The following is a 72,089-nucleotide window of genomic DNA, read 5'->3' as shown; positions in this document are numbered from 1 at the left end:
AGTCGCTTCAGTCATGTTGACTCTGTGTGACCCCATAGATGGCAGCCCACCAGGCTCCCCGGTCCCTGGGATTCTCTAGGCAAGAACATTGGAGTGGGTTGTCATTTCCTTCTCCAATGCATGAAAGTGAAAAGTGAAAGGAAAGTCGCTCAGTCGTGTCTGACTCTAGCGACCCCATGGACTGCAGCCCATCAGGCTCCTCCGCCCATGGGATTTGCCAGGCAAGAGTACTGGAGTGGGTTGCCATTGCCTTCTCCATGAAATTAACATATTTACCACATAAACATTACAAAGGACAAAAAGCTATATAATCATATCAGTGGATATGGATAAAATTAGATAAAATTCAATACCCATTCTTGGGTAACATACGTTTAAAAAGACTCAGCTTTTACATAGTAATGGGAAATATTATTATTATATGATTATGAAATATTAAGGCATAGTCTATGTAGCATGGGGAATAAAATAATGACATCAATTATCACCATTTTGCTTCAACATTGTACTAGGAGTCACCAGTGCAACGAGTCAAGAAAAATAAAAGTATAAGAATTGGAAAAGAAATAAACTGGTATTATTTTTATAGAGAGAGGATTTAATAAATCTACAGAAAAACTATTAAATATTAAATTTCAGTGACTGAATACATGGGCAATATACAAAAATTAGTTGCCTTTCTGTATGTCTTAAAACATATAAAACAGGTTAAAAATATCAAAAACATTGAATACCTAAAAGAAGACATGAGAAAAGGGATGCAAAACCTCTAAGCAGAGTTTTAAAAAATTTACTGAGAGAAATTAAAGAAGACCTAAGTAGGTGGAGTTAAATAAATTCTTTGCTCATGGATTGGAAGATCTAGTTCCATATGATTTCCTTAGAGGGGAGAGGAAGAAGTAAATGTTTTTTTAAAAGTTAGCCATGGGTAAGGAAAGATGTTACATGTTTCATCTGTAAAATTTGAATAGCCTCAGTTTAATATATTTGTTGAGCAGTTAAGTGTTGGGCACTTGGAATTTAGAGATGGATAAGGAACAGTCCATACCCTCCAAAACCTCAAGAAGTAAATGCATGTGGGTGTGTATGAACAGGGAGAGCAGCCGCTTGACACAAATTCAATAGTACAATACACGGGATTAATGAAGGAAAATAGAAAGCACACGGTGCTGTGGAACACAGTAAGACAACAGTGCATTTTACAGGAAGCTGAAGGGCCCGTAAGATAACAAGATCGTGATATTTGTTCTGGCTTTTAAATGTTTACTTATTTATTTGTCTGTGCTGGATCTTAGTTGCAGCATGTGGGATTCTCGATCTTCACCACAGCATGCAGGATCTTTAGTTGTGACCTCTTTGAACTCTCAGTCGCAGCATGTGGGATCTTGTTCCCAAAGCAAGAATCGAACCCAGGCCCCCTGCACTGAGAGCACAGAACCTTAGCCACTGGACCACCAGAAGTTCCTGTTCTGGTTTTTAATAGGTGAATAAGAATTTTCCAAGTGGAGTGTGTGTGTGTGTGCGCGTGTGCGTGTGTGTGTGTGCATGCGCACCCATGCACGCAGACTAGTAGAGATTTGACTTGGAGAGGAGGGTTGGGAATTCCAGGTAGAAGGATCTGCATGAAAATGGCACAGGAGAAGGAAAATTTCTAGCTTGTTCAGGGAGTATATCTATTTTACTAAGACATAAAGCATGGGGTATTATAATGGCCTCAAATGAGATTGGAAAGGTAGGCTAGGATCGTTTATGAAGGGCATCCAGCCCCATCAATCAACTTTTCTATCCATGGGCTAGCTTTCAAACTGGAAATTAGAATTACTAATGAGTAACTGTGAATGAGAATTATTCTAATATTTGTTTAATGTGCAGTGTCCAAGACCCTACCTATAGAAATACTGATTTGGTAAATATGGAGGCTCAGATTGACCTCCAGGCCTCTTGAATGGTAGTTTGAGAACTACCTTTGCAGGCAGTTTTCCAGGGAGGTGTTTTATAAATAATCCTAGCCAGGATGTGGAGAATGAATTAGAGTTGAGGGAGGTGGGAGTGGGTAGCAAGGGGGATCTGAGGCAAGAGGGGAAATGAGAAAATTATTGCAGTGAGTCAAGTGAGAGATGACTTTAATGAATCACTTGTTCTGTAATTCAAATTTTCATGCATCTGTGGCTCCCTTTGTGGTGAGTGGCTTGACTGTGGGAAACTAACCTTTGGGTGTTTTGTAGCCTCTGGTACCCAGCATGATACCATATCATTCCACAGCTGGTTCTTTTGAGTGAGAATGTGGCCTATCCATTACAGCAGAGTTTGGTGGGGCATTTGTATTTCATTTTCTGGTTTCTGTTTTCTCATCTTGGGTCTGTTGATACCACTTTTCAGGTGACAGTACCCCCAGGAGTCTCTGAGGCTTCCCAGGCTTGCTTTTCTGCAAGCATTCTGCCCCAAACAAACTTCCAGGGCACTGATACAGCAATCGGTGCTGATGTAATGATGTATTCTAATCAGTTTTCTGCTGGGCAGCATGTCAAGATGCAATCATGATGAAAAGCTGAATAAATCTGAAGGCTAAAATTCTGGTGACTGCTTGCTCATTGATGTACTATCAGTGTGTCTAGCTCCATGCCTGGCACATAAGCATTCAAAGAATAGCTGATAAATTCACGGTGAGATATATGAATGAATAAATTAATTCAAGGGTAGGCAAGCCTTTACGCATATTGAGAATGTTGAGCATTCACCCAGGAAACCAGCAGAAAGTCTGCTCTGAAGGCAGTGATAAGAGGGTGAATTTCAGCTGTGAGGCTACCAGTACCTCTAGCGCAAAGGAGTGGAAAGAGCTCCGATGAGTAACACAGATCTGAAAGCTAGAGCAGAGGGTGTTCTTTCTAGATTGTTCCGTGGACATACACACCCTCCAGGCTTTTGGAAATTACAGCTTATATTTGAGGCTGGACATTACTTAATTTATGGATATCTGCTGTGTTGGGTTTCAGATATTTCCTAGGATTTGGGAGCCCAACATTCGTTTTCTGCACTTAAGGGTGAAATAATGAAGATATAATCCAGAGCAAAGCTCTGCCTCTGGGAAAAGATATATGCATAGGATCCCTAAGTAAGTGCTGGAGACAGCCAGTGTTGGTATGCTGACAGTTGGCAAAGCTGGCTTGGCTCTGGTTAGGTGAACAGGCAGCCAGGGAGACCTGTGTAGGGTCTCTGTATCCGTGGACCCCAGCTTCTACAGGAGGGGCTTGAAATCTCGATGGGTCTCTGCTGAGCATTCTCTGTGGCCAATTTGGGAAAAGGATGAAGTAAGAGTTTCTTCCTCTTCTCCCTGCTCCCCAATTTAGACATTGATATGGTAAAACGATCATTTGAAATGAAAACCCCTTAATGAATGTTTAACTTTCTCTGTTTTGCCACAAATTATTTTAACATTCCTTGGAGTCTCTACCCTCCTCCTTATTTTAAGAACTTTCACATTTTAATGTCAAAACAACTCCAAGAAGTAGGAACAGTTTGCCCATACAGCCTGGCTCTGGGAAGCTAACCTGTTTTGCAGTCAGACTCCTGTGGTTGGGGTGTTTAGGGTCAGTTTTAATGCTCTGCCTCTTACATCAGCACAGAGTTTGGTTTTCCATTTTAGAATCTATCTTCAGTTTCCTGTAGATTGAAAGTCAGCCATCATCAGTATTAGTTTACTCTCCCTTCACAAGTTATTTATCTTCTGGTGATTCTTACTTGCGATCCTGGGGATTCTTTTATGAGCCCCACTTTCTCCATCTGCAAAATAGAGACAATAGTGTTGCCTTCCTGGTGAACTTGCTATGAGGATGCCACTGAGTTAATATGCTGAAAGCACTTAGCTCAATACCTGGCACACAACTGTCACTCAGTGAAGTTGGCTTTCAGCTTGGTTCATTCCTTCCTCATAGAGATGCTGAGCCAAATGCAATACTACTAAATATAGACAGTCACCACTCGTCCACGAAGGACAAATTCTGTATGATTTTAATTGTGTTATATTTAGTTGCCTAAATGTATGTATGTGCTCATGATCCCCTCTCCATCAGACTGCACTTTTTCTAGATAAGACAGTGTCTTTTGAAGCATAGCACATATCATGGAACCAACCACATAGTCATATTTAATGACCAGTATTGGGTTAAAAACAAAAGAGCAAGAATCAGAAAGACATGAGTGTTGACTCCTTGGCAAGTTAACTCCCTGAGTATGAATGCCCACCTTGTAAAATGGAGTTGATAATGCCTATCTTGCTGGATCAGCCTGAACATTAAGAAGGCAATGGGCAGCAATGATTAGTCAGGCACTTGGCCCTTGGGATGTGTGCTAAATAAATGATAGTTTATAACGATTAAGGAAGAGGTTGCGAGCATATCATTCTTTAAACCTCATATGTTTTTCTCCCTACTGCACACTCACTCTCTTTTCACTGATAGGAGGAAGCTGTCAGAGCCTCGTCTTATGGAGGGAGCTCTTCCCTCTCAGGATGAGATCAGAGCCCTGAGGAACGCACTGCGTATATATTGATAGGATCTTAGGGGGTCCCTGGTGTTGGCCAGTGAAGTGTCTACCCTCAGTCTCCTACTCCAGGCACAGGCATTTCCAAGGCGACTAGGAAAACAGTCTTTTCAAAATGTTAATCTGATAATGCCACTCAACTGCTTTTTAAAAAGTACTTATTTATGTATTTGACTGCACTGGGTCTTATTTGCAGCATGTGGGATCTTCTTTGTGGCATGTGAGCTCTTAGTTGCAGCATGTGGGATCTGGTTCCCTGACCAAGGATTGAATCTGGACCCCCTGCATTGGAAGTGTGGAGTGTTAGTCATTGGATCACCAGAGAAGTCCCTGCCCCAGTGCTTTAAAGCATTTCGTGATAGGTCAACTCGAGGCCCACCACTGGTCCCTATATACTTCCTTCCTTCCTCTTAACTTTCTCTTCTCCTCTCTCAGTGCTCTGTGCCCCAGGACTTTTGAACATGTTGTTCCCTCTGTTTGGAATGCTCTTCTATCCCCTCACTGACTTGCTAACTCCTGCTCTTCCTTCAGATCTTAACCAAAAACTTGCTTCTTTGGGGAGCCTCCTGTATCCATCTGAAATGGTCATATTCCAGTATTGTAGAACTGCTACAATCCCAGTATTGTAGCATTCCAGCATTGTTCTTCTTGCCTTAGATTCCTATCTTTGTAACAGTATTTACAGACACTGTTTTATAAGGTCGTCTCTAACGCATCTGGGATCTCACATTTGTTTTTATGATTATCTGATTGCTGTCTGTTAACAAACATGTATTGCTTACAGTTGTGAAGCCTGGAAGTCCAAGGTCAGGGTGCCAGGACAATCAGGTTGTAAAAAAGATGAGAAAAGATCCTGTCTAGTTGAACACTTCTCACACTGTTCTCACATGGTGGAAAGGACTAGGAAGAAAGGACCCTCTCTAGTTGAATGCTTCTCACTTTGTTCTCACATGGTGAAAAGGACTAGAGAACTCAGAGGCTTCTCTTTTAGATGAGTGCTCTCTCTCTCCAGAAAAGCCCTATGCTAATCACCTCCCAAAAGTCCCACCTACTAACACCAGTACCGTCACCTTTGGGGGTTAGTATGTCAATAGATGAGTGTATCTATCTATCACAGGATACATTCAGAGCATGGCACTGTGGATCTCCTACATTGAACTGTGGGGTCCAGGGGTGAAAGACCCAATTCTCTATTGTACATTATGGTACCAAAGGCTCCTATCCAGTGGGCTAGCCCTGATATGGCCCTGTCAGTTACTAAACTGCTATCTGTGTACCAGCATGAAAGCAGTTCCTTCCATACCAGCAGGCAAGTATCTGACCCCTGAAGGTCCTGGGTGTCCCTTCTGCCGTCCAGCTGCTCTGTTCATTCATCTGAAAACCCTGGACCTCCCTATAGTCTGGTGACAAAATAAGTGAATCCTGGCACAGTGAAGCCCTTCAAATCCTGCTCCAGGATGCTGATGGTCATTCATATCATGCCTATATTATGTTCATTCTCGGCTGCCTGGAATGACGCTGTGTATTGCTCCTAGTAACCATAGAGCAGCTACATGCTAAGTGCTTGATGAACATTTATTGCATGAAGTGGATGGTTGCTGAGAGGAGACACAGACAAGGCTGCAGAGTGGGATTCAGCTTGTCCTGCAGCTCTGGCTTGAGCTGCACTGACTTGCTTCTTTGTTCCAAAGGGTCCTGGTGTTTCCCCATCAGAGGCCTTTCTTCTGACTGAGTTCACCATTCCCATAATGACTGGGTTTTGAGGCCTGGTATTGGTATAGCAGTGAAGAATCGACTTGCAGTGAAAGAGATGCAGGAGACACGAGTTTGACCCCTTGATCAGGAAGATCCCCTGGAGGAGGAAGTGGCATCCCACTCCAGCATTCTCATGTGGGAAGTTCCATGCACAGAGGAATGGGCTATAGTCCATAGGGTTGCAAAGAGTCAGACACTACTGACTAGCACAGCACAACATTCAAACCAGGAAATGCTACAATTGTGGAGGGGGGAAACAAAGAGGAGCTGAGAAAAGAACAGCTTCAGACAAGTTTAGATTCTCTCCTTCTGTAAGCTCGTGACTGTTTGCTCCATGATGGATGAGTTGACAGGGATAAGGAGAAATGCCTCCTCCAGACATCTCTGCTTTAAGTCAGCTCTTTTATTTCCATATATTAAAATAAGTGCTGAGACAGTTTAATACATGTCTTTATTTCTCGGGTCAGGGAGCAGGACACACTCAGAGCTATAGTGTCCTGGGGTGTGGAGGAGAGGACAAAGTGAAGTATAGTTTTGTGCCTGTGTTAGGAAAGTGTGCTAATTATGAAGGTGAAGACAGAGGGCAGGGAAAAAATTCAGACTCTATCTCAAAGGAATCTCTATGTCCCAGTTCTGTGGGACAAAGTCCCTTTAGCTGAGCCCTGCTGGCCTGCCATGGTGTCTGGGTGGCTGTCACAACTCTCAGGCCTTGACTATGGCTGGCCAAGATGGGGAGGAAGGGTTGGAAGCCATAGGGATACAGAAAAAACTTTCAAAAGTTAGGCCACAGCATCCATGGAAGGGAGTATGCCTCAGGTTAAACCTTACTTGGATTTTATTCATTGATTTTTTAAAAAATTATTTTCAGTGGGAGTAAAAAGGTGGATGACATACCATTCTTACTTGCAAGGACTTTGGTTTATAAAGGAAGATAATACACATAAATAATAACATGAAGTAGGGAAAAGTCAAAGACCCAAAGCATGTAGAAAGAAGGGATTATTTTATACAGAAAAAGACAATGTTTCATGGGGAAGACACCATTTGAGATATGAAGATTGTGTAGGACTTGGACATAGTACAATGGAGAAGTGACTATCGTGCATGTTTAGCAAACAAGTGATCTGACCAGAGCTATGACAATGGAATGCTAGAGGGGTATAAGGTGGAATGCAAGAGAAACGGTAGGCAAGAGGAGACACTTCTATTGGTCAGGGCATCCGGTCCCATCACTTCATGGGAAATAGATGGGGAAACAGTGTCAGACTTTATTTTTTTGGGCTCCAAAATCACTGCAGATGGTGATTGCAGCCATGAAATTAAAAGCGCTTACGTCTTGGAAGAAAAGTTATGACCAACCTAGATAGCATAGTCAAAAGGAGAGACATTACTTTGCCTACTGTGGTCCGTCTAGTCAAAGCTATGGTTTTTCCTGTGGTCATGTATGGATGTGAGAGTTGAACTGTGAAGAAGGCTGAGTGCTGAAGAATTGATGCGTTTGAACTGTGGCGTTGGAGAAGACTCTTGAGGGTCCCTTGGACTGCAAGGAGATCCAAGCAGTTCATTCTGAAGGAGATCAGCCCTGGGATTTCTTTGGAAGGAATGATGCTAAAGCTGAAACTCCAGTACTTTGGCCACCTCATGCGAAGGGTTTTCTCATTGGAAAAGACTCTGATGCTGAGAGGGATTGGGGGCAGGAGGAGAAGGAGATGACAGAGGATGAGATGGCTGGATGGCATCACTGACTCGATGGACGTGAGTCTGAGTGAACGCTGGGAGTTGGTGATGGACAGGGAGGCCTGGCGTGCTGTGATTCATGGGGTCGCAAAGAGTCAGACACAACTGAGTGACTGAACTGAACTGAAGATCAATATTGTATAGGAACCTGGAATTTTAGGTCCATGAATCAAGGTAAATTGGTCAAACAGGAAGTGGTCAAACAGGAGATGGCAAGAGTGAACATCAACATTTTAGGAATCAGTGAACTAAAATGGACTGGAATTGGTGAATTGAACTCAGATGACCATTGTATCTACTACTATAGGCAACAATCCCTTAGAAGAAATCGAGTAGCCATCGTGTCAACAAAAGAGGCCGAAATGCAGTACTTGGATGCAATCTCAAAAATGACAGAATGATCTCTGTTCCTTTCCAAGGCAAACCATTCAATATCACAGTAATCCAAGCCTATGCTTCAACCAGTAATGCTGAAGAAGCTGAAGTTGAATGGTTCTATGAAGACCTATAAGACCTTCTATAACTAACACCCCCAAAAGATGTCCTTTTCATTACAGGGGACTGGAATGCAAAAGTAGGAAGTCAAGAGATACCTGGAGTAACAGGCAAATTTGGCTTTGGAGTACAAAATGAAGCAGGTCAAAGGCTAACAGAGTTTTGCCAAGAGAACGCACTGGTCACTTCAAACACCCTCTTCCAACAACACAAAGTTCTAAACATGGACATCACCAGATGGTCAATACTGAAATCAGATTGATTATATTCTTTGCAGCCAAAGATGGAGAAGCTCTATACAGTCAGCAAAAACAAGACTGGGAGCTGACTGTGGCTCAGGTCATGAGCTCCTTATTGCAAAATTCAGACTTAAATTGAAGAAGTAGAGAAAACCACTGGCACATTCAGGGATGATCTAAATCAAATCTCTTATGATTATACAGCAGAAGTGACAAATAGATTCATGGGATTAGATCTGATAGAGTGCCTGAAGAACCGTGGACAGAAGTTTGTGACATTGTACAGGAGGCAGTGATCAAGAACATCCTCAAGAAAAAGAAGTGCAAAAAGGGAAAATGGTTGTCTGAGGAGGCCTTACAAATAGCTGAGGAAAGAAGAAAAATGAAAGGCAAAGGAGAAAAGGAAAGATATACCCATCTGAATGCAGAGTTCCAAAGAATAGCAAGGAGAGATAAGAAAGCCTTCATCAGTGATCAAGGCAAAGAAATAGAGGAAAACAACAGATTGGGAAAGACTAGAGATCTCTTCAAAAAAATTGGTGATATGGAGGGAACACTTCATGCAAAGATGGGCACAATAAAGGACATAAATGATATGGAGCTAACAGAAGCAAAAGATATTAAGAAGAGGTGGCAACAACACAAAGAAGAACGATATAAGAAAAAAAAACTTCATGACCCAGATAACCACAGTGGTGTGACCACTCATCTAGAGCCAGACATCCTGGAATGCGAAGTCAAGTGGGCTTTGGGAAGCATCACTAGGAATAAAGCCAGTGGAGGTGATGGAATTCCAGTTGAGCTATTTCAAATCCTAAAAGATGATGTTGTGAAAGTGCTGCACTTAATATGACAGGAAATTTGGAAAACTCAGCAATGGTCACAGGAGTGGAAAAGGTCAGGTTTCATTTCGATCCCAAAGAAAGGCAATGCCAAAGAATGCTCAAACTACTGCACAGTTGCATTCATCTCATACACTAGCAAAGTAATGCTCAAAATTCCCCAAGCCAGGCTTCAACAGTACATGAACCATGAACTTCCAGATGTTCAAGCTGGATTTAGAAAAGGCAGAGGAACCAGAGATCAAATTGCCATCGTTCTTTGGATTATAGAAAAAGCAAGAAAATTCCAGGAAAACATCTACTTTGCTTTACTGACTACGCCAAAGCCTTTGACTGTGTGGATCACAACAAACTGTGGAAAATTCTTAAAGATACGGGAATACCAGACCATCTTACCTGCCTCCTGAGAAATATGTATGTAGGTCAAGAAGCAACAGTTAGAACTGGACATGGAACAACACTGTTTCCAAATCAGGAAAGGAATATGTCAAGGCTGTATATTGTCACCCTGCTTATTTAACTTCTATGCATAGTACATCACGGAGAAGGCAATGGCAACCCACTCCACTGTTCTTGCCTGGAGAATCTCATGGGCAGAGGAGCCTGGTGGGCTGCTGTCTATGGGGTCGCACAGAGTTGGACACAACTGAAGCATCTTAGCAGCAGCAGCATAGTACATCATGTGGAATGCCAGGCTGGATGAAGCACAAGCTGGAATCAAGATTCCTAGGAGAAATATCGATAACTCAGATATGCCATAACCACCCTTATGGCAGAAAGTAAAGAAGAACTGAAGAGCCTCTTGATGAAAGTGAAAGAGGAGAGTGAAAAATCTGGCTTAAAACTCAACATTCAGAAAACTAAGATCATGGCATCTCGTCCCATCACTTCATGCAAACAGTTAGGGAAACAATGAGAACAGTGAGAAGCTTTATTTTCTTGGGTTAAAAATCACTGCAGCCACAAAATTAAAAGACACTCCTTGGAAGAAAAGTTATGACCAACCTAGACAGCATATTAAAAATCAGAGACATTACTTTGCCATAAAAAGTCCATCTAGTCAAAGCTATGACTAGACAGACCAAAACCCATAACCAGTAATTTTTCCACTAGTCATGTATGGATGTAATAGTTGGACTATAAAGAAAGTTGAGCACTGAAGAACTGTGGTGTTGGAGAAGACACTTGAGAGTCCCTTGGACTGCAAGGAGATCCAACCAGTCCATTCTAAAGGTGATCAGTCCTGGGTGTTCGTTGGAAGGACTGATGTTGAAGCTGAAACTCCAATACTTTGGCCACCTGATGAGAAGAGCTAGCTCATCTGAACAGATCCCAATGTTGGGAAAGATTGAGGGCAAGAATAGAAGGGGGTGAAAGAGGATGAGATGGTTGGATGGCATCACTGACTCAGTGGGCATGAGTTGTAGCAAACTCTGGGAGATAGTGAAGGACAGAGAAGCCTGGCATGCTGTAGTTGATGGGGTTGCAAAAAGTCGGATATGACTTAGTGACTGAACAACAACATGGTCTGCTGAAGGTCTGAAGGCTGACTCTTGGAATCCAGGACATGACTGGTCCCAGTTTGTCAAGAACTTTTCTGGTTTTAGCATGGAAATTCCCATGTCTCAGGAAACCACATCAGTCCAAGTGAATTAGGACAGTTGCTCATTTTGTATATGTCAAACCTCACTGATTAGAACACCTGCCATAAACTTTTTGCGTATATAACTTTTCTTACCTTTTTTTAAACCAAAGGAGCAAACCTTTTCAGCTGAGGCAAATGTGTGTGAGAAAAACAATATTATCCACAGGCTATTCAGCAGCCCTACTGTGTTTAATCCAGAGGATTAAATTCTATTTAGATGTGGCTGACCAAATTTGCCACCCTCCGCATCCCTCCACCTGAGGGCCAATGTTCAGACCTGAAAGTAGCAAAGTGGGCTCCAGCTTTGATTAAAAGATGAACAAAGCATTCATGTCTGAAAGTTTGCAGCTATTAGCTTGTCATTATTAGGAGTTCTTTGACTGTGTTGTTCACCTGCTCAGAATATGGGCCTTGGTTATGGGTGACTAACAGAAGAAACACCAATGAATGCCAGGTCTGATATGTTATTCAAGACTTCAACTTGAAAGTAAACGATGAACAGGTAGCCCACAGTCCAAGTGGATGTGCTCAATCAAGTTCCCCCCTAAGTTAATGTAAATAAGCTGTCAATTCTCCTGGTTCTTCCATGGGTGGTGACTCTTAGGAAAACTTGTCAGAATCATCTGGGGAGATACACGTTAGAGGCTTTTGATATATTCAGTTCCAAACCAGGCTGTGTAGGAGAGCCAAAAGAAAGAAAGAAAAAAAAAAAACTAAGCTCTTATTCCAAGAGAATCAGAATTCAGTCACGAGATTAGAGGTGAAAACACGTGGCTCACCTAGAAAACAAAGTCAAGGAAAATCTGAAAAATCTCCATACTGTAAAGCATGAAAATAGCTGGTCCAGGAGGGTGAGATGAACTAGGAGAGTAACACGGTCATATATACATTTCCGTGTGTAAAATAGCTAGCTAGTAGAAAGCTGCTGTATAGCACGGGGAGCTCAGTTCTGTGCTCTGTGATGGCCTAGGGATGGTGGGGGTAGGAGGGAGTCTCAACAGGGAGCGGATATATGTATACATATAGCTGATTCACATTGTTGTAGAGCAGAAACTAATACAACATTGTAAAGCAATTATACTATAATTTAAAAATGAAAGAGTAGCTGCTCCAGGAATTCATAAGAGAGGGTGTGTATATGGGCAGATGAAACCCATGAAGTCTTCAAGGAGGAGGGGGACTTTTTGCTGGACTTTAGAGAAGGGAGAGGAAGTAGTGTCTGGGCAGAGTCAGCATCAGTGAAGGCTCAAACCTCATTCTCTGCTGGAGCCTAGCTTCACTGCTCTCATTGTGCTTTGCTTTATCACTAACGACTTTGTTTAAAACATGATCGCTCCCAAGCTAAGCAGAACAGAAGATTCAGCTTGCTTCTCTGCCCTGCAGTCACCCCTAGACGGATAGCACCTCTAATTCCTTTCTCACTCAATTTCCAAGCTTTCAACTCAGCCATGTGCCATTGGGTAGATATTCATGTCATGAGTTTTTGTGTTGTGTTAAAGATGACAAGAGCTGTGAATGTTGATCTTTGTTTCTTTTTTCTCTCTCTTGTATGTTTGCTGAAGCAGAGGAGTTGGAATAATTTCTCTAACAATTGTTTACTTTCCAACTACACTCAAATGAAATACAATAGGCATTACTCTTCATCCTGTCAGTGTTCATTTTCTCAGGTTATAACAACAAGAAACATGGGATTCAGGCTGACCCTGTTTGGCTATTTCTTCATGATCTGCTGTTTAGGGAGTGACGCTCTTAGGCCTCAGCTGAGCCAAATGGCCTTGTGTGGGGTGCCTCATGGTTTGCATTTAACAGCCTGAAAAGCAGAAGCAGAGTCCTGAGTGACTCACTCTGATTTCCTTGTGGGAACCCAGTTTGCAGCACTTTCTTGGTAAAGCAAACCTCTTTAGAACACATCACGATCACTGCATACTTAATTTCTTCAGAAAGGGGGAAATGCAATTGGAAACGTAGCTAATTGGAGAAGGGCTTGAAAACAAGGAATGTCTCTGCCAAGGTGAGTGGTAAGAGCCTGCTTAGCGAGAGGGGCCTGGAGATGCAACTCTGAGGGAAATTGGTAGGCCAGGCAGCATCCCTCTTTCAAGGAACTGGAAAGAGGCAAGCTGAAGACTCTAGGACACTTTGCATGTAGTGATGAAATGCCATCTGCTACTTGTGCGTATCTTTCACTATACTTGCATAGCTGGGGACAATGGTACAGTTCCTCCCTGAAGGCGGATGTTGCAACTTTTGTGTTGGTTTAGTTTGACTGACATGGAAAAAGATCAGAGGTAAAAGATCTCTGAAGGACCTGGACTCTTGCTTGGAAATCACCAGGGCTGATGCCCCTAGTTTTGACTTAGGGTATCTCTTCCTATTCATGCTCAGCACCTGGTGTGTAATGAATGTTTGCTGATCGAATTAATGACTGCATGGGACTCAGTAAAGAAATGTTCCTTGAGGGAAGGGAGATGAATAACAGACTTGCTCTGCTCTTGACAGTTCTTGTCATGAAACATCTCAAACAAAAAAGTCAGTCAAGTCCTTTAGCTGCCCATTACTACCTTTACCATCCTCCCTTTCTCTGTCTCCAATGTTAAGCATGGTTGGGTAAGTGAGGATAACTTGCAATGTCTCAAATCATGACAGAGTGTGTCGGTTATCAATGTAAATGTTTTTTTTAAATATAAATTTATTTATTTTAATTGGAGGTTAATTACTTTACAATATTGTATTGGTTTTACCACACATCAACATGAATCCACCACAGGTAGACACGTGTTCCCCATCCTGAACCCCCCTCCCTCCTCCCTCCCTGTACCATCCCTCTGGGTCGTCTCAGTGCACCAGCCCCAAGCATCCAGTATCATGCATCGAACCTGGACTGTATGTTTTTGCTGAGTCACCTTTTTTTTTGTTGTTGTTAGTGAGTTCAGTGAGTGTAGCTATGGCCATAATGTATGGAGTCAAGCCTCACCTTCTCTTTTAATTATTATTAATTAATTAATCTTTAATTGGAGGATAATTACTTTAAAATATTGTGTTGGTTTCTTCCATGCGTCAACATGAATCAGTCACAGGTATACGAGGGAGGCCAAGCTTCTCCTTCTCCATCTGACTTCTGCATTGCTGCCTGCTGAGGGAGGAGGGCATTAAACATTCACTGCCCTCTTGTTTACTACAGGAGCCATCCTGCTGCTTCATTACACTCCTGTCTAGAACTGCAGAGGGGAGATGCTGGGACTTGAAAACTTGCATATGCTGACGTGTTTGGGGTTATGTTATTGCTTTGTGGACAGTCTTATGCTGCTCTGTAAATTTGTGAAAAATCATGTTTCACCACCTTAGGGGGTACCAAGCCAAACATTTGGTAAATTTCTGCCTGAGTCTGGAGCCTTCTTCAGAATGAAAGATGCATGATTCTCAAAGGCATTACTGCTAAACCTGGGTGGTAAGGTTTTCTTTAGTTTAAACACAGGCAGACAGATAGACACATACATGTGAGGAAAGCTGGGGGAACCCCTGACTGAGATATAAAAATGTGGTCAAAAATAGGTTTTCTTATTGAAAAAGTGAGGCTTTCTAACTATAATGCTAGAGAAGACTCTTGAGAGTCCCTTGGACTGCAAGGAGATCAAAGCAGTCAATCCTAAAAGAAGTCAGCCCTGGATATTCATTGGAAGGACTGGTGCTGAAGCTGAAACTCCAGTACTTTGGCCACCTGATGCAAAGAGCTGACTCACTGGAAAAGTCTGTGATGCTGGGAAAGATTGAGGGCAAGAGGAGAAAGGGGTGGCAGAGGATGAGATGGTTGGATGGCATCACTGACTCAATGAACATGAATTTGAGCAAAATCTGAGAGATAGTGAAGGACAGAGAAGCCTGGTGTGCTGCAGTTCATGGGGTCGCAAGGATTCATACATTACTTAGCCGACTGAACAACAACATGTAGATATAACTCCTAAAAATAATGAAAGAAAGAAATATGTAGCTTCAAGCCAGTTGGAGATATAACCTTGAACAAGTCAGTTCTGATCTATTTATCAAGGGCTTCCATTTAATCCTGGCTGGATTTGACTCATCTTTGTGATGACATGGAGTGGATGTTAAGTGTGTAGCCTGGCTCAAAGTAGGAACCTTATCTTCTGCATCAAAAACTGAACAGGAAGAATTGAAAGCTCAGGGCCAAAGTTTAATGCTTGGGCTCAGGCTCAATAATCTATGAATAACACTGGATTTGTGTCCGCATTTTGCCAGAGAAATTCAATGCTTTTTCAGTAATTGCCAAACAAAACCAGCTCACAATTTAGGGTTTGTCAAGGTGCCCCTGCCCCGCTCTACCTCTTCAGAAAGTCTTCCTAGGTACTTGTTTGAAATAGGTCCCATCTTGTTGGCCTGAAGTTACCATATATGTATTATGGCAAGATTATATTGTCCTTCAGGAAATTTATTTACTTCTAACAGAATAAAATGAAACATACATCCAGTGCCTGAAGGCATCCACTTAGCAGGTAACCACTGCAATGAAAATTAATCTTTACCTTTAGCAACCTTGGACTATAAAGGAAATGGCAAGAACAATGCCTCTGAAGGCTGCCAGACCAAAAGGATGAGTCTTGTTCATTGTGAAAAGAACATCCTCCCTGTCTGGATGTCTGTTTTGATTAGGAATCATAGATTTTTCTTCTGTGAACTATGATCCGGCTATTAAATCATTTCTGTCCTAAACCTTTGGCCTAGGCCAGCTGTGAGGAGGCATACCTCTGCCAGTGTCTGAGCCTGCTCCTACCCTGCCCATGAGCACCTGTTCTAGAGCATGGCAAGCACTCTTCTGATGCCATTTCTGAACCTGTGTGGCTGTCTGGCATGTGGATGGTGAAGAACAGGGAAAACCCTCCTCTCAGCTGCTTCCAGCAGGGCTGGTTCTGACTAATGTTTCATCTTTGGCTCATGGAGGAAAGATGCTTCATGAGTCTAGCAGAGCCTTTCCATGTGAGCATGACCCAAGCAGGTCATGGATCCTGGTTTGCTCTGTGCTGTTCACTGGAGGGGTTTCCTGTGTTGAGAGAGTCAGAGAAGCCCATGTGGACCCTAATACATGGGAGCTACAAAAAGGCCACACATGCATTATCTTCTATATATTTCTTTGAGACCAGTCTGCGCCTCTCTGGGGCATACTTCTGATCCAGAATCCCAGTAATCTCCTGTTGGCCTCTCAGAGACCTGAGGGTTTCTCATGCTGTTTCTTCTACCTGAAACAGTCTCTGCTGGCTACTTTTCTCTTGGTTGGATCCTTCTTTTCCTTCAGGTCTCAGTTTCTTCTGAAAGGCTTTCTCTTCAAAGCCACCACCTCAGTGTTTGTAATTTTCCTATCAGGGCACTGTGCTTGTTTTCTTTGAAACTTTTATCATGGTTAGTTATGATGCATGTGTTTACTGGTTCACTGCCTTTCTCTCCAGACAGAAAATATACTACCAAATCTCTATTTATTCATTGCTTTTCATCTAGCACTTAGCATAGGGTAGGCTGTCAAAAAAAAAAAAAAAAAGTTGATTGGATGGGCTAGTGTTGGTCCCAGAAGATCCTACTTCAGTCCCTACTTTAGTTTTCCCAGAAAAGGTTAGGAAACAGCTTTGCTTTTTTTCCCCTTGGCAAATTAGGAGAGTAGAGAGTAGAGTTAGCAAAAGAGGGAATAGATACTTCCATCAAGACTTTCATTGTTGTCCAAGAAAAATATTAGGAGGCTAAGCTAACACTTTTGTGCCCAGACATGCCTGCCCCCACCAGTCACCTTGCCAACATTTCTCACTCTGCCTGGCTGTACTGATGCCAGAGCCCCTGTCTCCCTGTATGGGTAACTCTTAGAGTTGACTAGAGAATTGTTGGCGCCTCACTTACCCCTGGCCTCTTCACAGCAAGGATTAATCATTCCCAAGAGACTTGTTTATGTGCTTGATTGGTTTTGATAATTCTTGGTGCCTTCAGCAGGGGCAGGCCCTTTGCACAGGGCTCATAGAGGGCCAAGTTGCTTTCCTGTCATGTAACCTAGCTTGTTCTCAGTAACATCAATTCAGGTCCTTTAAGTTCCTTTCAGCCCAATCCAATCTTTTCTGAGCTCCTACTGTGGAGATAAATGGTGGTTGATGGTGGTTGTTCCCTGAGCCATGTTTAGGGTATCTTCCAACAGGTGGCAGTGAGCTTGGCTGGTCTCCCTGGGAACCTGTGGTTGCTACTGCACAGCTCTGTAGATCCCAGGATGTTCCAGGCAGGGGGAGTGATGCTCAGATAGCTTTTTCACCTGCAACTTCCAGAGGGGCCAGTTAGGAAACCACCCAAGTAATCATCTGAGCCAAATAGACTCGTGAATCTTTTTTTCTGTAAATTTATTTTTTAATTGAGAGAAAATTGCTTTTCAATGTTGTGTTGGTTTCTGCAGTAGAGTAACACAAATAAGCCATAATTATACATAAAACACCTCCTTCGTGACTCTCCCTCCCCTCCTGCTACCCACCTCTCTAGGTTATCACACAGCACCATGTTGTGCTCCCTGTGCTAAATAGCAACTTCTCAGTCAGTTCAGTTCAGTCGCTCAGTCGTGTCCAACTCTTTGTGACCCCATAGACTGCAGCACACCAGGCCTCCCTGACCATCACCATATCCTGGAGCTTACTCAAAATCATGTCCATTGAGTTGTTGATGCCATCCAACCATCTCATCCTCTGTCATCCCTTTCTCCTGCCTTCAATCTTTCCCAGCATCAAGGTCTTTACCAATGAATCAGTTCTTCACATCAAGTGGCCAAAGTATTGGAGCTTCCGCTTCAGCGTCAGTCCTTTCAATGAATATTCAGGACTGATTTCCTTTAGGATTGACTGTTTGGATCTCCTTGCAGTCCAAGGGACTCTAAAGAGTCTTCTCCATCACCACAGTTAAATGGCATAAATTCTCTGGTGCTCAGTTTTCTTTATGGTCCAACTCTCACATCCAAACATGACTACTGGAAAAACCATAGCTTTGAATATATGGACCTTTGTTGGCAAAGTAATGTCTTTGCTTTTTAATATGCTGTCTAAATTGATTATAGCTTTTATCCATGGAGCAAACATCTTTTAATTTCATGGCTGCAGGCACCATCTGCAGTGATTTTGGAGCCCAAGAAAATAGTCAGTAACTATTTCTATTTTTTCTCCATCTATTTGCCATGAAGTGATGGGACTGATGCCATGATTTTAGTTTTTTAAATGTTGAGTTTTAAGCCAGCTTTTTCACTCTCCTCTTTCACATTCATCAAGAGGCTCTTTAGTTCTTCTTCACTTTCTGCCATAAGGGTGGTATCATCTGCATATCTGAGGTTATTGATATTTCTCCTGGGAATCTTGATTCCAGCTTGTGCTTTATCCAGTCCGACATTTCACATGACATACTATACATAGAAGTTAAATAAGCAGAGTGACAGTATACAGCCTTGATGTACTCCTTTCCCAATATGGAACCAGTACTGTTCCATGTCCAGTTCTAAATGTCACTTCTTGACCTGTGTATAGATTTCTTAGGAGGCAGTAAGGTGGTATACTATCTCTTCAAGAATTTTTCATAGAATTGTGATCCACAGAGTCAAAAGCTTTGGCATAGCCAGTAAAGCAGAAGTAGATGTTTTTCAGGAATTCTCTTGCTTTTTTGATGATCCATCCGATGTTGGCAATTTGATCTCTGGTTCCTCTGCCTTTTCTAAATCCAGCTTGAACATCTGGAAGTTCTCAGTTCACGTACTGTTGAAGCCTGGCTTGGAGAATTTTGAGCATTACTTTGCTAGCGTGTGAATGAGTGCAGTTGTGCAGTAGTTTGAACATTCTTTGGCATTGCCTTTTTTTGGGATTGGAATGAAAACTGATCTTTTCCAGTCCTGTGGCCACTGCTGAGTTTTCGAAATTTGCTGGCCTATTGAGTGCAGCACCTTAACAGCATAATCTTTCAGGACTTGAAATAGCTCAACTGGAATTCCATCATCTCCACTAGCTTTGTTCATAGTGATGCTTCCTAAGGCCCACTTGACTTTGCACTCCAGTGTATCTGGCTCTAGGTGAGTGATCACACCGCCACGGTTATCTGGGTTATGAAGATCTTTTTTTCATAGTTCTTCTGTATATTCTTGCCACCTCTTCTTAATATCTTCTGCATCTACTAGGTCCATACTGCTTCTCTCTTTTATTGTGCCCACCTTTGCATGAAATATTCCCCTGGTATCTCCAATTTTCTTGAAGAGATCTGTCATCTTTCTCATTTTATTGTTTTCCTATATTTCTTGCACTGATCACTGAGGAAAGCTTTCTTATCTCTCCTTGCTCTTCTTTGGAACTCTGCACTCAGTTATATCTTTCCTTTTCTCCTTTGCTCTTAGCTTCTCTCTCTCTTTTTTTCCTCAGCTATTTGTAAGATCTCCTCAGACAACAATTTGCCTTTTGCCATTTCTTTTTCTTGGGGATGGTCTTGATCACCACCCCCTGTACAATGTCACAAACCTCTGTCCATAGTTCTTCAGGCACTCTGTCAATCAGATCTGTTTTACACACGATAATGTATATATGTCAATGCTACTTTTGCAGTTCATCCCACTCTTTCCTTCCCACACTGTGTCCACAGGCCCGTTCTCTACATCTGCATCTCCATTCCTTCCCTGTTGAAACTTTTTAATACACCTTTCTTCGTCACTTCTCTCAATTCTTGTCTCCAGTTCAGTTTTTCTTTTTTCTTCTCTGCTTTCTTTGTAAGGGTACACATCTGCACATTTAGGATGATCAGTCCCCACATGGCCTTTGGGTTTCCTGGTGGGATCTGCCCCAAGTCAGTGATGCTGCCTCAGTGCCTTACTCATATTGTCTTTATTTCAGTTCATTTTCAGGGGATTATTTGTTATAAGTTTACTGTGATTTCTTTCAAATGACTTAACTGATACCATATATGGGTCAGATACTTAAATAGCTAAATATAGAGCAAAGTCTCACTGTTGCTGCTTTTCATATGTGTATATACTTGTGTATCTGTACATACAACAATGTTCTATGGAGGCTGCTGTCAGACCCTGAAAATGCCCAAGATCTTGGGTTACATGGTTCTTTCTATTTCTAACTGGTAAAATTTTTTTTTTAATTTGGCTACACTTGGTCTTAGTTGTGGCTTGTGGTAGCTTTGTTGTGGCATGTGGGATCTAGTTCCCTGACCAGGGTTCAAACCTGGGCCACTTGGATTGGGAGTATGGAGTCTTAACTGCTGGACCTCTGGGGAAGTCCCTGACTTGTAAGAATTTAACTATTTACATTAGGGTTTACAAATTGTCTACACAACTCAAGTAGAATATGTAAATGAAATATGCTATAGGGCTTTGGTGTGTTGGAGAGAGCAGGCCCAGCTGAAGGAGGTCAGTGGCAATTCTGAGTGACTGGATTATTGCTACTCAGGAATGAGGAATCCCTCTTACTGGATCTTTTGCTTGTTCAAGAGACCAGGGAAAGTCAGATTTCTCATGTGACATTTCCCAAAATTTATATCACGCTAGTGGCTCATCCAAACCACACCCCTGCCACATCTGAATGAATATAGTCACCAATTCATAAAACTGATTTGTCCCAGGCATGCACACTTCTTTATGAACAATTTTAGCTCAACTGGAAACCACGTGGGCTGATGTTATGGGCTTTCAGCCACCACACGTCAGTTCATCTCCTGTGATCCTGGTGGCCTTTGCTCCTTAGCTGTCGCATGTCACTGTCTCTGCTCTGACGATCCATTATCCTCTGGAAGATCCATCTGACATGTTACTGTTCACATGATGGAGGCCTCACGGGACGCCTCCTAAATCATCTGGAGTCCTGTTGCTGGTTTGCACACCCTGCGTTGCTCTGGTTTCCATTTTCTCTTCTGTTCCTTATGTTGAATTCTGCCTTCCGTCAATTCTGCTGTAGGATCTTCTTTTCCCCATTTCTTCATTCTCCGGACCTCCTGGCAGAGGCTGGTTAGTTGTTTATGCAAACTGTTTCTTCTTCTTCCTGGGCACTTGGTGAGATTGCACTTCCCAGCCTTTCTGGTGACTGACCAGTGGAATTTTTATGGACTGACCCCAAATACGTCCTGTGTCCAGCATTCTCCCCATTCCACCCCCTGCCCCTCCCTTTCTTCATCCAGAGGCTCAATACAGACAACCATGACAACCTTAAAAGCCAAGCGTTGACTATAGCAGGGCCACAAAATAGGAGAATCTTGGATCCTTGTACCAATACTTGGGTGGTGGTGAGGGGAGGCTTCCTGCTGCTCAAGAACTTCTGTTTTCTGCTTTAGATGAGTGAGAAATTAGCTGCTCCTGCATTTGAGTCATTATCTGTTTAGGGGGACATTATCTGTTTGGGGGTGTTTTAGTGACTCTCAGATGTCTACTAGATGATAAAGAGTATAAATTTAAAGATGCTGCTCTGTTTATCTTTTCCTAGCTGTATTCCTAGAACCTGCACATAGAGGCAGACACAGCAGAGGTGCTCAGGCAATGCTTCAGGAATGAAAAAAAGGCAAGGGGAGAAGAGGGGAGGGACTGGTGCCATGCAAGCAATCATACATGGTTGCTTTAGTCCTAAGACTAAATCAGTGCTGAGCCCCACATTGAGCATGTGAGTTAAGGGAACCCTTTCTGTCCCCTTCTTGGAGGATTGCTGTCATAGATCACCCAAAGGATAATGTTGAATTCAGTGCATTAAAAAGTAGCTTGCCAGATCCTCAGAATATGTAGGACTTTCCTAGGAGAAGAACCTGAAGAGGTAAACGTGGTGAAACTGGGAAGAGAAATACAAAAAGAAAAGCAGCTCTATTCAATGTTGTAGAAGTATTTCCAGCAGCCAGTTGCTCTGTGCGTATCTGTATCGGGTCACGTGCCCACAGGGAAAGTTACCTGCCCTGGGGATGTTTGTCTTGACTTGTTTTACTGGGAAGGTGAGGTGAGGTAGGAGGCCAGAGGAGTAGAGGATCTTAGAAGCCACCTATCAGAGTTTTAAAGTCATATTTGATTTTTAATAAATAGCATAGAAAGCTAACAGATTGCGTAGAAAGTGAGCAGATTGCGTAAAAGGAAAGGGGAAACCCCTCTTGTCCGAGCTGTGTCATTGTGGTGTTGAGCAAATTTGTATTTCTGCAATCTCAAGCGGGTGTCGACAAAACCCTTCTAACTGGGGGACAAAAACTGCTTCCTCCGTGCCTCTTTGAGTTGCCCCATAGTTTTCATGCACCCCCCATCATTACACACAAGTTGCAGAGCTGCAAGCTTGGGCAGTGACCTTGTCACCCTTTCAAGTCCTGCTCAGCATTTCACAATTACAGTGTAATAGAGAGCATCTGTGTCAGGGTCTTCTGGGAGCCTTCCTGTTTGGTTGAGCTTCAAACAGCTCTTTAGATGTCCTTTTCAACTAGTAACATATAAAGTGTACAAACAAGCATCTGAAGTTATTTTCACTTGAATTACTTTTAGAGACTGTTTTTTGTTGCTGTTTTTAAGAATCAAGTTAAACAAAAAAAAGTACCTATTCCCACCATTACTTCATGCCAAAACACTTCAGACTTGTCAGAATAATCTACAGTTGGGCCCAGACCAAGCTTAAAAATGTTGAGCCCAAAGGGGAAAAAAAGGGTTTGTGAGAGTTATGAGCAGATGGAGAGAGGCTTTATTTTTAATTAGGGGCTGATTGAGGATGGAAATCTGCATGTAATCTGAACTGCTGCGTGCCTCCTGGTGGACACTCCACGGGGAAACAATGTGAACCTCTGTTGGAGCTTTATCTGAACTGCAACTCTGTTTTCCATACCTCAGTTGTCCAGGTAACCATAAAATCGGAGGCAAGGACTTAACTTTAAGGGAGTTCTTAGCTCGAGGGCAGGGAAACTGTCTCCAGCTCCTGCGGGGATAAAGAGGTGGGGAGGAAGAGAGACAATGAATGTTGCAAATTGGAATGCCCTTTTCCCTCAGAACTAAATGCATGTTTCTAGATCTGGAGCAAGTACCCAGAATTCTTCTTTCTCTTCCTTCTGCCTAAAGGACAAATCTTTGCTCTGGGCATTCTCCTGTCATCTTACAGCTTCTCAGAGGACCAGTTAGGCATTTACGCTAAAAAAGGCTGCTTCTTCTCCCCTCCAAAGCAACAAACTACACTTGGTAGCTATTGTCATAAATGTGTGCAAACTTATTTGCTTTTCTGTCTTGAAAGTTCACATCATTTTCTTAACCCACTTTGTATTTATAAGACCAGAGCCAAAAATGTACTTTGCCTCATCAGATACGGGCTTTGCCTGCCTGGTCCTGACTCTTCTGTGTACCAATATTTCTTGGCAAAGGTACTTCCATTACACACTGCAGCCTGGGACTGAAGATAAAAGTGCCCCGACATTTAGCAATTATGGATGAACTAAGTCTAACAGAGGAGAATATCTCAGTGATTTAGGGGTTGGGATGAGGATGATAAATGTACAGCTGTGCTTTGCTCAAATCTAATCCTCCTGTCTACACTTTTCTCTTTTCAAAATGAGTTCTCTCTAAATAACATGGGATGTGGGAAGAGAGAATGATAAGACATCATTTGAGAGAAATCCATCTGTGTGCAGGCAAACCTTGAGAAGGATTAAAAAGGATAATTTCTGGCTCGTTGTAAATTAATTAAACAGTTTTCTTCTTTTAAGAGTTTGGGAAACATTTGTAACTGAATTGAATCTAATTCTTTCTCGAATATCTGAGAAGAAATTCAGTCTGGGTTCTGGAAGGAGAGTGTCCTTTCTGTTGTGGAAGGAGGTGAATAGGAAGACAGCCTTGGATGTAGTGGAGGGAAGGAGAAGGGGAGAGGTGTGAAGCCTCCAAAAGAAAATAAAGACTCAACCTACTTTTAAAAATGACTTGTGAAAGGTTTTTTTTTTTTTTTGTAATCTCATTTTGTTACTTACTGTCAGTGGTCTGAGGCCAATTAACTTATGGTAGGTAGCATTAAAAAAAAAAGGGAGGTTTACAAAAGGTATAACAGGAAAAAAAAAAACAACCTTGGGAAGGAGAGGAAAACTGTGATCACATTCATCCATTAAACATTTTTTTGTTTATGAAATTGAAACCAATTCTCATATTGTTGTTCTCCTTGCCCAACTTAAAAACAATGATCAGTCCTTGTGGTATGTGGGAAAGGTGAGTCTAAAAGATATATTCCAGATATAAAGTTCAGATTGTCTTGGCAGGTAATTCAACCAAAGGCATTTATTCTCCCTGGTTTTGCAAGCCACTCTCCTGGAAAGACACACCTGAGAGGAGGCAGATGCAAAGCAGGCAGTCAGAGGAATAAGAAAACCCAGGCTGTCCTTTTGAAAGAGAGGGGAAAAAAAGAGTCTTGTTTGGGCATCTATAAGGGCAGCTGTACCCAAAGAGGGAATTTCAGGAAGACTGAGGTGAGAAGTGAAGAGAGAATTTTCATGTGGGATTGCACCCTCAGGAGCAAAGCGGATGTATCTTGTTGGATTTAGGGTTATAACATGGGCAATATTCAAATATCAAATAGAATTTTATGGATCAAAGCCACATTCTGATGCATTAACCAAATAATTAAACATTTTAAACAGTAAAAGGAAGGGCTATTATTTTCACCTATTAGTCAGTCCACAATGTTTACTAACCTAGTAATGTTTAGAGACTGGGCAGCCAGTGGGCTAGAGAAATTTAGATTTCAGTTTTGAATGCCACGTTCTGCTTTTTTTATAATCTAGTCAAATCTTTCAAGGCTTCTTTGAATGTTCCCTTCATAATCTGGACATTTTTGTTTACTGCTCCTTGTATTTAATATGCTTACTAAGAGCAACTCACTTTAATAAGAGTTTGTCCTAACGCTTAGAGGAAAAAAAATGAATGAGATCAAAGAAGAGACCCTTGTCTGCAGGCTGGAACCTGGGACTCTTGTAACCAATAAACTGAACCTAAGTTTGGAACTTGAGGCTAGAGATGGCTGTAAGAATGAGAGTCAGTATTAACTGGGTATTTATTATGTGATTAGTGTTAAGTGCGTTACCTGTTGTGATAGTTTGATGTGCCAGCTTGACTGGGCTAAGGGATATTCGTATAGCTGATAAAACATCATTCCTGGGTTTTTTAGTGATGGTGTTTCTGGAAATGATTAGTATTTGAGTCAGTGGATTGAGTAAATGTGATTCATCCTCACCAGTGTGGGTGGGTATCATTCCATCCATTGAGGATGCAAACAGAACAAAAAAGTGGAGGAAGGACAAATTCTCTCTTCTCGAGCTGGGTAGTCCATCTCCTCCTGCCCTTGGACATGGGAGTTCCTGGTTCTTGAGATTTTTGACTGTTAAAAGCTGGTTCTCAGGCCTTCAGGCTGGGACTGAATTATACCACCTGCTTTCCTAGTTTACCAGCTTGCGGATAGTGTATTGTGGCGCATCTTGGTCTGCATAATCACGTGAGCCTATTCTCATAATAAATCCCCTTCGTACATGTCTGTATATCCTATTAGTTCTGTTCCTCTGGAAATACACATGTACTCTCTCTATTAATCCTCAAAGAGTCTCCATAGATAGAACCATTATTCTTTCTAGTTTACAGATGAGAAAAGTGAGCCCTAAAGGGCTTGGCAATTTGCATATAGATATACTGTTGACAAGTAGCAGGGCTGGGATTAGAATCCTCTGTCTCACTTTAGAACTTAAACTGGACTCTGTCTGGTGTGTGGAATTACTTCTACTTTTATGATGACTGATTTAGAAGACATCATTTGCCCTTAAGACATATTCAGATAAATCCTCTAAACTGGAACTTGAGTTCTGTGTCAAAGTTCAGTCACTCAGATTACAGAGTGTTAAACTACTGACATAACCCCTTCTTGAAGAAACTCTAAAGGCAAGTGAGAATCAAATAAAATACTGGCACCAGAATGAATCCCAGGTGACAGCTTCACATTTGTTTCTCCTAAGAATGTGCCTCAGTTTAATTTACTTCTACAAATATTAATTAAAAAAAATAAGTATACAGTCTAATACTATGATAAGTAATTCAGTAATAGTGTTAATGAAAGCAAGTTAATAAAAGCAATACATGCTTGAAACAGGTAAATATAGGAGATCACATTTGAGTCAAAATAAACAATATAATTCACTTAGCTCCCCAAACAATTTGGTGTTAACATGTCCCACAGAAGGAGTTTCTTTGGTTTCTGGGTGATCTGATAAAGGGATATTTTTTAAGTATCTGGCTTAAATAGTTGCTTTTGCCCACCTGTTGGTCTGCACGTCACAGGCCTATGAGCCCTATACTTGCAAGCTTTAAGACTGAAGAAAGACCTTGGAGTTGGTGACAGAGACATTAATGGTTTAATGGATAGGAGGCTCTTACATGTCTAAAGCAAAGTTTTGGAGTGACACTCCACAGTGTACATTGGATGGTGGGCAGGACATGGTGGCAGTCTTGACTCCTTAGGTCGAGGTGAAATGGAAGGGATAGAATTGATGTCAGGGTGGCTCATCAGCTACCAGGGAAACTAGCAGAGAAGCATGTTGCTCACTGCCCTTTGGATAAGAACAGTCACTGTCTGGGCCTGGGAAAAGTATGTAGGAAGGTCAGTCTTATGAGTGGGGTGTAAATGAAGCAGGTACTGGTCAAGCAGGGAGCAAGAGAACAGCCATCTTGGCTGGTCTGAACATATACCACCACTGAGTTCACCCTAGAGGGAACTAGCTGAACCATTAGCTGAGCCTCATACTTGTTACTTAGTAAATATGAGCCCCCAAAAGGATAACTTTTGCATGTATATATACTGTTGACAAGAAGCAGGGCTGGGATTAGAATCCTCTGTCTCACTTTAGAACTTAAACTGGACTCTGGTGTGTAAAATAAACTGCAAAAGGTCAGTTTAAGGACATCACTGAATGGCTCCACTGAATCAGATAAATTAACAAAGGGCTGAGGGATTTTGAACCTTCCAAGAAAGAAGTATAACCGCTGGAATTTATAGAACGTATTTGTTTCTGCTGCCTATATTAAAATAACATTTTATGAAGATTTTTAAAGCTTAAACTCTTACTCTAGATTTTTTTTAAACCTTATTAACAAACCACACTTTGTGAAGTGACACTTGAAATGTTTCTGGATTATCCTTTAGATCACAGGGCTTCCCTGATAGCTCAGTTGGTAAAGAATCCACCTGCAATGCAGGAGATCCTGGTTCGATCCTTGGGTCGGGAAGATCTGCTGGAGGAGGGATAGTCTACCCACTCCAGTATTCTTGGGCTTCCTTTGTGGCTCAGCTGGTAAAGAATCTGCCTGCAATGCAGGAGATCTGGGTTCAATTCCTGGGTTGGGAAGATCCCCTGGAGAAAAGAAAGGCTACCCACTCCAGTATTCTGGCCTGGAGAATTCTATGGACTGTATAGTCCATGGAGTCACAGAGTCTGACACAACTGAGTGGCTTTCACTTTAAGTCATCATCTGCCTGTTTAAATATGCAGTCCCTAAAGTTCTTCGACCGAATTTATCAGAAATAGAACCCACCCTTCGTTTTGGAATCAGCGTCAGTCTACAGGGGCTGTTATGAAGACATTTAACTTTTTTTGTTGTTGTTGTTGAAGCCTCTGTGCATTGTGATAAGGTATCAATTGGATGGTGAGTTCTGTGTGTCAGGGAGAATGGACTCTGAATTCAGACCCAGTTGCTGGTGAAGCAGATTTGTGCAGGTACAGCTGTGCTAAATTCAAGGAGGGATGTATTAACAAGTACAAGAACTGACAAGGATGGTTCTTTTTATATTGCGATCATGATCATATAAGGGGGAAAACTCAATGCAGGAGGAATGCCTATTTGTTAAAGAAATTTGTGTAGACATGATATGTGATATGGATTTTCCATCCTGTGCTTCTGTTTACTCATCACAATCAAGTGAATGAATTCTAGAACCTTCTTTAGTTATTAATGAGCTTGTTTGGAATAAAATTTGAGCACTATTTATGAGCAATATCATCTCCTTCAAGTGGCCATTATTTCTGAGTTTTCTGTAAATTGAATATCAGTCAGAGTTTACTCTTGCTTTTTAAGGAGAGGTCTTAAAGATTCAGCCTTTGATTGTCATTTTATGCGAAAAGTTTTCTGTTATTATATCCCTTGCTGATCAATAAATGTGCCCAGGACATACAACTCTTAAAGGTTCACCTCTACTTTTTACCGTCAGATTTCCCTGAGCCCTGGATTGGAGAATTTTTCAAGGAAGGAGAGAGCTTGAGGCCTGGAATGGTTTCCTTGTGATGTTTCTGGAAAGGGTAAAACAGCAACAAAAAAGCCAGTGTGTGAAATAATAGTTTTCCAACTTAATTATTGTAATAAAAATAAAATCAATCTAATTTATGGAGGTCCTCCTAACTTCCCCATATTTTATCTACATTCTCTCTCAATGTAACAATTTCTGTAAGGTAGTTGATGTTATTATGATTTCATGGATAAGGAGGCAAAATCTTCTTAAAGTTAGGTAAGTTGTCTAAGACCACAGCTAATCTGCCTGCAGAGCCTTTTCCTAGTCTGAGGATACTCCTTGCAACCACAAACCTGCTATTCATTGAAAATAGTCATTTGGACGCACACACACACAGTCCCTCTTGAGTTTAACAGCATGTTCCCAACATGATAACTATGGTACATGTCACATATTCCTATTACACCAGGCAAGTTCTAGTGTGACACCACTATAATCTGGGTTGAGAAGTACTGTTTGTACATAGAGATCAGGATGCAGAAACTCCCTGCTAAGAGCAAAGAGCAGAAGCGAGCCCACTGGATTGGAATAGAAAACATTGCACAGTACTAGTCATCTCATAGTTGTAAAGGAGCTGATCAAACTCAGCGGGAAAAAGCAGGGCGTACCATCAGAAGCATCCAAAGCATTCTCTTTTTCTCTCTGAGATGGTCAGTTATTTACCCTACTCAGGTTGCAAAGGTATATCACTATGAGTAAAACCAGGCTGCTCAAAGGAGCAAAGATACATCCTCTGTTATTAATACAAATCCAGGCAGTACAGAGTGGCTGCAGTGTGTACTCTTGAGTTATATGAGAAATAGATTCAAGGGATTAGATCTGATAGACAGAGTACCCGAAGAACTATGGATGGAGGTTTGTGACATCGTACAGGAGACAGGGATCAAGACCATCCCCAAGAAAAAGAAATGCAAAAAAGCAAAATGGCTGTCTGAAGAGGCCTTACAAATAGCTGTGAAAAGAAGAGAAGCAAAAAGCAAAGAAGAAAAGGAAAGATACCCACTTGAATGCAGAGCTCCAAAGAATAGCCAGGAGACATAAGAAAGCCTTCCTCAGTGATCAGTGCAAAGAAATAGAGGAAAACAATAGAATGGGAAAGACTAGAGATCTCTTCAAGAAAATTAGAGATACCAAGGGAACATTTCATGTAAAGATGGACTCAATAAAGGACAGAAATGGTATGGACCTAACAAAAGCTGAAGATATTAAGAAGAGGTGGCAAGAATATACAGAAGAACTGTACAAAGAAGATCTTCACGACCCAGATAATCATGATAGTGTGATCACTCACCTAGAACCAGACATCCTGGAATGTGAAGTCAAATGGGCCTTAGGAAGCCCACTTGAACAAAGCCCACTACAAACAAAGCTAGCGGAGGTGATGGAATTCTAGTTGAGCTATTTCAAATCCTAAAAGATGATGCTGTGAAGTGCTGCACTCAATATGCCAGCAAATTTGGAAACTCAACAGTGACCGCAGGACTGGAAAAGGTCAATTTTTCATTCCAATCACAAAGAAAGGCAATGTCAAAGAATGTTCAAACTACTGCACAATTGCACTTGTCTCACACGCTAGTAAAGTAAAGCTCAAAATTCTCCAAACCAGGCTCCAACAGTACGTGAACCGTGAATTTCCAGATGTTCAAGCTGGATTTAAAAAAGGCAGAGGAACCAGAGATGAAATTGTCAACATCTGCTGGATCATGGAAAAAGCAAGAGAGTTCCAGAAAAACATCTATTTCTGCTTTATTGACAATGCCAAAGCCTTTGACTGTGTGGATCACAACAAACTGTGAAAAATTCTTAAGGAGATGGGAATACCAGACCACCTGACCTACCTCTTGAGAAATCTGGATGCAGGTCAGGAAGCAACAGTTAGACCTGGACATGGAACAACAGACTGGTTCCAAATACGGAAAAGAGTACATCAAGACTGTATATTGTCACCCTGCTTACTTAACTTCTATGCAGAGTACATCATGAGAAACTCTGGGCTGGATGAAACACAAGCTGAAATCAAGATTGCTGGGAGAAATATCAATATCCTGAGATATGTAGATGACACCATCCTTATGGCAGAAAGCGAAGAACTAAAGAGCCTCTTGATGAAAGTGAAAGAGGAGAGTGAAAAAGTTGGCTTAAAGCTCAACATTCAGAAAATTAAGATCATGGCATCTGGTCCCATCACTCCATGGCAAATAGATGGGGAAACAGTGGAAATAGTGTCAGACTTTATTTTGGGGGGCTCCAAGATCACTGCAGATGGTGATTGCAGCCATGAAATTAAAAGACACTTACTCCTTAGAAGAAAAGTTATGACCAACCTAGACAGCATATTAAAAAGCAGAGACATTGCTTTGCCAACAAAGGTCCATCTAGTCAAAGCTATGGTTTTTCCAGTGGTCATGTTTGGATGAGAGTTGGACTATAAAGAAAGCTGAGTGCCGAAGAATTGATGCTTTTGAACTGTGGTGTTGAAGACTCTTGAGAATCCCTTGGACTGCAAGGAGATCCAACCAGTCCATCCTAAGGGAAATTAGTCCTGAATATTCATTGAAAGGACTGATGTTGAATCTAAAACTCCAATACTTTGGCCATCTGACGTGAAGAACTGATTCATTGAAAAAGATCCTGATGCTGGGAAAGATTGAAGATGGGAGGAGAAGGGGATGACAGAGAATGAGATGGTTAGATGGCATCACTGGCTTAATGGACATGAGTTTGAGTAAACTTCGGAAGTTGGTGATGGACAGGGAGGCCTGTCGTGCTGCAGTCCATGGGGTCGCAAAGAGTTGGACACGGACCGAGCAACTGAACTGAACTGAATTATGTGAGATAAAAACAAGTTTATGTCTGTAGTGAGGAAAAGGGATCTAGTGAATATTTCTTTATCTCTTATCTGTTTAGGCAAGATTATGTTTCTCTGCACATCAGGCTGCCATAGCGTGTTATAATTTACATAGATCAGCTTTTCAAATTTCTCAGATGATTGCATCTTTTCCATTCCAGTTGACTTTTTTTTTTTCCAGTTGACTTTTCATATATAGCCCAATACTCCTTCCATCAGCTCTTCTACCAACTGTTCAGTTGACATGTACTTAAATGTCTTCCTCACAAAGCAAAGGCAGTTACCCTTCTGTTATCTTCTAGAGGATTAGACAAAAGAACAGAGGAAACCAGATCCCACTGAGAGAGACACCAGCTGGATTAGTGCTTTTCACAGGGAAGGGCCTGGGGTCAGAGCTGTGCAGCTGTCAAGAGTGTAACCTCACATCACAGTGCAAGGGCTCTGTTAAGCCGTGGGAAATCCCAGGAGCCCTGCTGGAGGTGAATGAGTCATTGGGAGCCTATTTCTGCTGCTGGAGTCCTGATCTGTCAGGAAGTTGGTTGTCACGCAGACATGTTCCTAAGTGTCCATCGATGACTGAGCCCCACAGAGGACCCTGCCCTAAGTTCCTGTCACACAAGCCAAAAATAAGCTGAGGAACCCTATCACAAACTATGTGAAAAATGCTTCAGAGAAAGCATTTGCATTTTTTGTTCATAAGTTGAATTAGAACCCAATCTCTGGCTTAGCTTTTGACCCTAGTTGAATTCCTTGCTTCAGGGTTTCAGTGTCTCTGGCTTGATTACGGGAGAGAGAGATCATTAGAAGTTATCTTAGCAATGAAGGGTTCTGCATTTACTTACATTGTATAGTCTGTCAAAGTAGAAGACAAAACTGTGTATTTTGGATTTCTCATCTATTCTTTCTCAGTGATCTGATATAAAGTGCATTTAAGAGTATTGTCCTTGGACTAGGGTTTAATCTTAACCACCATTCTCAATACTCAAAGTGGCTAGAAGAGCTTCTTCTTTTCCTTACTTGATCCACTTGATCAATGTTAACTGGTGCTTCACTCAGAGCAGTGGTACCCCATGAGGCATGAGTTGAAGACATGCAGATTGGCCTCGGTTTTCCATTGTTTTGATGTATTGACAGTTAATGAATGATTTTGTTGAACAAATATGTAAATGTTCACACTTTTGAATCCTACTAATATTCCTTTCCAAAACAATTATGGAAGAAATTGAACCTCAGATAACAGTAACATTAGATCCATTGCATTTAGGAGGAAAAATGGCATAGGTTGTGCTGGGGTTGAGGATATTAAAAATAAATCAGCTGTGTCCCCACTTTATCATAAAGATCATAGTCCACATGAGGTGGTATCATGTGAGTTGAATTTGTGGGTTGAGACATATAAATAGTTAATCCTAGAGCAAAGGAAGAAGCCACAAACTAGATAATGGATAACCAAGGTGGGGGTTGATTAGAATGGATGGAGAAAGATTTTAAAGATGACTGAGAGGTGACCAAAAGACTGAATTTTAAATAATAAATGGGGTCCCATCACATAAGGTGATGAAGTGAGAGGAAAGAATATGAACAAAAGCACACAGAACAGGCATAAAACCTTCAGAGAACTATGAGCATTCAGGATTTACTAAGAACATGAAGTGTGACAGATGGAGATGAGACCAAAAACATCAGTGAGAACAAGATTCTGGCAGGGTTTCTATACTAGTACTTGGAATTTTTAAAAACATATATTTATTTCTTTGATTGCGTTGGGTCTTCATTGTGATGCTCAGGGTCTTCATTGTGCATTCGGGACCTTTTGTATCAGTGCAGAGACTCTAGTTGTGGCCCTTGGACTCCAGAGTGTGCAGGCTCAGTAGTTATGGTTAGTAGGCTTAGTTGCTCTGCGGTATGTGGGATCTTAGTTCCCCAACCAGGAACGAAACCCATGTCCCTCGCCTTGCAAGGCAGATTCTTAACCATTGGACCACCAGGAAAGTCCCCAGTACTCGGAATTTTGAACTTCAACCTATAGGCAGTGAGTGGTCACTGTGGACTTTTGGAAGGAAAATTTTGTGACACCAGCTGCAATTTCTATTGCTGACTTGCCATCATTAATTTTAAGGCAAAAAAAGACTAGAGCATGCATCTGGTCCCACCTTTCACTTTTCTCAGATCTGAATGGGATGTAGAAACTGTGGGAACTCATCACAAGAAAATATAAAAACAGCCTATCTAATATGATTTCCTACTCACTTATTTTCCTATCCCTAAAAAATATAAGCCAACTTTACTTCATTTGATAATACTGAGGCACTAACCAAAATTGATATTGACAACACTAGAGCATACAGGCAGCAGGTGACCTCTGTCTTCTCATTTTTTGGTTCCTTCCAACTTCACCATTGAACTATAAACAGAAGTTGAGAGGCCACTTGATGCCAGAGGTAAAACTGCTCTAGATGGAGACAGAATGGAAATGCAAAAAAGGGCTCAACATTTTCCTCTCCCCAGGAAAATGCAGACAAAATTATTTCCTTAAGAGCTTTGATCTAAAGAGGGGCCACAAGACCCACCATGTGTCCTTGCCCTGGTGCAGGGGAAAGAACTCAAGGCCAGGAGTTGAGGCTGGTGTCCTAATATGATTTTTCACTTTGAAATGTATAAACTTGGACAAGTCTTTTGATTTTTTAGAATCTATAATGTTCTTGCATTTAAATTGCATGGAAGACTAACTGCCCTACTATATAAGTTTGCCAGGGCTACCATAACAAAACAACATAGGCTAGGTGGTTTAAACAGCAAAATTTTAGTTTTTCTCATTTCTGGAGGCTAGAAGTCCAAGATCAAAGTGTTGACAGGTTCGCAGATAGTCACTTTATCATTGTATCCTCATTTGGTCACATCCCTCTGTCTGTGTCTCTGTCCTAATCTTCTCTTCTAGTGTCCTTATAAGGATAAAGTCATGTTGACTTTATAAGGATAAAGTCATGTTGAATTGAAGTCCACCCCAATGACCTCATTTAACATCAGTTACTCCTTTAAGGACCCTGTCTCCAAATGTAGTCACATTCTGAGGTACTGTGTATGAGGATAACATGTGAATTTTGCAGAGAGGACACAATTCAGCCATAACACCTGCTTACATTTTGGTGGTTGTTTTTAAGGGACTAGTAAGATGATGTCATTTGGGTAAGCATAAATCTTATTGTGAATCCAGAGTATCTGTGATTATGGTTGTCTTTGGTTATAGCTCTACAGTTGACTGAGTCCTCCTTTGGGCCTAATGACCTATTTTATTTACTATCTTAGAAAGCTGATGAAGGTCTCTGGGGTTAATTTTTCCTTCAGGTATAAACCCACCTACTTTTGACTATGCACACATGCATGTTATCCATTCTCCTATTTTATTTTAACCTATGTTGCTCGATTTTACCAATATTCATTTCTTCTCTGCTTATGAGCACATAGAATACTATACTTCTGAGTCCCTTTGTATCTTCCCCACATTATGAAATATAATGTCATTCTAAGGAGATGGACAAACTTGAAAGTAGTGAGCCTGATAGCCTTAGAGAAGACCATGCATTAGTAAGAGGTTAGAAGGGATCACACGGTACCACAACCAAAGTTTTGGACATAGGGTCCACAGCCATCACTCCTGGGATCTCAAGTGCCAGGAGAAGGCTGCCTGTCCGCTCCTTTCATGTAGCTGTGGGTGAACCTCACACGCTGACTTTCTCTCTCTACCAGCTGGTTCTTTGCCACCTTCAGCTCTCTTCAAGCAGCCTCCTCGCCATCAGACACCACACAGGCAATTCTGTAGTCAATAAACAACCCGGGTTCAGTCCCTGGATTGGGAAGATCCCCTGGAGAAGGAAATGCAACCCACTCCAGAATTCTTGCCTAGAGAATCCCATGGACGGAGGAGCCTGGTAGGTACAGTCCACGGGGTCGTAAAGAGTCGGACACGACTGAGCGACTTCATTTCACTTCAATTCATAAACATTCATTAGGAGGTTTTTAGGGATAGATTTGATTTGGATAGTAAGGGATTCCTGTATTCAACTTAGAAATTTAAAATTCATAACAAACTTTGATTTTTCATAATAGTGTATGTAACTTACTATGCTAGGGAAAGAATAGGAGAAAACGCTTGTCTATCAAATATCTTTCTTGTTTTCTCATATTCTGAAGCATATTTAATAAGCTTTGTGGTTGGAGAAAGGTAGAGAGAAGGAAGAGGGTGAGAACGGAACTGCTTTCTGGTGTGCATGTGTGTGTGCGTGTGTGTGTGTGTGTGTGTGCGTGTGTGTGTGTGCGTGTGCAATCTGACTCTTTGCAATTCTATGGACTGCAGCCCGCCAAGCTCCTCTGACCATGGGATTTCCCAGGCAAGAATATTGGAGTGGGTTGCCATTTCTTCCTCCAGGGGATCTTCTCGACCCAGGGACTGAATCCACATCCCCTATGTCTCCTGTGTTGGCAGGCAGATTCTTTAAAACATCCTCAAAATAACTAAGGACAGCCTTGATATTGTGCATTGAAAAGGTATTGGTGAAGGTGAAGTCGCTCAGTCGTGTCCGACTCTTTGTGACCCCATGGACTGTAGCCTACCAGGCTCCTCCGTCCATGGGATTCTCCAGGCAAGAATACTGGAGTGGGTTGCCATTTCCTTTGCCAGGGGATCTTCCTGACCCAGGGATCGAACCCAGGTCTCCCACATTGAAGGCAGACGCTTTAACCTCTGAGCCACCAGGGAGGCCCTGTGTACATTGAAAAGGTATTAGTGGAGAGTATATACAGTGGGTCCTTTTCAACAACTCAAATATTCGGCCTGATTGTATTATTCAGTTTCTCCAATGAAACACACTGGCTTAGAAAGTATACTGCAAATTCCCTTTGAGAACTTCATGGAGTTTATTCTATTAATAGTCTCTATGCTTATTTTACTTTATTCTTTTCTGTGTACATTCCCCAGTCTCCACTTGTGGAAAACACTTATGGGAAAATATGACAGCCATAAATATATTCAATGCTTCTCACATGACTAATAAGTTAATAGCCTATTTTGAGTAGCTGCAATTTTGAGTTTTGCCAAGGTTTTTCTTCCCTTTTCAGTCTTGTTTAACTTCAAAATAGACTTGTTTGACTTTGAAGAGATGGCCCTTTTGTCAGACTATAAGCTTCTCAGCTTCTCAATGAATGATTTTGTTGAATGTGTTTGAGGTCAGATTTTGTTTGTCTCCATTTCATTTGTTTTTGATTATTTTATATTCTACCTCAGCCTCAATTCTTCTCCGATTGATAGACTCAGCAACAACCTTCTACACTGCCCAGTATAGACTGTATCAACTGTAGAGAGGAAGTCTAACATTACCTTAAGCAAATATCATAAATGGCTCTCTGAGGCAAGATTTGTGGATAGGAAAACTGGTTATTAAAACTCAAGCTTTAGAAGATCAGATAGTTGCTTGGAAAGGAATATATAAGAGATTGGATCAATTTCCATTTAGGAAACCAACCTAAGAAAGGGTTCTTTGCCATAGGAAAGGGTACTTCATGGGAAATTTTCCCAATTACTAGGCTGTTGTTCTGTTTATTATACCATATAGTTAAGGAATCTTTGTTTCCAGTTGCAAAGAAAAAATCTTATTGAGTCAGAGGTGAAATAGTTATACTATAGAATTCTGTGTACATTTCTCATAGTATTTTCTAAGAAATTTTATTTTTGTCATTCATTTATGAGCCAGTTTGGTGAAGTGGAAAGAACATTGGACTTAGAGCCAAATAATCTACAAAAATCAGCTAACGTATCTTTCCCTGAAAATATGGCTCTTGAGGAGACAATGAGATATTCTAATTGCCAGTCCTTGTAGTTTTTATCGAGCTAGAAACTTCACAGATCCCTTTAACTCTAAGCCTTGATATCTTGCTCCATAAAACAGAAGGGTTAGGTAACAACTGAGCAATCTCTGGCTTTCTCAGATGTGATATTGAGATTTATAGTAAGAAGTGTGTATTTGGTCTTCATTCAAGTTTATGGCACAGAGCTAAAACCCTTGGAGTTCCCAGTGCTGAGAGTAATAAAGGTGTTTTTGTTATGTTAATAAGATGACTTCCTAAGGCCTGTTCCAGTTGCCAGGGAAACCAACAAAGAGAATTAGGGGTTGGAACTTTCATTCCCTCCACAGCCACCTTCAGGGAGGAGAGTCGGGCTGGAGATTGAATTCAGTCACAACCAATAGCTCATGATTTAGTTAATCATGCTTATGTGATGAAAGTGAAAAGTGAAGTCGCTCAGTCATGTCTCTTTGCGACCCCATGGACCTGTAGCCCACCAGGCTTCTCCATCCAGGGGATTCTCCAGGCAAGAATGCTGGAGTGGGTTGCCATTTCCTTCTCCAGGGGATCTTCCTGACCCAGGGATCGAACCCTGGTCTCTTGCACTGCAGGCAGACTCTTTACTGTCTGAACCACCAGGGAAGTTATGTGATGAAGCCTCCATTAAAACCCCGTAAGACAGGGTTCAGAGAACTTCCAAGCTGGTGAGCACCTGGAGGTACTGGGTAGGTGGCATCGTACAGAGGGCAAGGACACTCCAAGCCCCTTCCCACATACCTTACCCTATGCACCTCTTCCGCCTGGCTGTTCTGGAGTTATATCCTTTTATAATAAACCAACAATCTAGAAAGTGAATTGTTTCTCCAGATTTGGTGAAAATTCATCAAACCCTAGGAGGTTCTATATAGATTTTCAGGTCTATAGTTGGTGGCTCAGAAGCACAGGTTATGATCAGGAGTTATGATGGGCATCTGAAGTGTGATGAAGTGGGTGTTCTTATAGGATTGAGCTCTAACCTGTGGGATCTAATGGTATCTTCAGGTAGATAGTATCAGACAAGTGAGCTAAATTGTAGGACACCCATCTGGTGGTATCTGAGAACTGCTTGGAGGTGTGGAAAAAACCCATGCACTTGGACTGGGTGCAGAATCCCAAGATGGTATATTAAAAAAAAGAAAAAATTCTTTCACAAAAGAAGAACTGGAATAAAGAGGCAAAGTGAGTAAGTGGCCTGACTGACTAGAGATGAGAGATGAGCAGTCAAACACGTTCGCCACTCAGCAGTGTTTTCCTCTGGTGTCTCAGATGCTGGCAGAAGGAGCTTTGTGTGGCCCTCATACTTGGACAACTTTTCACTGAATGCAAATGATTTTAGGATAGAAAGCAGCAGGTCAGACCTCAGCTGTGTCCCAGAGGAGCTTAGCTTTTTTTTTTTTTTCTGAGAAAAACTAGCAAAACAACTTCCTTGGGTATAATGGAAATGTTGGGGTTCTGAGCTGCTAGCAGGAGAAGGCAATGGCACCCCAAACCAGTACTCTTGCCTGGAAAATCCCATGGGTGGAGGAGCCTGGTGGGCTGCAGTCCATGGGGTGGCAAAGAGTCGGACACGACTGAGTGACTTCACTTTCACTTTTCACTTTCATGCATTGGAGAAGGAAATGGCAACCCACTCCAGTGCTCTTGCCTGGAGAATCCCAGGGATGGGGAGCCTGGTGGGCTGCCGTCTATGGGGTCGTACAGAGTCGGACACGACTGAAGTGACTTAGCAGCAGCAGCAGCAGCACCTGTGAAGAGTTGCCTGGTCCATGGGCAAGGGGGATTATCTAAGACTTGTTAATTGTTCAGGAAGTGGGTCTATGAGTTTATTTCCTTTTAAAACTAATGGTTCTTATCATTTTGATCCATGAACTGCTTTGAGAATTTCATGATGGGTAATATAACTATTTTACAAAAATGCACTTGGAACCAGCACAGAGGGTTTTTGTAAATAATCTGTGGGTCAAAAAAAAAAAAATCCCCTGGTAGCCATACAATAGGTCTCTTAGGTCACTGGTCCTGAAAATTTAGTACACAAAGGAATAACACTAGGACAACATTCTCAAAAATTCTGATTCACTAGATATTAAGGAGCTGGTCCTTGTATCCTGAATTTTTAAAAGCCAGCAAGAATGAAGGGGTTGGCTTAAAGCTCAGCATTCAGAAAACTAAGATCATGGCATCCAGTCCCATCACTTCATGGCAAATAGATGGGGAAACAGTGGAAACTGTGGCTGACTTTATTTTTCTGGGCTCCAAGATCACTGCGGATAGTGACTGCAGCCATGAAATTAGATGATGCTTGCTCCTTAGAAGAAAGGTTATGACCAACCTAGACAGCATATTGAAGAGCGGAGATATTACTTTGCTAACAAAGGTCCATCTAGTCAAGGCTATCGTTTAACCAGTGGTTATGTATGGATATGAGAGTTTGACTATAAGGAAACCTGAGTGCTGAAGAATTGATGGTTTTGAACTGTGGTGTTGTACAAGACTCTTGAGAGTCCCTTGGACTGCAAGGAGATCCAACCAGTCCATCTTAAAGGAGATCAGTCCTAGGTGTTCATTGGAAGGGCTGATGTTGAAGCTGAAACTCCAATATTTTGGTCACCTGATACAAAGAGCTGACTTATTTGAAAGGACTCTGATGCTGGGAAAGTTTGAGGCAGGAGGAGAAGGGGACGACAGAGGATGAGATGGCTGGATGGCATCACTGACTCGATGGACTTGAGTCTGAGTGAACTCCGGGAGTTGGTGATGGACAAGGAGGCCTGGCATGCTGCGATTCATGGGGTTGCAAAGAGTCAGACATGATTGAGCGACTGAACTGAACTGAACATGTGAAATCTAAAAACCAAACCAACCAAACAAACAAACAAAAACCAATATAAATGAACTTACTTATAAAACAGAAATAAACTCATAGACATAGAAAGAAGAAAAAGGAGAGATAAATTGGGAATTTGAAATTAACAGATACCCACAACTACAAATAGGGCTTCCCAAGTGGCTTAGACGTAAATAATGCAGGGGACTCAGGAAGGGTAGATTCAGTCCCTGAGTTGGGAAGATCCCCTGGAGTATTCTTGCCTGGAGAATCCCATGGATAGAGGAACCTCGAGGGCTATAGTCCATACGGTTGCAAAGAGTCAGGACTGAGTGACTGAGCACACAGGCATTACATATAAAATAGAACAACAAAGACCTATTATATTGCATAAAGAACTATACTCAATAACTTATAGTTGAAAAGAAACTGAAAAAGAATATACATATTCTATATATATTATTTATCTATATGTATTTTATTGTGTAACATATATAATAAAATGTATATTTTACATATATATGTAAAATATATGTTTACATATATATATAAAACTGAATCACTCTACTGTATACCTGGGATGTTATAAATCAACTATACTTCAATTTTGCAGTAAAGTAAATTAAATAAAAAAAATAAATAAATAAAATAAAAGCCAGCAAGAGAATTCTGATTCAAGCAAACAGGACTCAATACTAAGAAACATTGTCACAGGGGTTCCTGGCTCTTAGTTAAGAGACCCTGTGTCAGACTGCCTTAGAATTCCAATGTTCGCAAATACATTCCCCAAATTAGTATCATCTTTCTCAAATTCAATCTGAAAAAGAAAATCCAAGTCCCCATCAAATGAATTAGCCACACTGGAGCAAAAACCAAACACAAAGTAGATTTTTGTCTTGACTGAGCCACTTTGGCAGGCTTCCTAGTCGGGCATTAACCAGTTGTGTATTCAATTTCCAAGTCCCTAGGTGACAGGATGCCTGGCTTCACACAAGTATGGGAACTTACCAGCTGCAGGGTACAGTACAAGAACTGTCACATAAGATTGGGCTGGCCTCGCTGAGACCATTCTGGGTTTACTCTGAAGCACAGCATCAAAAGAGTGGTTACAACTGAAAGTTGAGATCAGAGCCAGAGAAGTGGCGATCAGCAGATCTCTGAGCAAGGCAATTCTGTCAACAGAAGGTAAAGCAAGCTCTCAGCAGGACTGACACTCGTTAGCAACATTTGAGTGGGATGGAGCAAGCAGTTCAGAATGGAGGCTGTGAACAAAGTGAAGTTGTTGGTCTTATCACATCCTGACCAGCTTAAACTTCATACTAGACTTGACTGGGCGCAAAATATTCTCTGTGGACATTTGCTGATGAATGCTTCCTAACAGAGGTTCAAGAAATAAAAATCCCGTGGGTGGTAAAATTCGTCCCTCATCTTCTTTCTGATGACTATTTCTTAACAACGAATTTAGGCAGAAATCAAGAATAACTCTTTGTATGTCTTTTTCATTAGCAATCTTCTTTGCTAGGGTATTATTTAGTTCAGGAGTTGGAAAATGTTTTATCTGCAGTGCCAGATAGTAAAATGTTTTAGGCTTTGTGAACTACAATACAGTCTCTGTTGTATGTTCATCATTTTTTCCTTTTCACAATCTCCTAATAATGTGAGCACTATTCTTGGCTCTCTGGCAGTACGAAAGCAAGGCATGGACTGGATTTGGCCCCCAGAGTGTTGTTTGCTGACCCTCCACTAGATTATCTCAATGATAAAATAAGATTATTTTGTTTTTACAGGGCGTTTGATATTTTCTGATGGTAAGTAAAGTCAGTGGAAAAAGTTTGCAGTTATCTGTTCCCCATTAAGACTATAACCCCTCCATTGTGTACTGATAGGAGAGCCTAAAGCCATATGCATGAGAAAGTTTTCTACAATGAGTCCCCCTATAGCCACCTAATATTAAAATCTGTAAAGGAAGAGTTGAATTTTAACTGGGTTTCACTTGACATAAAAATTCAGACTTGATGATCTGTCCCCTTTAGGCTCTAATTTTTAAAATTAACTCATGATTTTGGTTCATTATATTTAAAAAATATATGCATATTATGAATTAAGTAGATTATTTCACTGTCTGAGTAATACCGTGAGCTTTAAGTCCAAGTAGACATTTGAGCATAAGATTATTTCGGTTATGAGCAGTGCTGCCTTAACTGTTGCCACATAATGAGACTAAAACAAGGTAAGTTTAGTAAAGGCCAAGTGATGTCACAGTTCTGAAGTCTTTTAATAGAGCAAAAATAGTTGGATATAGGATCATCACATAACACATGGTATATAGTACCAAACTAGGACAGTCCTATGATGAAAATGTTCCATATCCTTGTTGGAGCAGAAGAGGTTCAATTTCAGCCCTGTAGTATTTCAGTCACATTCAGTTATTGCTGTTAATTTGAATATTTGAATTTTGGTGAAGATATATTTGTAAATTTGTATGTAACTTGTCCTGTTATGAATATGTATGTGTGTGTGTGTGTGTGTGTGTGTGTGTGTTCAATATAAATCAATCCCAAAGGTATTAGGAAGCTATTCCTGTGATCAGTATGAAAATGGGAAGAGCTGGGAAGAAGGCAGGTGCAATCATGATGGTTAGAGTGAGTTTGTTCTGGTTGACACAAAGATGCCCTATTCTCTGGGCTGATACTTCCTGTGTTGGGGCAGTGACTGGCTGAAATTTAGCCTCATATGTCCCCTCTACTGGGCACTCTTGTTCAGAAGTATGCTCCTGCCCCGAGTGGAAGAGAATGAACTTGAGAGATAATGTGTCCATATAATCTTTGAGACCTTGTAGCCAATTAAATCTGGGGATCAAGTCTTGCTCCCCACTTCTGGCTTTGGTTGGTAAAGAATCCGCCTGCAGTGTGGGAGACCTGGGTTCGATTCCTGGGTTGGGACAATCCCCTGGAGAAGGGAACAGCTACCCGCTCCAGTATTCTGGCCTGGAGAATTTGTGTAGTCCATGGGGTGGCAAAGAGTTGAATATGACTGAGCGAGTTTCACTTTCGCTTCTGGCTCTGGTAACTATTGTTTTAAAACACTATCTGATTCATTGAATCCTTCACACCAGTCACAATAACTTAATATTGACTTTGGGAAAACTTTGGTGTGGTCAAGGAAAACAAAAACCAAGAAAAGAGTATTTAAAGAGGGAAGCACTGGCAGCAACAGGAAGGGACAAGCTGTCCACTACAAAGTAGAAACCTAAAGAACTTAACTTCTTCTTTCCTGTGTGTGTTCAGTAGGGGGTGTCATAGGCATGAATCCACAGTGTCCCCTACTGCCTCTTTCGGGGGTCTGTGCCAATATAGAAGAGCATGGTCTAGTGTCATCTGGATGGACGATGTTTTAATGCCAACTTCCCTAGAGGTGGACTCAGAGCTATGATGCTGAGAAGCAGGACTCAAAGTTGCGTAGAAGAATTGGAAGATGCTTCCTTGGGCATAGGGAAATGGGACAGGGAGACCAAGCAGAACTTAGCGGATCATCCCTCTCTTCACTTCCCAACAGAAGCAGTTAGAGATATTAGTTTTGTGCTGGACACTTCTTACGTCTTGCAAAGGAAAGATGACAGTCATATAAGAGAACCAAAGGCAGTATTCTTCATCCTTTGATTGAAAGCGAAAGTTGTTCAGTTGTGTCTGACTCTTTGTGACCCCATGGACTTCTCCAGGCATGAATACTGGAGTGGGTAGCCTTTCCTTTCTCCACGGGATCTTCTCAACCCAGGGATTGAACCCAGGTCTCTTGCATTGCAGATGGATTCTTTACCCGCTGAACCACAAGGGAAGCCCAAAGAGGCTGTAAAGGAGGATCAATTAGGTCCATTTTTTTTTAAAAATTTTTTTAGTGTGGAGAGGAGGAACAAGATATGCTTAGTGGAAAGGAAAGCAAATTCAGAGGCAAGAATAAACAAGTGGAGTTCAAACACAGCAGAAGTTAACAGCATCTCACAGCTGGTGAAATAATACTACTCTCTTAGTAAATGTTTCCATACCAGAAGCCCCAAAGCACCTAGAGCCTAGAGGTGTCCTGCCCCCTTATTGGGGGCTTCTTAATGTTGAGCCAGGTTTGCTTATTGAAGCCTGATTACTTTGATTCTTTTCATCTTGAGTTCACAGGCTTAGGCAAAGCTGAACAGCTGGTGTGTATTTTTGTCCCTTGTGATGGTGAGTACTTTAACTATTAGTCTTTGAAGCCTAAAAACACATGGCAGTGGCTTTTACCCAATGTCCTGGAGTCCTTAATCAAGTTGATGTTTTGTTTGGTTATGTTATAATAAGATTTAAGGACAGTTTGCATGTTATCTTTTCCCTATAATTGTAGTCATTAAATGCAGCCCCAGACAAGGTGTTAAACATTCTTAGAGATGGTTTAGTGATGAAATACCAGGTCTTTCTGACGTTAATGGTCTTTGGTGGGATTGACTTAGTAATAGCCGTGTAATGGGTGACTTATGGCACTGAAATGCTAAAAGGACCAATTACTGCATGGAGATGGACAAACCTTTAATATAATGATATATCTGTGCCTTTGTTGTTTTCCTATATATTAATGCAGAATACTCATCAGGACAGTGGCAAGACTAGCTCAAAGTCATGTGACAGCTCTGCCTTAGACAATGAGGACCCAGGCTCCACGGTGTAAGTGGGCCTGTGGGCAATGAGTCAGCTTGTCTGTTGGCATCGTGTTTTCACCACTGGTTGAACAACCTTGGGCAACTGACTTAACTGTTCTCTGAATGTCGATTGATTCATTATAAAATTGGATCATACTGGTGTGTTCTTGTTACAGTGGGGATCGTTGGAGAGAGCCATTGGTAAATTACATAAGTTAGGCATAAAGTAGGTAGAATATTAGTTTATTTATTGTTGTTGGACCTGTTACTCTCTTGCACTCTATCTGGATTTTATTTTTGTTTTTGATTTTTTGATTTTATTTTTATTCTATAATTTTCAGATATATAGCATTATAATTCAACATGTATATACACTACAAAGTGATCACCACTACAAGTCTGGTTGCCATCCATCACTGCACAGTTCTATTCCCTTCTGTCAACCACTAAGCTGTTCTAGTGTCTGAGTTTGTTTTTGTTTTATTTTTCATTTTTCTTAGATTCCACACATGAGTGAAATCATGCAGTAGTTGTCTTTCTCCTTCTGACTAATGTCCCTTAACATAGTACCTTCAAGTTCTACCTATGTTGCTGCAAATAACAGGATTTCATTTTATTTTTTTAATGGCTGAGTTATCTGGAATTTAATACAGAGATAATGCTCCCAAGGAATATTTTAAAACCTGTAGAGCTGAGTTGTCCCTGGAAGACAGAGTAAAAGAATAGCATTTCTGAAGAATTAATACATCTTGATTAGAAATCTAGTATGTAAATTGGCTACTCCCCAACACACATTCCATGTGTATCCAAGATTTCTTGCTCCACCTCAAGGAATATCTACATTTTGGAGGCCCTGGGTTGAATTGCCATCACCCCCTTGCCCAGGCCACCACTTCAATTCTAAACTCAGCCCCTGAATTCTTAGTCTGTAAATCTGACATTAATCCTTTTGGTAAGAGAGAAGTTTTGAGATGTTTCATTAGTTAGTTGCAAGCTGGGGCACTGACATTTGTCTAAGGTCTCACTGAATGAAGGTCAAGCCTGTAATACATATTTGTTCATGCAGGTCAGACTATTTAAAGTAAAAATTATTCTGGATAATTTAGACCATATGGTCACATCCCACTCTTTTTACCACTGAAGCTTGGCATGCATCTATCAGTGAGCAGAGCTTCATCCTCACACAGGCCAACCAGCTCTTCTCCCTGCCCCAGAGTTGACTTTGATCTCTTGCTGGTTCTGAATTTTTGAGGAGCTTGGCTTCAGCCTCTTAAAACATGCCTGTGCTGAGCATCTGCTCCTCTTGAGCCCTGGAGCACTCAAATGTTAAAAATGCCAGAAAGCTAAGGAGGAAGCAGCAAAGAGGACAGAGAAGGATCAACCAACTGAAGTAGGATGATGGTAACCAAGGAGGGTGTGGTTTCCGGGAGGCCAAGTGAAAAAATATATCAAGGATGCGGGAGGGGCCCTTAATATCAAATACCATTAGTGGATGAAGTAGATGAAAACTAAAAATTGATCATTGTATTTGGCAATGTTGATTAGATTAGTTTTATGAATGAATTTCCTTCTCTCCTAAATTGTAAAATCTCTATAAAGGTAACTATTTTGCATTTTTTGCAAATAACCTAAGATTCAGGATACATCATCTGTGCAGATTCACACAGATAGAAAGTGGCAGAATTGAGGCTTGAACCTAGTTTCCTGATCCTAAATCCCATTATCTCTCTTGTCAGATATTATATTTACATTTTTGTTTGACTTTCAGTTATGGGTTATCGTTTCCTAAGAACTCACATATGCATTGTGGATGTAACATTTTGTTCCACTTTTATGAATTTTAAGTATTAGTCATTTGGTGGGATAATCTTTTTAGGAAACTCCTATCTAGGAAAAAATCCAGACATGAACATGGCTACCTTTAACACAAGCCTCTGAACATTCCTCAGTATTGTGTGGAAAGGAGAATGGGAAGAGGAAAATGTTGAGAGAGAGAGGCCCCATGCATCCTCACCTGAATCCTTTCCCTGAAGGCAATTAGCTGCTAAGTGTATATTCAAAGCATAATGCGCGTGAAAAGACTGTGAGTGAGCATCTGTGTACAGTAGTAAAGTACTGGAACTGAGGCACTAGCATCAAGTGGGTCTTTTGCAACTCGATAAATGCCAAGAAAACGGAAAACTCAGATGAGAATGTGCTTGTGGCTTTGGAACAAGGTGAATAGGACTTCTGTGATAAGAGACCAATGAATACGTTTGTCGGTTCATGGGCCCAGATGGTTGGGTAGACCGAAAAATGATATTAATTACTTGAGGATAAGAGAGGAACAAGAGGGAGATGGATTTTACTGACTCATTGTTCTCCAATTACTTTTGTCCAACATAGGAATTTCTAATTGTTCATTTTTTCTCACTGAAAAAAAGAAGTCAATAGAAATTGTAGAAATGTGGTGATGGTACAAAATGACAGAAAAAAGCATCTACAGTTAATTGGCATATGCAGGGAAGTGACTTGCTTCTCACAGTTATCAAATTCACAGTTACCCACCAAATAATTTCAGATCTGAGGTCTTCTTTGTGTATTTTCTTTGCTTTTCCACAAGCCACAAAAGGTAGCTGTCATCATGAGTTTTATCAAAACCTGAAAAAATTCATACTCAAAGCTTGACACCATAGACATCAACAGTAACTTTTAGGATATTCAAGACTGGAAAGAATCTCTTAACTTCATTTTAAGACATAAGATAGCAAAATTCTAGAATTGCACAATTCTAACAGAGTTTACTGAAAACCCAGAGTTAATTAAAACAATCCAAGTCATGAGCTCCTTCAAAGTTTTACAGGGTTGTTTTGGTTAGTTGAAATACAGAGACTTATGCTAAGTTGAAGTGCCTGGTCCATCCAGAACCCCGTGAGTGTCCAACACAGCCACAAAAATGCTGAAGGGAGCCCATGATCTTGAATTCAGAGCCTGAATGATTGTGCCTATTGTTTGCAAATGTGGTTGGAAACTAGAGCACCAACCTGAAAGGAATGAAACCTGCCTGATAAAGAAAGTAGCTTCCGGAATGGTAGGGACTCAAACAGATTCTAGAGGATTGTAAAGACTCCAGCATGTAAAGTTCATGGATGGATGTTAGATAGTTTATTTACTAGTGCTTCACGTATTGGCCCAGGGTAGGTGGGGCAGAATGTAATGGCATCAGCTCAAGTAGAACCAGGAATTCATTCACCATTCTGCCATTACGTAGCTGCTCATCATCTTGGCTCACTCTGAATCTCTCAGTGGTTGTTTCCTTATTGGTAAAATGCAGAGAGAATGATGGTCACTGCCTCTCCCAGGATTAATGAGGTGGTATTCACAAAAAACATTGTATTCTTAGGAAGGAGTGCTCTGTGGCAAGACGTAACAGGGCAATAACATTAAACATGTTTAAAACACGTGCCTGATGTTACCAAATGGATGCCACGGCTGAACAGTCTCATATCTCAAATATAAACCAATGCATGTGGAACTGCTTACAGGGAACAGATGACAGGCTGGATAAGTGAAAGAACTGATCATTATACGGAAGGTAGTTCTTGCTTAAAAACATGCTTTACTCCTACTACTTCAGCCTCAATATACTGAAGACATACTTGAGAAATCCCATTTAGATAATCACAATCACTGGCCATTGATGGCGGAAATTAGAAATGGAGAAAAGGATTGTGTCACCGAGTCTGTTTCCTGGGAGACAATACGGAAGAAGAAACCCCAGAAAACAATGCCTGCATGTTCCTGCTGTGTGTCAACTCAGCTTCACAAACTTGCCTCTGCAACCGTGGCTGTGATAAATGCCAGACTGAGCCCAGGAGGGCTCCCCCTGGACTCACTCTTCATGGTTGCCTGAGATCTTTTGTACAAGGACCACATTGCAAATCTGTGGGTTCCATAAGCAGATAGCAAGGCCCTGAATCAGAGTGGCGCCTGTGACTGCCCCACCGTGCTTGTGCTAGTTATTCAGATACATTTCCATCATCTGGCAAATAATATGCCAGCTGATTCCTCAAGAGCATCTTTCCCAGTATTTGGAGATTCTAGGATTCATTTCATGAATAATTTGCTGAAATCAGATAACTTTATTCCCTTGAATCCCCTAGTGAATTCCCATTACCCTTAGAAAAGAGATCCCATCTTGTTACCATTGCTTCCAAGGACCTGTCCATGCTGGCCTCCAGCCTCCTCTTGGACCAGCTGTCTTATTCAGTGTGATGTACTTCAGGCTCATTTACTCCCTGATCTTCTGCCTTTGTTGCTCCTTCAGGTAAAAGTGCTCTGTCCCAGGTTTCCATATGCTGAGAGTTTCACATTCTCAGCTCAAGTGTCATTTTTGCAAAGAGACCTTCCAGGACCATCTGATCTAACATCCTACCCTCCCCTTCCAATTTTTCTTCATCTTATCACCCCATCAGACTATTTTTCAAAGCACTAACACCAACTGCAATTATTATACTCATTTGTTTCTTGATTATTATTTCCTTCTCATGAAAATAGAGAGCTTGACAGTCTTCATCAGTCTTATAGCCCTTGTGCCTGGGAAGCACATGGGACATAGTAGATTCTTACTAAATATGACTTCAGGGGATGAATTCATGGGCAACATTCACAATTTAGATTTCCAAATTCTTTATTTGTCATATTAGTCACTGTGAATAATTCCTCAGGGTGATATGCTTGCTCTGATGAAGATTTTTGTCTCATGTGTAGCTGAGATAGTCTGAGATCATTCTTTTTATCATGACTTAGCTTCCAGGGCAAGAGGGAACTTGCATAGTATGGGATCGAGAGAAACAGCTATATTTGGAGTGACTGAACGTGAAACGACTTCTTATTACCTAACATTTTTAGTTTTCTAGATAGTTAGAGAGTGGAACAGGAGATCTGAGATCAAATTTCAGATCTCATTCTTATGTGCAGAAGGTTGGAAAGAAACTCAATCGTTCTGACTCTGTATTCTCATATATTGCCTGACTATTCTTATAACTAGGCTTCCCTGGTGGCTCAGACGGTAAAGCGTCTGCCTACAATGTGGGAGACCTGGGTTCAATCGCTGGATTGGGAAGATCCTCTGGAGAAGGCAATGGCAACCCACTCCAGTACTCTTGTCTGGAAAATCCCATGGACGGAGGAGCCTGGTAGGCTACAGTCTACGGGGTTGCAAAGAGTCGGACACAACTGACTAACTTCACTTTCATTCTTATAACTAGGGGTTCTTATCAGGACCAAGTGAGATACAGTGGCTGAAAAGGCTCTGGGACCTTTCAAGTGCTATTTAGATATAAAACATCAGTGTTTACACATGAGCATCTTGACTTCTGTCTTCCTGACAAAGTGATGACTTTTTCAGTTCAGTTCAGTTGCTCAGTCATGTCCGACTCTTTGCGACCCCATGAATTGCAGCACGCCAGGCCTCCCTGTCCATCACCAACTCCCGGAGATCACTCAAACTCTGGTCCATTGAGTCGGTGATGCCATCCAGCCATCTCATCCTCTATTGTCCCCTTCTCCTCCTGTCCCCAATCCCTCCCAGCATTAGAGTCTTTTCCAATGAGTTAACTCTTCCCATGAGATGGCCAAAGTATTGGAGTTTCAGCTTTAGCATCAGTCCTTCCAAAGAACAACCAGGACTGATCTCCTTTAGAATGAACTGCTTGGATCTCCTTGCAGTCCAAGGGACCCTCAAGAATCTTCTCCAACACCACAGTTCAAAAGCATCAATTCTTTGGCACTCAGCTTTCTTCACAGTCCAACTTCACATCTATACATGACCACTGGAAAAACCATAGCCTTAACTAGACGGACCTTATTTGGCAAAGTAATGTCTCTGCTTTTCAATACTTTCCTTCTAAGGAGCAAGCGTCTTTTAATTTCATGGCTGCAGTCACCATCTGCAGTGATTTTGGAGCCCCCAAAAATAAAGTCTGACACTGTTTCCCCATCTATTGCTATGAAGTGATGGGACCAGATGCCATGATCTTCGTTTTCTGAATGTTGAGCTTTAAGCCAACTTTTTCACCCTCCTCTTTCACTTTCATCAAGAGGCTTTTTAGTTCCTCTTCACTTTCTGCCATAAGGGTGGTATCATCTGTATATCTGAGGTTATTGATATTTCTTCCGGCAATCTTGATTCCAGCTTGTGTTTCTTCCAGTCCAGCATTTCTCATGATGTACTCTGCATATAAGTTAAATAAGCAGGGTGACAATATACAGCCTTGAAGTACTCCTTTTCCTATTTGGAACCAGTCTGTTGTTCCATGTCCAGTTCTAACTGTTGCTTCCTGACCTGCATCCAGATTTCTCAAGAGACAGGTCAGGTGGTCTGGTATTCCCATCTTTCTCAGAATTTTCCACAGTGTATTGTGATCCACACAGTCAAAGGCTTTGGCATAGTCAATAAAGCAGAAATAGATGTTTTTCTGGAACTCTCTTGCTTTTTCCATGATCCAGTGGATGTTGGCAATTTGATCTCTGGTTCCTCTGCCTTTTCTAAACCCAGTTTGAACATCTGGAAGTTCATGGTTCACGTATTGCTGAAGCCTGGCTTGGAGAATTTTGAGCATTACTTTACTAGTGTATGAGATGAGTGCAATTGTGTGGTAGTTTGAGCATTCTTTGGCATTGCCTTTCTTTGGGATTGGAATGAAAACTGACCTTTTCCAGTCCTGTGGCCACTGCTGAGTTTTCCAAACTTGCTGGCATATTGAGTGCAGCACTTTCACAGCATCATCTTCTAGGATTTGAAATAGCTCAACTGGAATTCCATCACCTCCACTAGCTTTTTATTCCTCTCCATATCTGCAGTGCCATTGTGGTAGGCATTCAATACATTGTCAAATGAGTGCATGCAATTGCTATAGCTGTCTTTTTCCTCATCATCTTTTATTTTCTCATATGCAGACATCATTGGCTTTGTGTCCGTTTTTCACCCTCTCTTTTGTCAGCTATTTGCCGTTAAATAGAGCAGTTTTGTAGAAATATCTCTCATTTAATGTGTTATTACTGTCATTGCGTATTGTCTGGACATGGGTTTTAACATCCCAGGGCACTGTAAAGGAGAGAGGGCCTCTGTCCAATAAAAAAGTGAAAGGCACAGATCCACTGACCATGACCCTATGGGGTGAAACTGAGAATACTTGAGACTTGTTAATCACAACTCCAGCCCACTCCAATCTATGTACTGTAACCATTGAGGAAACTGAAGTCAGGACCTCAGTGAATCATGTAGTAGTCTGTTGGGCAATACCTTTATTTTGGGATTTGGGCTATTTGTAGATTGCCCTTTTTTGGTATAAATGAGGAGGACTGTTTATTTCCATTTTGCAATAAAAAGCTACTGGCTATTTAGCCAGAAAGCAAATATTTTCACTCTGAATTGCTTTCTGGACATTTTTTCCAACAGTGCTTGATTTGAAGCTGTGAAACACATTACTCCTCTTCTCTGCTAGCACCCCCACCATTTCCTTTTAAGTGGATCAAAATCAATGCTTTAAAAAAATAAAACCAGTATTCTTTGATTGCTTCTTTACCATATGAAAGGATCAGAGAAGCTGAAATAAATGCCTTTTTGGTCCCCAAATGCTGCAGTCAAGGAAAGTCTGCCAGCCAACCAGGTGTTCCAGAATATCTTGCCTTAGGCCAGCCTGCCCAGAGACTGGCAGTGAAGTATGTCTGGGCTTGGGTATTTTCTGTGTAGCTTAGAATGCTATCTTTGGGCACATTTTATAAGGCTGCACAAGAAATATTGTATGATCTGCATAGTGATGAAGTTATGTATGTCTTAGCCATGTTCTCCAGTCATAGAATATTCCTTTTACAGGCCTTTGGATCCCTTAGGTTGTTTTTAAACTTAATTTTAATTTTCCATCTGGATGCACTCTCCACTCTGCACTTATTTGACTAAAAATTTCCAACTTGTTTGTTTCTGTATCATTGAAAACCTTACTTCCAAACCTATGCCCTTTACATAACCCACATATACACTCACCCCAAAACAAATTTTAAAAACCTTGAATTTAAGAGTTTAATTTCATTACCAGCTGTAATTTACTTCAGTAGCCTGGCTGTCCTTTATTTTAGTCATTTCCACCCCTGCTTGTTTCAGCTCAAGGCACTCAATCCTGATTGACTCATTGTCTAGGTATTTAGTAGATTTGTATCTTTCCTTTTTATTTTGGTGACACTGCTTAGGTATGCCCTGCCATTCTTGACATAGCTGATATTGGGAAGCCTTTGAAAGACATTTTTCTTACTTGTTAGTGACAGCAAGTGATGGCAGTTGAATACAATTAAAAAGAATAAAATACAAAAATAATTTTTACCTTTAAATTATTTTTAATTTTATTCTTCAAAAAGGATCTGTGAGAGCAAAATAGCAATTTTTCAGAAATGGCTTGAGTATTAATATTTCACATTCCTCAAAATGAGATGAACTATTTTTTTCTGAATTTTCCATAGCATCCTTTAAGTACTCTATGAATGCTCTATTATTGCTCTATTATTATGGAGGGCTGACTCAAACTTTCAAATATTTTGAGTGGTAGGAAAAAAATAAACACATCAATTTTATTTTATGAGTTAAAAAATTGTTTAAGCCCCAGGGAAAGAGCCAACTGGACCAAACCTGCTTTATCCCTCCTGGATCCATAATACACTTTGGCAAGGTGAAGGCTTTGAGGAGTTCTATAGTAAGGAATCCTATTTAATTTGGTATTTCCTGAACTGGGGAGAGCATGAAAAAAATAAGAATCAACAGCTTATAGAAAGGTTCTGATCATTCTAAAGGTAGAGGGTGGGTATTTTGGGGGGAACAGCTCTGCTGTATGATTAGCTGGAGAGACAGAATCAAAAGTGGCAGCAGAGTTATGTGGCCACAGGCTGAAACCTAGGGATAAGAAACCAAGATGCGGTCTTGAGTGGTGGGCCTTTACCCACAGAGAGGTCAAGACTAAGAGGGAGAAAAGGAGCTGAGATGTACTGCCGACCCTGAGCAGATATTCAGACAGGCTCACCCTTCAGGTTAGCCAGGCTTTTCCAGCTTAGTTGGATATTTGAATCATATAGCTGTTTTATCTTGCCTTGAAGACAATTGATAATTTCTCTTTTCCAGCATATATGGAGAACAAACTTCTTGAGTCATTAATAATGACTCAGTGTATCCCTGGTGAGTATTCATAGTCAGATTTTTAAAACAGGCTCAAGTCATTTGTCATTATTTTTAATTTAAGCCGCATCAATTACACACACACACATGCACGCACTTCCCCTCCCACCCCACCCCACATATATGTTTTTCATTCTGTGGAGACATGTAATGAAAGGTTAGTGTGAACTTGGGCTACATAAGACAGCTGCCCTGCAGATGTTCCAGAATTGTATTAAATGCTCTACACATTAATGTTGCCTTATAGGAGTCTGAAGCTCTCACCCCAATCCCAAGAACTTTAACTCCATTCCTCTTCGATTTAAACTGAGTGATTAAGGGACAATATGAAAACCATATGTAGCATGACCATAAGAAAAGAAAATAGTCTTTTCTTATTCATACATAAAAACAATGGGTTGGAAAGCCAATGTAGAGATCTTGGGGCCAAGTAAACCAGTGGTATACTTAGAAGCTTATCAGGGACATGAGAGAAAGTTGCCGGTACATGGATCATGTTTGAAGAGTCAGATCAAAGAAAGAAATATGGAGTGTCAGGGCCTGGCATCTCCTGGGTTTGCATGTCCAAAGCAATTTTCATTCGTGGTCCATGTTGCATTTTGTGTCACTCTTCTCATCCCCAAATCTTCAAAATGGAAAGGCATACACTCTGTGTGAACCGAGACACAAGCTATCATCACATTTAAAAAAAAAAAACAGAACTGTCAACTAGTCTTAGATTTAGATTCCATTTGGGGTTCATTGATTCCTAGAAGGTTGAAATCCCTGGTAGTAAAGTATTTCATGTCCTTTACCCTTACTGAGGATATCCTCTAATTTCATTTAACTTCTAATTATTTTTTCTCTGATTTTCCAGAGTCCCCAAAGGGATAATTGTCTGTATCTTTATACCCCTCTTGGACGCAGTTAGGGAAAAGTCCAAAAGGACTCTCTGGTGAGACAGAGCATGAGAAATGGACTAAATAGTCTATTGGCCTAGACTGTGTATCTGCTAAGATATTAATCACTTACTTGTGTCAGGGTATTCAAGATAGCACAGGGACTTGTGGCAAAGCTGTAATCTTCTGAAGTTCCAAATGAAGGCATAGACTTCTCTTGATGGCAATATTTCTTGGAGAGTGTGACTCATGTTTGTACTCCAAACTCAAAACCTAGCAAGGAGCTTTAATGTGGTAAGATGGAGGGAAAAAAAAAAAAAATCTGTTCCTTGATTGTCTATGAATTTCTGTCCTTCTCTTTGAATGAGTCGACCCACTTCATTTTGACTTCCACTGCTCTATTTTCCTCTCTGTTTCTGTCCTTTGAAGATCCTGTGAATTTTCTAAGTCCGGTAAAAAAAAGGTGGATGCTACATATGTTTCTGACTTTGATTCTTGTCATAGCATTCCCCAAGATTTCCAAAAGGCCAGCACCTTGAAGAAGTATTGCAAATGGCTTAGTATTTGTTTTTTGAATGTTTTAAATGCTGGACACAACTTTGGTTCTGGATGTGCATGTAGCATTTATTTGGAAATCAGTGCAGTGATTCTTTCTCACTTTAGTATTAGATAACTGTGTGGAGCTGGGGTGACTTTCCAAAAGGGAACATAGAGCCAAGGTTTTGCTTCTGCTTAAATATTGAGGCAAAGCTTGCCCTCATACAAAACGAGTCGTGACAAGTCCATTTCTGGCTGCATATTTGGATCCCAGGACACCATTTCCCCTTGTATTTCATGATTCTGTCAGTCCTGAGATGTAGTCACTCATTGTATTACCATCTTAGATTTCAGTTTCCATAATGGGTTCATCTGAATTCCAGAATTAAATTTCTTTTTCCTGGGAAGAAAACACAAAATCATTTGTTTGACCCCTTGAGTTGTCAGTTCATCAGTAGGCCAGGCTCTGTGCTTTGGGGGCAGTTCAACAAATTGTTTTGCCGCTGACCACAGAGTTGGATGGAATGATCCCTTTCTGTAGAGAGCACGGGGGATGGTCCAAGCCAGGGCATATGGGGAATGACTTCTCCTGCCATCTGCATTTTGCATAGGATCATGTAACCACCAGACCAGCAGGGCCACTCATTCACCCTGTCAACTCCAAATAGAGCAGATTTCAGAAAGGAAAAAAAAAAAAAAAAAAAAAGCAGCTAAATCCAAACAAAGAAATGCCTTATGTTTTCCCTTATCTTTGGATCTTAGGCGCTAAAAATATATCTTTTCTTTTTTAAGTCAGAAACATCCTAAGAGCTTTTCACTTTAAACCCTTTCAAAGCTTGCAGTGTGGCAGCAGAGAGCCTCCTTATATGTTTTTTTTTTCCTTATATGTTTTTTGATTGTTTGTTCATTTAAGAATTAAAAAAATAAAAAATTCTCTCCCTACCCAATTCTGACTCTTTATGTGTTAAGCTTTTGTTATTAACCTTTTCACTAGGCTTTATTTAAATGAATCCTTAAAGGTTTGGAGTAAAATTAATTAATACATGTATATATGTTAAAGGCCGCATCTACATAAAATTTGGGGAAGCTGTTTTGACCAAATATATGAAACTACTTAGTAAATGGAATGGAAGTTTGGAACTCAACAACCAGTTATTTGTGGATGTATCTTGTTCAATCATGTGAACAAAACCTCTACCTGCTAGGTATTCTGTCCTATAGATAAGTAAACAAAAGTAAGAACTTAGGAGAAAATTCTTAGAATAGTTATACATCTTTTAAATGACTAAGAAACACGGTATGGTGAGAAATTTTTGCTGTACTCAGTTCTTATTTGTGTTTCTTTTTCTTCAGAATGCCTACCACATTACTCTGGTAGATATTCCATTCATTAATACTGCACTTGGTGTTCTAATCAATTTCTTTGAAATTCATTCTTATTTTGTTTGTTATAGAGCCCAGGCTCCTACTGCTTGCCACACAACAGGCCAACAAATCGAGTTGTTAGGGGAAGGAGTAGTGACTTTGTTCATAAAGCTGGCAAACTGAAGAGATGGTGAGCTCATGTCCCAAAGAACCATCTTGCCTGAGTTAGGATTCAGGCTTCTTTTATCCTAAAAGGGGAGGGACTAAAGCCAAACATATCCTGTTCCCCATCAGCCTCCAGAGGGGATGTGTTAATTTCTTCCTTTCTGCAGTCATTCACATATGGTCCTGGTCAGGAACTTTCTTGTAAGCGAAACAAAGGTATTTTAGCTTAATTCTCATTGCTTCGGAGGCAGGGTTCTCAGAGATAGGTCGTTATGTGTATTTTAAGCTTATAGGCAACATCCCTTTAATGATTAACTTATAGTAGAATACAAAGCTGCTTCCATGTTACAATACTGCACTTGGTGTTTTAATTGATTCCTTTGGAATTCATTCCCATTTTGTGACAATACTGACTTTTGCTGGTGGTAGCTGACACTGTGGGAAGAATGAATTTTGCATCTAATCTATAATTTATACCTTCATGTACTCTAATGAGTCAAAGTATAGAAGAGTAAGGGGCTTCCTTAGTAGCTCAGTTGGTAAAGAATCCACCTGCAATGCAGGAGACCCCAGTTTGATTCCTGGATCAGGAAGATCTGTTAGAGAATGGATAGACTACCCACTCCAGTATTCTTGGGCTTCCCTGTGGCTCAGCTGGTAAAGATTCTGCCTGCAATGTGGGAAAGCTGCGTTTGATCCCTGGGTTGGGAAGATCCCCTGGAGAAGGGAAAGGCCACCCACTCCAGTATCCTGGCCTGGAGAATTCCATGGACTCTGTAGCCCATGGGGTTGCAAGGAGTTGGACATGACTGATTGACTTTCACTTTCACGTAGAAGAGTGATGGGAAACTAGAGTGAGTGAGGAATATTAGGAGAAAGTTATTTCCTGCTGCTGCCTCTGTAGAATGTCACATTGGTGGCCAGGGATTTTAAGTGATGCTTCATTTGTCAGAGTAGAAAACTTTAGCATAAGCATCCTCTCAGAAATCCTAGAACAATAGCATCTCTTTACTTGTTATTGTCTTGGGAAGTTCCAGAAGAGAGGATAGGAGAGAAGGCTGATTTTGAAAAGGAAAAAAAAGCCAGTCTTTTTTTTAAAAGAAATTATTTTATTGAAGTATAGTTGTGTTCATTTCTGCTGTAGAGCAGTGTGATTCAGTTATACATAAATATACATTTTTAAATTCTTTTCCATTATTGTTTATCACAGGCTATTGAATAGAATTCCCTGTGCTATACAGTAGGACCTTGTTGCTTATCCATTCTAGATATAATAGTTTGCATCTGCTAATCCCCAAATTCCAATTCATCGCTCTCCTGCACCTCATCCCCCTTGGCAACCATAAGTTTGTTCTCTGTTTTTGTGAGTCTGTTTCTGTTTCATTTGTGTCATATTTTAGATTCCACATATAAGTGTTATCATATGGTATTTATCTTTCTGACTTCACTTAGTGTGATCATCTCTAAGTCCATCCAGGTTTTTACAGATAGCATTATTTCACTCTTTTTTTATGGTATTCCTATGCATATATGTAATATCTTCTTTATCCATTCATCTGTCAGTGGGCATTTAGATTGTTTCCAGTTTTGGCTATTGTGAATAGTGCTGCTATGAACATAGAGGGGCATGTGTTTTTTTGAATTAGAGTTCTGTCCCAGATATGTGCTCAGGAATGCGATTGCTGGATGATATGACAACTCCTTTTGAGGAACCTCGCACTGTTTTCCAGAGTAGAAAGCCAATCTTTACATCTATATCAGCGCAGCAGGAATCAGCTTTAGTCTGTACCCTATAATCTCAGGGTCTCAGCAACCATGTACTTAATAATATTGGACTTGGTGAGTTACAAAAGTTAAAGCCAGGTTTGTTAGAGTCAATGTGCATCCATCCTTTCCTGGAGATAAGACTGTTGGGAAAATAATTGTGCTTTGTTATCTCTAAATCTTGCAAGAAGCTTAATAGTGAAATAATGATAATACTAGTAATACCAGCAGCTGACAATCATTGAATGTTTACTAGAAATTAAGCAATATACACTTTATAATGAAGCATTTTATAACTATTATCTTACTTAAGCTTGATTATGATTGGGCTTCCCTGGTGGCTCAGATGGTAAAAAATCTGCTTGCAGTACAGGAGACCCAGGTTTGATCCCCTGGAGAAAGGAGTGGTAACCCACTCCAGTATTCCTGCCCAGAAAACCCCATGGACAGAAGCCTGGTGGGCTCTAGTCCATGGGGTTGCAAAGAGTTGGACATGACTGAGCAACTTCCACATGATTCTACAATATTGTAATTAGTATCCCTACCCTATGGATAAGGAAATTGAGGCTTAAAGCAGGTCACACAGCTGGTGAAGTGGGAAAGATGGCAGTTTCAAAAAGATATGTCCAAGTCCTAATGCCCAGTACTTGTGAATGTGACTTTATTTAGAAATAAGGTCTTTGTAGATGAAATTAAGTCAAGGATCTTGATATGATTATCATCCTAGATTTAGTGTATGTGCTAAGTCGCTTCAGTTGTGTCCAGCTCTTTGCGATCCCATAGACTGTAGCCTGCCAAGCTCCACTGTCCGCGGGATTCTCCTGGCAAGAATAGTGGAATGGGTTGCCATGCCCTTCTTCGGGGGATCTTCCTGACCCAGGGATTGAACCCAGGTCTTCTGCATTGCAGGTAGATCCTTTACCATCTGAGCTACTTGGGAAGCCCCCTTGATTTAGGGTGAGCCCTGAATCCAACAACCATCCTCCTCGTAGAAGAAAGGAGAAAGGTATTTGTGTCTCACACAGAGGAGGCCATATGAAAATGGCAGCAGAGATGGGAATGCTGCATCTACGTTCCTATATACATGGGAATGCTGTCTACATCTAAGACAAGAAACATCCAAGAGTACTGGCCATCAGCAGAAGCTAAGAGAGGGCCATGAGATGGATTCTCCCTCAGAATCTCCTGAAGAAAGCGCCTCTGGCAACACCTTGATCTTAGACTTCTGGCTTCTAGAGTTGTGAGAAAATACTTTGTTATTTTAAACCACCCCATTTGTTACAGCAACCCTTGGAAACTAATACAGCTAGCAAGTGACGGGATCAACACTTAAAACCAAACACCAAAGCCCGTATTTAGAGCCCTATTCTTTATACCTCTCCCACATTGAATGTAAATATCATTGTGGGTTTATAGCTATTTGAAAAAAGCAAATACATGAATTTTTTGTTTTTCTTTCATCTCTTTGGAAAAATGTTAGTGAAAGAATACATGTGTGATAAGAATGGTTGTGCTGTTGGTGGAAGGCAGTTGGGAAAAACTGTGAGCATGCTCCTATAACATTTCCCTTAAGTTCACATAAATATAATAGCAAGTCATTGTAAGACCAGAGATGTAGTGTTTTAGATTCTTTGATAGGACATACTGCTGAAACTCTCCTAAAGTGATAAGGGCATGTATTTAATGAACATATCTTCAAGTCTCCTAGCCTAGTTCACCCACTGAGTCAGTCTCAATACAGAAAAACTGTCGAGGAGCATCCGTCCTCACTTCTTTGCTTTTCTTCAGTAGACGTGATTATCTTAGTTTATAAGCTTTTCATTTTAATTGTGCTTGTGTCTTACTCTGCAGAAATGTTAAGAAGTGAAGAAAGTTAAGGGTGAGTGAGCTTGGACAGGAAAGAGGTATTACCCAGGACAAGAGGACAGATGTGAGAGGGAAAAGAATTACCAGGAAAGTGATCAAAGGAAAGATGCGTGACACTGGCGGTGCATGTTTGAGTAAGTTAGTCGATTTGTACTTTTCTGCCATCATGGTTAAAAGAGTAGACAGTAGAGGACACAGGGTAGAAATGTGGATTGTTCTTTTTTTCATTTCTCATTAGGTTTTGGTTTTGGTAAGAAGTCTTCTTTTCCTACCGCCTTTGTCAGCACAATCCAGTGGCTGCAAACGTCTAACAGAAAGGTCATTCCTGAAGTTGCTAACCTTTGAGGATGTCCAGTGAAGACTCTCCAATCTCATTATGCTAAAACCAATGGCTTTTTCAGTGTAGCATTATTGAAATGGCAGGACATTTGTACAGCTTTTTTCCCCCTAAACCATTTTGTCTCCTTCTTGTAAAGATTATTCCTTATTGGATCTTCCTAGCATTGGCATTACTGTACCTATCTTTTGGAGGAAGAATTGAGACACAGAGATGTTGAGTAGCTTGTCCTAGAACATGTGGTTCTCAAAGAACCCAAGGGTCTCGGGATATTTCATGATCTTTTCCTAAGTGGAGGATATTTGGGAGTTGAGAGTCTCTGCTTCACCACTCTGCAGGCCATTCCAGGCCAGTCTAAGTCTGGTGCTATTGCTGACAACTAGCCGTAGAAATGCTTTAAGACTTGGATGCAACAGTAGACTAAAAGCACAGGGAAGGAAAATGGATTAAACATCCATTTCATTCCAGGAGAGTTATATGTGTCTAGTTATAGAAAATGCCCTGGAGTTGCCAAGATTGCGTTTTTTTTTTTTTTTTCTTTTTCCCTCATCTCCTTGGGGGCAGATTAAACTAGAGATTTTTTTTTTTTTTTAATACTGTTGACATAGTTAAATTCTAAACCTCCCTCTGCTCATACCAGGAACTTTCCAATAGCTAAATGTGAGCAATTTAGACCTAGGTTCATAAGACAAAGTGAATCCACTAATATACAGTTGTCCATTTTCCCAGCTGTTAAAGTGCAGATTTCCAGGAACTAAATTAAAATTGAAGATTGCCAGCAACTATTTCCAACCAACTGCGTCTTGGTGCTTGAATTTAAGGAGGATGTGGTTAAAGAACTGTAAGAATATTTTTTAAAGAGAAGTGTCTCTTGAGAGACATAGATAAAATACTTTATTCTATTACAATTACCTTACTCTTTGTCTTTATGATTTTAATATCATTTTCTTCAATTAAAAACTATCTTAAATCTACATGAAATTCTTTGGTGTATATGAACACAGAAAAGCCTAAGAGGAGAGAATATAAATTACTTGTGACCCCACCATTCAATGATAGCATTTTGAGGTATAGCCCTCTAGTTAGGTTTTGAATGTGTGTGCATATATGAAAGCACATGTTTGTGTGTGTGTATGATTTTATGAAATCAAATCCACTATTTTACAATATGCTTTTTTACACTTAGCCATATATTATGAACATTTTTTCCATACCTTTATTCTATGGCATCCTTTTAAGTGGCTTTGTAATATTTACTTAATTCTTATTATTGATTTTTACTTTTGAAGTATAAATAATGTGATTAATATTTACTATATAAATCTTGAAAAATTTATGACTAAATTCCTTAGGGGACTTTATGAGTAAAGGAGTATACATGTATTTGAGCTCTGGACACACCTTGTCATTCCATCTTCCTAGAAAGTAGGAAACCTTTGTACTTTTCACCAGTAGTAGACTGAAGTCTCCATTTTCCTGCACCTCAGTGAGCCTATTTTGTTTCAGTCATTGCCAGGTTAGTTAGCAAAAAAAGTGTTTTATTGTCTAAATTTATATCTACTTCTAGAAAGGATAAGAATTCATCTTGTTATCTAGTCTTTTTATTTCTTTTCTGAATTGTCTGTTAATTATCTTGAACATATTTTTAGGTTTTTGTTTTTGTTATTTCTGTTGCTGATTTTGAAGTGCTTGGAAGAAAAGTTATGACTAACCTAGATAAGCATGTTCAAAAGCAGAGACATTACTTTGCTGACTAAGGTCCGTCTAGTCAAGGCTATGGATTTTCCTGTGGTCATGTATGGATGTGAGAGTTGGACTGTGAAGAAGGCTGAGTGCCGAAGAATTGATGCTTTTGAACTGTGGTGTTGGAAAAGACTCTTGAGAGTCCCTTGGACTGCAAGGAGATCCAAGCAGTTCATTCTAAAGGAGATCAGTCCTGGTTGTTCTTTGGAAGGAATGATGCTAAAGCTGAAACTCCAGTACTTTGGCCACCTCATGTGAAGAGTCGACTCATTGGAAAAGACTCTGATGCTGGGAGGGATTGGGGGCAGGAGGAGAAGGGGGCGACTGAGGATGAGATGGCTGGATGGCATCACTGACTTGATGGACGTGAATCTGAGTGAACTCCAGGAGTTGGTGATGGACAGGGAGGCCTGGCGTGCTGCGATTCATGGGGTCGCAAAGAGTCGGATACGACTGAGCAACTGAACTGAACTGAACTGATAGTTAAAAAAAATCTTTTTTCCTGACATGAATATTCTTTGTGTGTACGTGACTTTTCCATTTGCTCTAAGTTTTTGCGGATGGCATTGTTGACATTCAGTGGTTTGCTTTTTTTGTCAGATCTGTCACTGTTATTAATATATTTTATTGATTCTATATTTAAATATTTGAGAACTTCTGTGTCCCAAGATCTAAAAAATGTTGGTATTTTCTACCAGATTTTTAAAACAGTGCTGTTGTTTAGTTCTTGGAGTTTGTCTGGGATTTAGCTTCATGTATTATGAGGAAAGAAAATATTATTGTTTACATCTAGCTAAGCATTATTTCTCTAGTGATTTGCCATGATCCCTTTCATATACCATATTTTATATGAACTTGCCTTTGTTTCTGAACTTTAAATTCTATTCACTTTATCTATTTATTGCAAGCTTTCCACCAGTGTTTAAATTATTATTGTTTTATAATATAGTTTAATAACTTGAATGTTTTCATCTTTATCTTATTATTTAAAACTCTTTTCTTGGATATTTTAAAAGATACTTTCATCTTTATCTTATTATTTAAAACTCTTTTCTTGGATATTTTAAAAGATACTTTCAGGGAAATTTTAGAATAATTTTGTCAAATGAAATGTAAAAAAAGAAAAAAAAGAATGTTTCATTGGTATTTTGACTGAAATCACAATTGCATTTGCTGTTTAAATTAACCTTGATTTGATACCTTTCCAGTATTTGCTCTTATTCAGACGTGCTCTTTATTTGGGAGTGTTCATCCTCTACAGACATTTCCTGAGGTCATAGCAGATATTTCTCATTCTCCACAGGGTGTAGACGTCAAATGTTCCAAATGTACCTCATAATTTGACCTGGAGGCTGCCTAAACATTAGCATTACCCTGTGGTCTGGCCAGTTAGCAAAGGCAAAGCAAGAAGGCTAAGCTTTTCTTTTAAGTAAGGAACTTGAATTTGATTAGGCAAGGAAGGAGGAGTAGCATGATCAGTGACAGGAGAGCAGGTGATTTTTTTTTTGGCCTCTTCTTTAGTTGATGGAGAGATAGATTACCATAGAGTAGGAGGTGAATTTCCCAGTTTAGGACAACTGTGCAAAGATTGCTTTTGTTGCTAAAACAATTATAAGAAAAATAATGTGTTTTGTCAATAGGGAAGATGCATGTATCTGTGCACCTCAGATTTGGTGTTCTGCTCTGATACTATATTCTAGACTCACCATTTGCTCTTGGGGTAATTACAGGGCCAGCAACCACACAGGTAAAAATAATATCGCTCATGAACAAATTCCATTAAGAATTTTGTTTCAACTTTCACTTTGAGGAATACAAACATATTAGCTGTTTATTTGAGGGAGGTTCTAGGAAAAAGTAAAACCCTACAGAAATGAGTGAGGAGGCGGGTGGCGGGTTGGACCCTGTTCCTCTATCCATTCTAGATTTTGTATGACCTTGCATTTTTGATGTTCATGATATGGCATAAAACACAAATATTATCCTTAGTGTGTTTAGCCTCTAGGTGCTGTTTTTTTTCTCTTTGGATTGGAATCTGCTTTTGTAAAGAGTTGATTTGGGGTCAAGAGTGTTCAATACTTGTAAGAGGAGTTGATCATGAGGGATACAGGCTGTAGGAAGGACACTTTTCCCTGCCATGGAGTCAGTGGATGAGAATAAAATAAGCATCCCTGAATTGCTGTCCTTCTGGGTTAGAGTTCTGCTTTTGGCTTTCTGAGATGGATAGAGGAATTTTTGCTTGATTTCCTGAGTTATGAGCAACTCTCAAAAACAAGACTTTGTATTTTTGATCTCTGCAATGTCTCCATTACAGCATGAGGCAAAATAAGGTCAGGAGACATCAAAAATGTGTTTCTTGAATCACCAGTCCAGGTTCAATGCATGATACAGGGTGCTCGGGGCTGGTGTACTGGGATGACCCAGAGGGATGGTATGGGGAGGGAGGTGGGAGAGGGGTTCAGGATGGGGAGCACGTGTACACCCATGGCAGATTCATGTTGATGTATGGCAAAACCAATACAATATTGTAAAGTAATTAGCCTCCAATTAAGATAAATAAATTTATATTTTAAAAAAGAAATTTTACACCCCCCCACAAAAAAAGAAAAGAAAAATGTGTTTCTTTGGAAAATTCTAGATGTGAAATCAAAGAACAAAACAAAAGAACACCTAGACTATTGGTTTAAAAAAAAAAAAAGCCTTCTTGAACAAAGGATAATATGAATTTGGTTCCAACCAAGTCTTATTTCCATCTGTCCTATTTTATCTGGGATACCCAGAAGTATTTATGCTTTTCTGCTGGAAAAAGGAAACAGATGTAAAATTAACTAGGTATAAGAAAAGGGAGGATGGATAGGTACAAAACAGAGAGACAAATAATATGCTGTAGAGAGTGCAGAAGTAGGAACAATTCATTCTTATTGTGGGGAATGAGGGAGAATTCTAGAAAGGAGATGGCATTTGAGTCAGACTTAAAGTATTTAAATACTTTGAGAATTGGAGGAAGTGGGAACATTTTAAACTGAGGGAGTCACATAAACACCAGCCCAGAAGTATGAAAAAGCTTCCTGCTTGAGAATGTGCAGTTTCCAGAGGCATTGACTGCAGGGGGAATAACACAGGGAGTGCCCTCATCAGACCTGACTTAGTAGCAAAATACGCTGATGTACAGCAAAGTAGCTTCTTAAGTGCAAAATCAGGTTCAGATCACTATCTGAGGATGACACCTTGGAGTCCCAGGACATCATAAGAAATAGGCATTGACTGAAAACGAACAGAACCCTGGGAGGGGAAAAACGCTTCAATCAGTCTTTATGCTGTCATATAAATGGGTTTTTCAGACCATTTGGAATCTTAGAAGATTCTTTTTCTTTTATTCTGAATATAATTCACAGAGCTTTAAATAAAAAATAAAATTTCTTAGAATCTATTCCATATGGAAAGAAGCAAATTTTGGTGGTTAATAGTGACCATGACTTATCGCTGATGTGAATTTTCTGCACTGGGAATACCAAACCTTCTCTACTGGTTAACATTTTACTTAAAGCAGGTTAAGCATAGACCTAGACTAGACAGAGTTGCTCTGGAGAACAGGTGAGTTGTAACAGCATCCCTTGCTTTATGGTCCTATAATAGAAGAACCAAAAGACATTTTACCAGCAAATGAAAAATCTACCTTATGGCATCCAGATGTCATTCTTATTTTATAAGGATCTATATGTGAAAATTTTTGTCTTCTTTTTTTTTTTTTTGTATATTCGTTATCTAGCTGTTATCTTTGTGGAGGCACAACATCTTTCTTGAAGCTCTTCCAAAAATAGCAAATGAATTGGGGAAAAGAAGAGTTAAGAAGTGTTTTGTGTTAATAACTTAATTGTGTCAGCATATGAGTACTGATGCTTTCTGGATAAGGGAGAAATATTGAATGCAGAAGTAAAGAAGCAAGCTGGGAGAATATGGACAATGGGTACCCACATATATGAGTGCAAAGAAGTGACCTTCCTCAGGTGATGGTCAAAATCTGAGGAGCAAAAGTTAAGCTGAAAGGCAAATGAAAATGTGTTCACCTCCAAATTTCTCCAGAAATCAGTGGCTAAAGGAAAATCGTAGTTCTCTTATGTAGTAAGGAGTAGATTAACTGAAGACACCATTTCTACTAGTGACCACTTCTGAAAGAGCTAAAAAAATACAAATGTATTTGTCACAATAACAAAGCTGCTCCTAATGAATCTTCCCTGGTTGATTCAAATGAGCTTGCCTTACTATAGAGCCATTATTGGGAACATTACAACAGTTATATTTGAAAAATGAACACATACTTTTTGATGGAGATTTCCAAAGGAGGTTTAATTTTATTGACATAAGCCATAGGGACAACTTAGTTCAGTAGCTCAGTCATATCCAACTCTTTGCGACCCCATAAACTACAGAACAGCAGGCTTCCCTGTCCATCACCAACTCCCAAGCTTACTTAAGCTCATGTCCATCTAGTTGGTGATGCTGTCCAACCATCTCACTCTCTGTTTCCCTTTTTCCTCCCGCCTGCATCTTTCCCAGCATCAGGGTCTTTCCTAATGAGTCAGTTCTTCACATTAGGGGGCCAAAGTATTGGAGTTTCAGCTTCAGCATCAGTCCTTCCAATGAACACCCAGGACTGATCTCCTTTAGAATGGACTGGTTGGATCTCCTTGCAGTCCAAGGGACTCTCAAGACTCTTCTCCAACACTACAGTTCAAAGCATCAATTCTTCAGTGCTCAGCATTCTTTATAAGCCAACTCTCACATCCATACATGACTACTGGAGAAACCATGACTTTGACTAAATGGACTGTTGTTGGCAAAGCAATGTATGTGCTTTTTAATATGCTGTCTAGAGTGGTCATAACTTTTCTTCCAAGGAGTCAGCGTCTTTTAATTTCATGTCTGCAATCACCATCTGCAGTGATTTTGGAGCCCCAAAAGATGAAGTCTGTCACAGTTTCCATTGTTTCCCCATCCATTTGCCATGAAGTGATGGGATCAGATACCATGATTTTAGTTTTCTGAAAGTTGAGTTTTCACCCAACTTTTTCACTTTCCCCTTTCACTTTCATAACAAGGCTCTTTAGTTCTTCTTCATTTTCTGCCATAAGGGTGGTGTCTTCTGCATATCTGAGGTTATTGGTATTTCTCCCAGCAATCTTGATTCCAGCTTGTGCTTCAGCCAGCCCAGCATTTCACATGATATACTCTGCATATAAGTTAAATAAGCAGGGTGACAATATATAGCCTTGACATGCTCCTTTCCCAATTTGGAACCAGTCTGTTGTTCCATGTCCAGTTCTAACTGTTGCTTTTTTGGCCTGCATACAGATTTCTCAGGAGGCAGGTCAGGTGGTCTGGTATTCCTATCTCTTTAAGAATTTTCCACAGTTTGTTGTGATCCACACAGTCAAAGGCTTTAATGTAGTCAATAAAGCAATTGACTTGCTCAATTCTCTTGCTTTTTTGATGATCCAGCAGATGTTGGCAACTTGATCTTCGGTTCCTCTGCCTTTTCTAAATACAGCTTGAGCATCTGGAAGTTCATGGTTCATGGACTGTTGAATCCTGGCTTGGAGAATTTTGAGCATTACTTTGCTAGCATGTGAGATGAGTGCAATCGGTGGTAGTTTGAACACTCTTTGGCATTGCCTTTCTTTGGGATTGGAATGAAAACTGACCTTTTCCAGTCCTGTGGCTATTACTAAGTTTCTCAAATTTGCTTGCATATTGAGTACAGCAATTTCACAGCATCATCTTTTAGGAGTTGAAATAGCTCAACTGGAATTCTATCACTTTCACTAGCTTTGTTTGTAGTGATGCTTCTAAGGTCCGCTTGACTTCACATTCCAAGATATCTGGCTCTAGGTAAGTGATCACACCGTCATGGTTATCTGGGTCATGAAGACCTTTTTTTTGTATAGCTCTTCTGTGTATTCTTGCCAGCTCTTCTTAATATCTTCTGCTTCTGTTAGGCCCATACCATTTCTGTCCTTTATGAGCCCATCTTTGCATGAAATATTCCCTTGGTATCTCTAATTTACTTGAAGATATCTCTAGTCTTTCCCATGCTCTTTTTTTCCTCTATTTCTTTGCATTGATCACTGAGGAAGGCTTTCTTATCTCTCCTTGCTATTCTTTGGAACTCTGCATTCAAATGGGTATATCTTTCCTTTTCTCCTTTGCCTTTCGCATCTTTTTTTATCCTCAGCTATTTGTAAGGCCTCCTCAGACAACCATTTTGCCTTTTTTCATCACTTTTTCTTGGGGATGGTCTTGATCACTGCCTCCTGTACTATATCATGACCCTCTATCCATAGTTCTTCAGACACTGTCTATCAGATCTAATCCCTTAAGTCTCTTTGTCACTTCTACTGTATAATCATAAGGGATGTGATTTAGGTCATACCTGAATGGCCTAGTGTTTTTCCCTACTTTCTTCAATTGAAGTCTGAATTTGGCAATAAGGAGTTCATGGTATGAGCCACAGTCAACTTCCGGTCTGTTTTTTTTGCTGACTACATAGAGCTTCTCCATTTTTGACTGCAAAGGATATAATCTATTTGACTTTGGTACTGACCATCTCATGATATCCACGTGTAGAGTCATCTCTTGTGTTATTGGAAGAGGGTGTTTGCTATTAGCAATGTGTTCTCTTGGCAAAACTCAATTAGCCTTTGACCTGCTTCGTTCTGTACTCCAAGGCCAAATTTGCCTGTTACTCCAGGTATCTCTTGTACTTTTGCATTCCAGTTCCTATAATGAAAAGGACATCGTTTTGGGGTGTTCATTTTAGAAAGTCTTGTAGGTCTTCATAGAACCATTCAACTTTTGCTTCTTCAGCATTACTGGTTGGGGCATAGACTTGGATTACTGTGATATTGAATGGTTTGCCCTGGAAATGAACAGAGATCATTGTCGTTTTTGAGATTGCATCCAAGTACTGCATTTCAGACTTTTGCTGACTATGATGACCGCTCCATTTCTTCTAAGGTATTCTTGCCCACAGTAGTAGATATAATGGTCATCTGAGTTAAATTCACCCATTCTAGTCCATTTTAGTTCACTGATTCCTAAAATGTTGACATTCACTCTTGCCATCTCCTATTTGACCACTTCCAATTTGCCTTGATTCATGGACCTGACATTCCAGCTTCCTATGCAGTATTGCTCTTTGCAGCATCGGACTTTACTCTATCACCAGTCACACCCACAGCTGGGTGTTGTTTCTGCTTTGGCTCTGTCTCTTCATTCTTTCTGAAGTTATTTCTCCACCCTTCTTCAGTAGCATATTGTGTACCTATCAACCTGGGGAATTCATATTTCAATGTCCTATCTTTTTGTCTTTTCATATTGTTTGTGGGGTTCTCAAGGCAGGAATACTGAAGTGGTTTACCATTCCCTTCTCCAGTGGACCACATTTTGTCAGAACTCTCCACCATGACTTGTCTGTCTTGGGTGGCCCTACAGGGCATGGCTCAGCGTTTCATTGAGTTAGACAAGGCTGAGGTCCATGTGATCAGATTGGTTAGTTTTCTGTGATTGTGGTTTTCATTCCCTCTGCCCTCTGATGGAGAAGGATAAGAGGCTTATGGAAGTTTCCTGATGGGAAAGACTGACTGAGTGGAAAACTGGGTCTTGTTCTGATGAGCAGGGCCATGCTCAGAAAATCTTTAATCCAGTTCTGTTGATTGGCAGGGCTGTCTTCCCTCACTGTTGTTTGACCTGAGGCCAAACTATGGTGGGGGTAATGAAGATAATGGTGGCCTACTTCAAAAGGTTGGACAAAATTCAAGGACAACTTGAATTTGGTAAATGTCAGGTCCATGAATCAAGGCAAATTGGAAGTGGTCAAACAGGAGATGGCAAGAGTGAATGTCGACATTCTAGGAATCAGTGAACTAAAACGGACTGGAATGGGTGAATTTAACTCAGATGACCATTATATCTACTATTGTGGGCAGGAATCCCTCAGAAGAAATGGAGTAGCCATCATGGTCAACAAAAGAGTCTGAAATGCAGTACTTGGATGCAGTCTCAAAAATGACAGAATGATCTCTGTTCATTTCCAAGGCAAACCATTCAATATCACAGTAATCCAAATCTATGCTCCAACCAGTAATGCTGAAGAAGCTGAAGTTGAATGGTTCTATGAAGACCTACAAGACCTTTTAGAACTAATACCCAAAAAAGATGTCCTTTTCATTATAGGGGACTGGAATGCAAAAGTAGGAAGTCAAGAAACACCTGGAGTAACAGGCAAATTTGGCCTTGGAATGTGGAATGAAGCAGGGCAAAGACTAATAGAGTTTTGCCAAGAAAATGCACTGGTCATAGCAAACACCCTCTTGCAACAACACAAGAGAAGACTCTACACATGGACATCACCAGATGGTACACTGAAATCAGATTGATTATATTCTTTGCAGCCAAAGATGGAGAAGCTCTATACAGTCGACAAAAACAAGACCAGGAGCTGACTGTGGCTCAGATCATGAACTCCTTATTACCACATTCAGACTGAAATTGAAGAAGCAGGGAAAACCGCTAGACCATTCAGGTATGACCTAAATCAAATCCCTTATGATTATGCAGTGGAAGTGAGAAATAGATTTAAGGGTCTAGATCTGATAGACAGAGTGCCTGATGAACTATGCAATGAGGTTCGTGACACTGTACAGGAGACAGGGATCAAGAGCATCCCCAAGAAAAAGAAATGCAAAAAAGCAAAAGGGCTGTCTGGGGAAGCCTCACAAATAGCTGTGAAAAGAAGAGAAGCAAAAAGCAAAGGTGAAAAGGAAAGATATAAGCATTTGAATGCAGAGTTCCAAAGAATAGCAAGAAGAGACAAGAAAGCCTTCTTCAGCGATCAATGCAAAGAAATAGAGGAAAAGAACAGAATGGGAAAGACTAGAGATCTTTTCAAGAAGATTAGAGATACCAAAGGAACATTTCATGCAAAATGGGCTCGATAAAGGACAGAAATGGTTTGGACCTAACAGAAGCAGAAGATATTAAGAAGAGATGGCAAGAATACACAGAAGAACTGTACAAAAAAGATCTTCATGACCTGGATAATCATGATGGTGTGATCACTCATCTAGAGCCAGACATCCTGGAATGTGAAGTCAAGTGGGCCTTAGAAAGCATCACTACAAACAAAGCTAGTGGAGGTGATGAATTCCAGTTGGGCTATTTCAAATCTTGAAAGATGATGCTGTGAAAGTGCTGCACTCAATATGCCAGCAAGTTTGGAAAACTCAGCAGTGGCCACAGGACTGGAAAAGGTCAGTTTTCATTCCAATCCCAAAGAAAGGCAATGCCAAAGAATGCTCAAACTACCACACAATTGCACTCATCTCACATGCTCATAAAGTAATGTTCAAAATTCTCCAAGCAAGGCTTCAGCAATACATGAACTGTGAATTCCTGATGTTCAAG

Source organism: Ovis canadensis, chromosome 7 (assembly GCF_042477335.2).
Source record: "Ovis canadensis isolate MfBH-ARS-UI-01 breed Bighorn chromosome 7, ARS-UI_OviCan_v2, whole genome shotgun sequence".
NCBI classification, from domain to species: Eukaryota; Metazoa; Chordata; class Mammalia; order Artiodactyla; family Bovidae; genus Ovis; species Ovis canadensis.
The sequence above is the reverse complement of the archived record's forward strand: the minus strand, read 5'-3'. Positions refer to the sequence as shown.